At 61.5% G+C, this 68,867-nt stretch overlaps 1 protein-coding gene across 1 annotated transcript; it reads left to right on the forward strand.

Moving 5' to 3' along the window:
- The first annotated feature begins 13,938 nt into the window (after positions 1-13,938).
- Positions 13,939-48,755, forward strand: FOXO6 (forkhead box O6). Its single transcript, XM_053998980.1, has 2 exons — positions 13,939-15,030; positions 45,436-48,755. Exons 1-2 carry the CDS (start codon positions 14,602-14,604, stop codon positions 46,846-46,848), a joined length of 1,842 nt encoding a protein of 613 aa, XP_053854955.1. The 5' UTR covers positions 13,939-14,601; the 3' UTR covers positions 46,849-48,755.
- Positions 48,756-68,867: the final 20,112 nt, after the last annotated feature.

Consider the following 68,867-nt stretch of genomic DNA (forward strand, 5'->3'; position numbering starts at 1 on the left):
ATTGGAGGGGCAGCTCAGATCCCTGCTCTGGGACAGGGACAGCAGCCAGGGCACGGCTGGAGCTGGGCCAGGGCAGCTCAGGCTGGAGCTCAGGGAAAGGTTCTTCCCCCAGAGGTGCTGGCACTGCCCAGGCTCCCCAGGGAATGGGCACGGCCCCGAGGCTGCCAGAGCTCCAGGGATGCCCAGGGTGGGGTTGCTGGGGGGTCTGGGCAGGGACAGGGGTTGCAATCCATGATCTGTGTGGGTCCTTTCCATCTCAGGGTGTTCTGTGGTTCTCTGGCAGTCCAGGGAGATCATTTGTCCTCTCCGGGACAGCACCAAAACCACAGCACCTGCCACCCCCTTGAAAAAAATGCCCTGGGGAAGTGCGAGGAGGCAACACCATGCAGGGTGGAGATGCTCAGTGTGGGGAAATCAGCTTGGCAGCAGCTGCTCTGTGGCAGAGAAAGTGCAGCACCACCCTCCCGTCCCCAGGCACGGGGCCAGCGCGTCCCGGCACGAACAGGCAGCTCCCGGCACAGGCTGGGGGTGTTTACTGGGGGACACTGCTGAAAGAGTGCTGAAAGAGCTTCTTGAAGAGCTTCCCAACCCTTTTGTGCCTCCTCAGAGGTGTCTGCCACCACTGACATTGCACCCAAGGACTGTGCCCACTGTGGTGGCCGGGGACTCAAACTGCAGTAAAGGTGCTTTGGGCAGTGTTGGCTCCACGGTCCCGCAGGTACTGCCAGGACTCTGCTTGCAGCAGCTGAAAGGGATGGTCCAGGGGGTCACTGAACAGCCCTTGTCATCAATTTAGGCTAATTTAGAGCTAATTTAATGCTGAGATTTCAGCAGCAGCTGTAGGGGATGAAGTGCTTGCCCCCTCCTCGCTGTGCCACACCCACCGCTGTTATGGGAGCCCCGGTGCCAATGTTCCCCTGAGCCAGCACAAACTGGGCTGCTGCAACTCTGCTGAGCCCATGAGCAAACCCCTGGGAGTGTGACGGCAGCTGGGCTGCAGACAGGGGGCCTGGGGGGGGGTCTGTGCAGAGCTCTGCAGGGTGGGGCACAGTACAGTGCTGTCACTGTCCCTGTCTGGGGGTTTGGATGCCACCTGCAGCAGGCACAACCCCTTGGTGCCTTCCTCTGGTGCTCTACACCTGCTGAAGGCCTGTGGATAGCTGTGGAGATTCCCACCGCTCTCCTTCAGAGCCCTGTGTGTCTCTGTGCTCCCTGTAACCCTCACACCATGCAGCAGATGATCTGCAGGACATCTTGTTCCCAGTGCTCGCCGTTTGGATCCATCAATCGGTTCCCTGGGATCCCCTGGGAGTGGGGCAGGTCCTGCTGTAGGGACATCACAGAGGTGTGAAATGCATTGCATGGGAAGAGAACAGTACCTGTGGTGTGGGGTTCCTCCCTGGCTGTGCCAGTAACCCTAAAAAGGCTGCACTGGCTCTGCCAGATCCGTCCTATTGTGAGAAATAGGGGATGGGTGGGGTTTTCCTGTGCCTTTTGTGAGAGAAATGTGGCAGTTCTGAGGTCCTGCCAGAGGACATTCAGGTTGGATATTAGGAAAAGCTTCTCCACTGAAAGAGTGGTCAGGAACTAGCACAGGATGACCAGGGTGGAGTCACCATCCCTGAGGAGCTCAAAAGCCTGGCAGATGTGGCACTTTGTTACACGGTTCAGTGGGCATGGTGGGATTTGGTTGAAAGATGGACTTGATGGTCTTGGAGGCCTCTTCCAACTTTAAAGATCCTGTGGCTCTCCCTGACAGGATGAGTGACCTCCTGGCACGTGGCACCAGCTGGGAGCTGCCCATGCCTGAGCCCTGCCTGTTTCCCCTGAGTGAGGACACAGCTCACAGCAGCCCTGTTCACAGAGAGGGATTTTCCTGTGGATTCCCATCCTGAAGTCGCCTGACACAAACGAGGGAGCATGTGGGTGTTGGGGTGGAGGCACAGGACGTGCTGGCGAGAGTAGGAGTGGAAAGGCATGGCAAGATTTGGAATGAGGGGTCTTGCAGGATTTGGGACGTTCCTGTCCTGCTCCTGGCTGCTGTGGGGCACAAAGTGCTCTCTTGGAGCGCAGGGACAGGAGGGCTCTGCTTCCAGAGGGGGCCTGATTCTGTTTCCAGAGGGAATCCAGGGCAAGATCACCTGCCGAGCAGAGGCTCAGTGCTGTTGGCCCAGGTGCTGGAGAGGGCAGGAAAGGCTGAGGGAGATGCTGGAACAGGGGTTCTGGCATGTGCTTTCCCTGCCAGCTTCCCATCTCAACTGCTGAGCCAGTTTGGCCACAGCAGTCCAGTTCCTTCCTCTTTATCCTGGGCCAGTGGTGCTGCAGAGTTTAAATCCATTTTTACCTGGCATAGAAACAGTTCATCCCACACTCGCTGCTGCTTAAAGAGTTCATAAAACCACAGAATCTTGGACTGGTTTGAGTTGAAAGGGATCTCCAACGCCCTGCCATGGGCAGGGACACCTTCCAATAAATCAGATTGCTCCAAGCCCTGTCCAGCCTGGCCGTGGACACTTCCAGGGATGGGACAGCCACAGCTTCTCTGGGCAGCCTGTGCCAGGGCCTCTCCACCCTCACAATAAAGAATTTCTTCCCAATATCCCATCTAAACCTACTCTGTCAGTTGGAAGCCACTCCCCTCTGTCCTGTCACTCCAGGACGATCATGAGCACCTCAGCAGGGCAGTGACTCCATCACCTTTCCAAACCAGGAAGGGTTTCCCCACGGCTACACCCCTGGGAAGAGCCCCAGGCAGGGCAGGACGTGGTGACCATGGCACCCACGTTTCCTGGCCCTTGGCTGGAGCCCATAACCCCAGAAACAGCTGGCCACCAGCCCTGTGCGTGGGAGAAGGGGGGTGGGGAGAGGAACACGGGCTCAAATCCAACAAGAAGGATTCCATCCCAGTCTGGCTGGAGGCAGCGCTTCCCAGAGGCTGGGTCAGGAATCCTGGAACCTCCTGACCCTTCCCTGGGCTGTGAGATGCTCAGGGCACATCTCCGTGTGCCTCGGTGCCAGGGACCCAGCAGGGGCTGCGCGGGGCTGGGGCATGGGCACCTGCAGGGTGGAGTGAGGAGGAGCTCCAGGGGTCCTGCACAAGGGGCTCTCCTGTCACCCACCTTACCATGGTCCCCTGCACCCTCTTGTAAAATACACCAGGCTTAGGGGAAACTGAGGCAGGAAGGAAAGGAAGGACTTGGGATGGCAGAAGGCCTGAATTGCTGGAAGCAAAAAGCAACTAGCAGGAAGTGACCCGGCTGTCCCCTCCCCACAAGGCTGTCAGGGAGCAGGTGACCACATCCACCGTGTCCCTCTGGGCAGGGCGGGACCGAGGCCGAGGCTGGGCTGTTTGCAAAGCTGTGCAGAGGAGCCGGTGCTGAGCAGGGCTCTGGCTCTGAGCCACGTGTCGGCCGGGGCGGGGGCCAGGCTCGCTCCGGGCTGGCCTTTCGGGATGTCCTGGGAGCGGTGCCTTGTGCGCGGCTGAGCAACCGCGGCAGAGGATGCTGCTGGGAGCGTCCGGGGAGCTGAGCTCTCCTCTTGGACAGCGCGGAGTTTCCTCCTCCCCGTGGGCAGAGGCCGGGAACGGCACGTCCTCGCTGGCCGACCTCTCCGGCCGGGTCAGCAGGTCCCCGCTGGCCAGAGCCGCAGGAATGCTGGAGCACAGGCCGTTCGGATCCCGCGCTGCTTGACTTCAGCTCATTTAAAAATATCCTCTGACAAATACCTGCGCAAACAAGGGAAAAAAACAAACCCACATCACCCTTATTAAAAAAAAAAAAAAAAAAGAAAAAAAAGGGAGCTGTAGTTTTCCACAGCGCTGAGTCTTTGGCCTCCCAGTGCCTTGCCCAGCAGCGCGGGGGTCGCAGCCCCCTGTGCCGGTGCCTTTGCTGGAGGCTGGAGCGGGAGCGTGTCCTGCCCAGCGGGGTGAGGCTCCGGAGGTGGGAGCACCCGCCCAAGGCTTCCCGGCAGGCTCTGGCACCCGGCTGCGCTGAGCTCAGCCTCACCCCGCTCCTCGCCCCGGCTCCCCGTGCTCCAGCCGGGCCGGCAGTGCCGGCGCCGGGCACCTCACCTCGCTCCCACCGGCTGCAGGGAGCACCTGGCTCCCCTGGGAAAGGTGGGCTCCCCTGGGAGGGGCGTCCCTGACCCCAGGCTGCGGCTTTGGCAGGGGAAGGATGCTCCCGGCTTGAGCTTCAAGCCCAGGTGTGTGGTGCGGGAGCAAGAAATGCCTGCTGAAGCTCTGGCTGGGTTTCACAGCGCTGGCAGATACGGAGGAGAAACTCCCAAAGCACCCACGGGCTCCCAAAGCATCCAGCAGGGAAAAGGAGGGGAAGGAGTGGCCCAGCACGGGGGGAGAGCAGCCCAGGTGGGGCTGGGCACGGGGTGCAGGGCTGGGAGCAGGCTGGGCACTGGGCACAGGACTCGGCTCTGTTGGCTGAGCTGGAGGCAGCCCCAGAGGGCAGAATCCCCTCTCTGAACGGCCTGGGCTGCACACAGCAGCTCGGGAAGGGCCACAGGGCTGTCCCTGCCATGGAGTGTGTCCCTGCCATGGAGTGTGTCCCTGCCATGGAACGTGTCCCTGCCATGGAGTGTGTCCCTGCCATGGTGTCCCTGCCATGGAGTGTGTCCCTGCCATGGAGTGTGTCCCTGCCATGGTGTCCCTGCCATGGAGCATGTCCCTGCCATGGAATGTGTCCCTGCCATGGAGTGTGTCCCTGCCATGGAGTGTGTCCCTGCCATGGAACGTGTCCCTGCCATGGAGTGTGTCCCTGCCATGGAGTGTGGCCCTGCCATGGTGTCCCTGCCATGGAGTGTGTCCCTGCCATGGAGTGTGTCCCTGCCATGGTGTCCCTGCCATGGAGCATGTCCCTGCCATGGAATGTGTCCCTGCCATGGAGTGTGTCCCTGCCATGGAGTGTGTCCCTGCCATGGAACGTGTCCCTGCCATGGAGTGTGTCCCTGCCATGGAGTGTGGCCCTGCCATGGTGTCCCTGCCATGGAAAGTGTCCCTGCCATGGAACATGTCCCTGCCATGGAACATGTCCCTGCCATGGTGTCCCTGCCATGGAGCATGTCCCTGCCATGGAAAGTGTCCCTGGCCATGGAGTGTGTCCCTGCCATGGTGTCCCTGCCAAGGAGTATGTCCCTGCCATGGAACCTGTACATGCCATGGAGTGTGTTCTTGCCATGAAACGTGTTCCTGCCATGGTGTCCCTGCCATGGAAAGTGTCCCTGCCATGGAAAGTGTCCCTGCCAAGGAGTATGTCCCTGCCATGGAACCTGTACATGCCATGGAGTGTGTTCTTGCCAAGGAACGTGTCCTTGCTATGGTGTCCCTGCCACGCTGTCCCTGCCATGGAGTGTGTCCCTGCCATGGAGTGTGACCCTGCCGTGGTGTCCCTGCCATGGAGTGTGTCCCTGCCATGGAGTGTGACCCTGCCATGGTGTCCCTGCCATGGAAAGTGTCCCTGCCATGGAGTGTGGCCCTGCCATGGAAAGTGTCCCTGCCATGGAGTGTGACCCTGCAGTGGTGTCCCTGCCATGGTGTCCCTGCCATGGAGTGTGACCCTGCCATGGAGTGTGGCCCTGCCATGGAGTGTGTCCCTGCCATGAACGTGTCCCTGCCATGGTGTCCCTGCCATGGAACTCAGCCCTCTACTTCACAGAGGGGTCCTGAGGCCCTGGGAGTCCCCCAGCCCTCTGTGCCCCCAGCTCAGGCCTGTCCCCACTGTGGGCTTGCCTGGGGCCATGGCCTCACTGACTGCATCCTTGCCTCTGGAAGGACCCCTCCATCCCTGCCCTGTCCTGCCAGGCGCTCCTGCTCTCCCAGCAGGGCTGCCCAGGGGAAGGGGAATGCTCAGCACCGGCTGGGGGGTGTGGGCATGGGCATAAACCCACTGCAGGACCCCAGGAGTGCAGGGCCCTGGCCAACCTCCCCGCTGGTTTCCTGGGTCCTGTGCAGTGCTGGTACAGGGATGCTGTCAGCTCTCTGTTACCTCAGGGGTGTCAGACCCACCTGGCTCTGGTGCTGTGGTTGGGTGAGACTCTCTGGGTCACTGCAGGAGCCAGGTTTGAGCCCCTGGTGGCAGTGACCTGCCCCTTGCAGCAACGTGCCACCGGGAAATGCCCGAAAATGGCCGGACACTGACCATGCTCACGTTGTCCCCACGTCTTCCCCCACCCCTCACCCCACACACTGAGAACACCACGTTCCCTGACCATGGAAAGCGGCAGCGCTGCCTTCTGCAGATGCTTCATCCCTGTCTGGAGCCTTTCTCTCCAAGGGACACAGGGAGATGGCCGGGCTGTGGCTGGCACAATGTGGCAGTGCTGGGGAGCAGAGGCAGCCCAGTGCTCTCCTCCAGGGCTCTCCAGGGAAGCAACAGGGAGCCTTTGTCCTGTCTGAGTGGCCACGGGGCTGGCTGTCAGCATGGCTGGGAGAAGGTCCTGAGCACGGCACCTGGGTGCTGGGTGCTGGATCTCAGCTTGTGCAGAGTAGGACGAGGCTGGACAGCTGTGGAAAGGCATGGCAAGATTTAGAATGAGGGGTCTTTGGGGGTCTTGCAGGATTTGGGACGTTCCTGTCCTGCTCCTGGCTGCTGTGGGGCACAAAGGGCTCTCTCGGAGCGCAGGGACAGGAGGGCTGTGCTTCCAGAGGGGGCCTGATTCTGCTTCCAGAGGGAATCCAGCTCTTGTCAGAGCAGGGGTGCCTGGGGGTGACAAGCAGGACATCCCGTCTGGGAACGCTCTGTCCTCAGTGCAGGAGTGTGTGAGTGCTTCATGGAGCATCGTGTGTGGTGCACAGACAGGTACACGAGCGTGGGCACTCATGAACCCATGGATGTGGGTGTCAGCAAGTGTCCATGTGTGTTACACTTGTGTCTGTGCCTCTGCCTGTGCTCCTGTGTCCTGCTCTCCTCCCTTTTGGGCAGGGAGGGTGAGATTAACCTCCAGATCCTTCCTACCAGCATGTGCTCCCGCTCTCTCCCTTGGAAATGGGAAATTTTCTAATTATTTATATGAGAAAATATGGAAGTGCCTTCAGTCCCTGCTCAGTGACCTTCAAAACCATCCAGCAAATTGGGCTTGGACGCCGAGCCCGGCCAGATGGCCCTTCTCAAACACGCTGGCCGTGCAAACGGGCTTTTACTCCTGGATCCTGCTCCTGCTCCGAGGCAGCCTCGTGAAACGGCGCGTTCAGTCTGTGCTCCGGGAAGGCAGCCACGCCGCCCCGCGCCGAGGAGGAGGCGCCGGGGCTCTGCCAAGCAGCCTGGGGAGGGACAGAGCTGGCAGCCCGGAGGCTTCGGGGTGGTAATTGAATTGTGAAGGCCAGAGTTAGGCGGGAGGGATCCCAAACTGGAGGGGAGAGGGCTGGATGTGGGCACGTGAGGCTGCCAGCGCTGGGTCCCGCTGGGATGGCTGTGGAGGTGGAAGGTGCTGGAAAACACCTCTGGTGCTGGTGGAGAGGAGCCCTGGGATGGCAGGGAATGGGGCCAGGGCAGCGGGGACTCCTGGAGCCCAGGAGAGGAGAGAGAAAACCAAAATACAGCCAGGGAAGGGAAGGGAAGGGAAGGGAAGGGAAGGGAAGGGAAGGGAAGGGAAGGGAAGGGAAGGGAAGGGAAGGGAAGGGAAGGGAAGGGAAGGGAAGGGAAGGGAAGGGAAGGGAAGGGAAGGGAAGGGAAGGGAAGGGAAGGGAAGGGAAGGGAAGGGAAGGGAAGGGAAGGGAAGGGAAGGGAAGGGAAGGGAAGGGAAGGGAAGGGAAGGGAAGGGAAGGGAAGGGAAGGGAAGGGAAGGGAAGGGAAGGGAAGGGAAGGGAAGGGAAGGGAAGGGAAGGGAAGGGAAGGGAAGGGAAGGGAAGGGAAGGGAAGGGAAGGGAAGGGAAGGGAAGGGAAGGGAAGGGAAGGGAAGGGAAGGGAAGGGAAGGGAAGGGAAGGGAAGGGAAGGGAAGGGAAGGGAAGGGAAGGGAAGGGAAGGGAAGGGAAGGGAAGGGAAGGGGTTAAAAGACCTGTCAGAGCTGAGCCTCTCTGGAAACATGGGAGACAGCTGGAAAAGATTTAAATATCTCTTTGCTGTGTGTCTGGGAGCTGTGGGTGCCAGCAAAAGGTAGTCTTATTTCTGATAATATCTGGTCTGACACACTCAATGTGTTTAACAGTTTTCAGTTCACTCAGGCAGATGAGCCTAACTAGGAAGCGACCACGCAGGGATTCCAGGATGCTTCATTAGCATGCAATCTGGAGAGGAGTGCTCTGCCTCTACATGCAAAGGGAGGCTGGAGCTATTGCAGAAGCTGTGACTGAGGGATCCATCCCCCAAATTCAGGGCTGGCCAAGCCTCCGGCACGGATGCCATCCTGCAGGAATGTTGGGCACCCTGGTGCCATGCCTGGAGGGCTGCTGGGGCTGGGGGCCCTTTGTCACACCCCCACATTGGTGACCAACCTCCGCAGTGGCACCAACAGCACCACCTCCCCCAGGCACTCCTGCTCGCTCACCCGTCACCCCCCTCGTCTGTCCTTGGTCACCAGTGAGAGGCACTGGGGGAGGTGGATGATGCTGGTGGGTTTGCCTCCAGGTCAGCAGCACCAGGAACATGGGGAAACACTTCCATACAGACCTGGCAAGTGGAGGGTGGTCCTGAAGGAGCTCAGCTGCTGATAAATGCTTCCCAAAGGGATTGGCATGGCCCTGCTGGAGACCTGAGCCTCATGCCCTCACCTGTGGGACACCAGTGTGAGGAATCGACCGTATCCCCTAAGGTCTCTTGCCCAGAGGTCCTCCCTTGGCTACTGGGGGGCTCTGCCTGCGGTGACAGGGACTGTGACAAGTGCCTGTGAGGTGTCAGGGCGATGCTGAGCCCAGAGGAGCTGCTGCAGCCTGTTGGAGTGGAGACAGGGAATGGTGTGCTGGGCTGCAGATTTCCCTGCGCTCGTGCTTGGCCATGGTGGCTGTGCCAGAAGGGGTGATCAGAGGGTGAGTGAACTTGTGCCACGACATGCACCATTTTCTATGCAGCAAAGGTATGTTTAATCCCATGGAATTGCTGCCAAGAATTAGCATTGAAAACTATTATTAGGCATTGCTATTATTAAAGAACAGATTTTCCCCTAAATGCTGTTCTGGAGCAAAATCCAATACCTGGAGTGGGCACCAAAGGTTGATGGGAAATTTTCTGCCAAATGTTGGTCAGCAATTTCCCACCAACCACATGAAAAGTGAAGCCATCATCTACATAAGACTATTCTTAAAGTATCTATCTGTTTTCAACAAAAATCCAGCCCTTCAAAATGCAATTATTTGAGTTTTCAACTAAAAAAAAAAAAAACAACTCTTGAAATTTCCCCAAATAAAAGTATGAAAATTTAATCCCAGTGTGACGCCCTTGGTTTGACACGATGTGACCTTGAGTGTGTCCATGAAGAGGGGACAAACCCTGCTGCTGCTGGACACCTGTGCCTCGTGCATGGACTGAGGGTTCAGCATCAGTCCTTGTGTGATGGTGGAGAATCCAGCTGAGGTGCATCCATCCCAGCCCATCCTCCCTGTCCCAGCAGGATAAAGGCAGATTGCCTTCCTGGTACTGTTCTGGGGAGCGAGGCAGGTGCTGGTCTCACCTGGAAACCTGTTCTCTGCATGGGGCTGAAGGACTCCCTGGAATGGCTTTCCATCAGAAAACAGGGGTTTATTGGAATCAAATCTTTCCCTGGGAACTTGTCGATCTCGCTGCCATTTTCCCGGGAAGAAGCCTCGCAGAATCACTTTGACTTTCTTGTTTCAGCAGTGTCAAAATGTTTATTCTGCTGATGTCAAAACATGAAGTTCATTTCAGGAAAGTAAAAATATTTCATTTTGACTTTATCATTTCCTTCACTTAACTTCCACTTTATGTTCCATGAAAGTACTTTTTAATAGGCTCCGCTTGAGATCTCCTCGCGCCACCACATCCCGGGGAGGAAGCGGCGCGGGAGCGTCACACGTGGCGTTTCCACGGCCCAAATTAGCATCTGGGGGAATTTTCATTTCACAGGACGTGCTGCACGTGTGGCTCTGCCTCCCAAAGCAGAGCAGGCGCCTTGCACTCTGCTGGGGCTGTCTTGGTGCTTCCTCCCACTCAAGGACTGCTCTGCTGCTGCTTGTTGGGGTTCTGCCCTGGACCCTGGAGCTGCTGGGATGGTGAAGGGGATGTGGGCTTCAGGAGAGCCCCCAGGTGTCAGTCTAGGGGGCTGGGGGGGATAGAGGGTGTCTGCATGGGATGTTGTGGGAATCGGATGGAGATCCTGCTGTTTTTCACAGAAAGAGTGATAAAGTTCTGGAATGGCTGCCTGGGGAGGTGGTGGAGTCACCATCCCTGGGTGTGTTTAAAACAAGCCCGGATGTGGCACTGGGGGCCAGGGTTTAGCTGAGGGGTTGGGGCTGGGTTGGACTCGATGATCTGGAAGGTCTCTTCCAACCCAGGGATTCTGTGAATTTTGTGAATTTTGTGAATTCTGTTATTCTGTGAATTCTGTGATTCTGGCCTGGTGGGGTGGGATGGGAGGTGGTACCAGCACCAGGTGAGGACACCAAGCCTTGGCTCTGCCCAGAGGTGCTGGGGAGGGGGGGGCTCAGCCTGAAATCTGTCAGGCCTGGGACTGCGACCATTCCCAAGGATATTGGAGATTTGTGTACTCAGACCCCGCAGCATCAACTGCTCATCACCTCCTTCACTGCTGCAGTGATTGCTGGGGTTGGACTGCTCTGCTCTGCTCTGCTCTTCTCTTTCCCCTGGCCCTCTGTGCCCGTGCTCATCCCAGCCCTGGAAAAGCAGGGCTGGAGCTGCAGGTGAGAGGTGTAGGAGGGTATTGACTCAGAAAGATCCCTGAAGTTCCAGGTGTTACCCCACAGAGCCCCACCTGGCATCTGGGATCGTGCAGCTGGGAGCGGGGGGACCCTGGGGTGTGGGGGACAGAGGTGGCATTTTGGTGCCCCCCAGCTCTGCCCCCTGGCCTGTCAGTGCCCACGGGGGCATGGCTGAGCAGCGGGGCTGCAGCTCCAAGGGGCAGCTGGCTGATGGAGATGCTCCTGCCTGCTGCCAGGAGGGTGAGTGATCATCACCCAGGTGCTCGGGAAGTGGGGCTGAGCCAGCCCCGTGTTTCTGCTGGGGGCAGAGGTTTCACCCTCCCGCTCTGGGCATCCCAGAGCTGGGTGTGCCTTGCACGCAGGAATGGGGCCACCTGCGCCCAGGAACGCGCTGCTCTGCACCCATGAGTGAGGAGGTCAGGGATGAGCCTTGGGCAAGCCAGGGATGGGATGGGAGCAGCTTTGGTTGAGAGGAGCCACAGAGCTGTCCAACCTGTCACCTTCCCCACCAGCAGCCATGCCTGCCTGGAGGGGCTGGCCCTGCTGTACAGGTGGGGAAACTGAGGCAGCAGGTGAGCGAGACCAGCGTGTTTCTGCAGCACTGGGAGCTGCTAAAGCTCCAGGGTGACCCGGCAGCGTGGGCAGGGAGCTCTGAGCGCCATCCCCGAGGGGTGAGGTGGCTGAGGGTGAGGGCAGGGAGAGGCACCTGCTGCAGCAGAGGATGAAGGGAGCAGCAGCAGGAGGGAGAGGCACCCACGGGAAGGGCTCTGCAGGCTGGGACCCTCTGCTCGGCCCGGCCCTGGGGAGCTGGGCTGGGAAAACAAGGCTGGGAGAGAGGGTGAGAAATGTGGGAGGGCTTTGACTGAGAAAGGCAAGAGTGAGGGAAAAAACATCGCTGGGCTCCAAGTGGGCAAAAGGCTGCAGAGAGAGGAGGGAACGGCAGAGGAAGGAGGTCATGGGTGTAAACCACGGGGAGAGAAATTTGGGATAGATCCCTGGAGAAATGCTCTGGGGAGGAGGGAGGCACAGGACACCACTCAGGGTCAGGGGATTTTGGGGTCAGGTCTCTGCTGAGGGTTGCTCTGGTGCCAGCCTGGCTGAGCCCCCCCAGACCAGTGACAGCAGGAGCTGTGGGGCTTGGCCAGCAGGTCCCCAGCTGCCTGGCAGGGGGTCAAGGAACACACCCAAGCCCCAGCTGCTGGGATGTGCCTCCAGGGCCAGCTGGAGCCTCTGCAGCCGTCACTGGCACTGTGGGTTGTGACACAGAGCACTTGTCAAGTCCCGCCTGTATATTGTATTATATTTATTACATTATATTGTATCTATTAGATTATATTATACTTTATTATATTATTAGAGCTGTCAGGCCGAGCACTTCCAGGCTGGAACCATCAGCTCCTCAGTTGCTTGGGTAACCTCAGGCCGTCCCTTTGGGCCAGGAATGGGGCAGCAGGAACAGGATTGCACGTGACTGTGGCGTGGAAGAGCTGTTACAGGAACAACTGGTGGCACCAAGGGTGACAAAGAGCAGAAGGATGCAGGGAGCTCAGTGACAGCGTTACCCAGGCATGGCTGGTGGGCAGGCACGGGTCAGCAGTGGGGACGGGCAGAGCGGGCAGCGTGAGGCAGGAGGGTCCCGGAGGTGGTGGGGAGGGGACAAAGGTGGGGGACACAGTGCTGCTGCAGACACCTCTGTCCCCAGTGCGTGCAGTGCCAGGGGTGTGTCCCCAGCGGATGCGTGCGGAGGGGGACGTTGGGGTGCAGGCAGTGGGGTGGATGCAGGGGGCGGGCGAGTGTCCCCAGTGGGTGCTGGGTGGGTGCACGACGAGGGGTTTGCACCCTCGTGGGTGCCGGGCTGCGTGTGGCTGGGCAGCGCCGGCAGCGCGCCCCAGCCGGAGGAAATAGCGCTGTCCTGCCGCCCTGCCGGGCCAGGTGGGTCCGAGCCCTCGGTCACCGCATGCCCGTGGGGACAGCACCGGGAAGGCACCCGGCTGATGGGCCCGCGGGCTGCGGGCACGACAGGCCCCGAGGAGACTGGGATCGGGATCGGGATCGGGATCGGGATCGGGATTGGCATCGGGATCGGGATTGGCATCGGGATCGGGATTGGCATCGAGGTCGGGATCGGGATCGGGATTGGCATCGAGGTCGGGATCGGGATCGGGATTGTCATCGGGATCGTCATCGGGGTCGGGATTGGGATCGGGGTCGGGATCGGGATTGTCATCGGGATGGGGATGGGGATGGGGATCGGGATCGGGGTCGGGATCGGGATCGCCCCCAACGTGGGCGGGGGGCGTGGCCCGCATGAAGGGGGCGTGTCCCTTGGGGGCGGGGCTGCGCGGCGGTGGGCGGGGCCCTCTCGGGGTCTCCCCGACCGCGCCGCGGGGGCGTGGCCGAGGCGGGCGGGGGCGTGGCCCGTAGTAAAGGGGCGTGTCCCGCCGCGCGGCCGCGTTGCCCGGGGTGACGCGCGGATGCAGCCGGCACTCGTGACGTCACCGGCGGGGCGGGGCCGCTCCCCCCATTCATCCCCCCCGCGCGCGGAGCGTCCCGCCGGCGCCCATCCAATCAGCGGGCGGGGGGGGCGTGGCCGCCGAGCCCCTCCAGCCAATGAGGAGGCGGCGGCGGCCCGGGGCAACAATGGGGGGCGCCCGGGGCGCACGTGGGGCCGCGGCGGGGCCGGGCGGGGGTCGCGGCCCGGGCCGGGCGGGGGCAGCGCGGGGCCGGAGCGCCGTGCCGGGGCTCTCCGCTGCGCTCCGTCCCGCCCCGCCGCTGCCCCGCGAGGCGCGGGGGCACTCCCCTCCCCCGCCTTTCCCCCGCCCCTCCGGGCCCTCCCCCTGTGTCACGGCGGCGCCCGCATTCGGGAACGGGCACGGCGGAGGGAGGGAAGGAAGGAGGGAGCGAGAGAGAGAACGAGAGAACGAGCGAGCGAGCCGCGGCCGCCCCAGCATGTGGCCCGCCCGCGCCGTGGCGGCAGCGCGGCGGCGGCGGCGGCGGCGGGCAGGTGCGCGGCCGCTCAAGCGGAGCGGGGGGGCGTAGGGGCGGGAGCCGCCCGCCGCCGCCCTCGCCGGCGCTGTCAGGTGCGTGCCGCCCGCCAGCATGGCTCCGCCGCGCCGCCGGACCTAGCGCCGGGCCGCCCGCGGGAGACTGCGCCCGCCGCGCCGAGGGCTCCCCGCTATCTCCGTCCCGCTTCTCCCCGCTTAGGTGCCCCGCCGGCCGGCCCCGGAGCCCGCCGGTCCCCGGCCGAGGATGCCGCCCGCCGCCGCTCGCTCCGGTTCATCTGTTGCTGCCTGACCGCGCCGCCAGCCCGATGGATGCGGCCGCCCCCGCGCCCTGCCCGCCCGCAGCCGCCCCGCTGGCTACTGAGCCGGGAACAGCTCCGGAGCTCCGCGGCTGGTAAAAACCAAACCAAAACCAAATCCGAACCAAAAAACACTCCCCCGCTTCGGCCCGAACTGGAGAGGCGGCCGAGGACCATGCAGCGTGTTCCCCGGCTCGGCAGTCCCGGCGCGGCGCCGGGCGCAGCCGCCTCGTAGAGCCGCCGGACCCGGGGCTCCCCCGGACTCGGGGCTCCCCCCGCCAGGACCCGCGCAGCGAGCGGCTCCTCCTTCCCTTCTCCCCTCCAGCCGGGCAGGGAGCCCGCCTTCGCACTCCTCTCCCTCTCGAGATTTTGGGTTTTTTGTTGTGTGTTTGGGTTTTTTTTTTTGGGGTGGAAACCGCCCGTAACTCCGGGGGGGGGCTGTGGGGTGGCAGCGGGGAGGCGACCATGGAAGAAAAGCTCCAGGCGCATCAGGTGGAGATCGACCCGGATTTCGAGCCGCAGAGCCGTCCCCGCTCCTGCACTTGGCCTCTCCCCCACCCCGACTTGGCGGCGGAGGAGGAAGATGGGGGCGCGGGGGGAACCCCGGCGCTGGCGGCCGGCGGGGACGGAGCCGAGAACGCGGCGGCCCCGGTGGAGCGCAGAGTCGCCGCCGCTCCCCCGCCGCCCCCCGGCGCGGATGTGGGGCAGCTCCGCAAGGCCAAGACCTCCCGGCGCAACGCCTGGGGCAACCTCTCCTACGCCGACCTCATCACCAAAGCCATCGAGAGCTCGCCGGAGAAGCGCCTCACCCTCTCCCAGATCTACGACTGGATGGTGCGATACGTCCCCTACTTTAAGGATAAAGGAGACAGCAACAGCTCCGCCGGCTGGAAGGTACCTGACCCCCTGACCCCAACCCCAGCGCAACTTTGCCCTCTCTCCCGAAGGTGTGCCGGAGCTTGGAGCTTTCTCCCGGGGCAGCCGGAGCTTGGTCCTGGCGGGGAGGTTGGGGGGATCCCCGCCGTCCTCACAGCTGGGGAGATAAGGGCTCGGTCAAGTTTTGGGGAGAGCCGGTGCTTCGTGGTGTTGTGTTTTGGAACCGGGGTGAGCTTGTCCCTGTGTCACCCGCCGGCCTCGGGCTGAGGGTCGGAGCGGTGCCGCCGTCCCCCCCGGGAGGTCAGGGCGAGGGATGGCCACAGGCAGCGGGGTCGCGGGCGGCTCTCCCCGCTGAGCCAGCCCTGGGTGAGCCAGCGAGTGCCATACCCCAAGCACCGGGGTACAGTGAGCGATAACCCCACCGCCACAGCTCTCCTGGCCCTGCCTGTGGGGACGCCGGCCGTGCCGGGTCCCCGCGTGCCGGTGGCGTGGCCGGCAGGACAGCCGGAGGGCGGGCTGCTCCCGAGCAGCTGTCTCCACACTGGCTTTTACCCAGTGCGTCCCCGCTGGCTCAGCCCCCGCCTTCTCCGGGGCCGCGTCCCCCTCCCGGGGGACCAGGCAGGCAGCACACGGTCCCCGCGGCTCCAAGCTGGCATTCCCCGGCTCTGAGCTCGCCTGGCACTGTGGGCTCCTGAGGATTCCCTGGCGCGGGCAGTATTTCCTGCTTGTCGCTGCGAGCTGGGGATCCATGGCAGCGGCGAGGGCACAGAGGGTGCTGGGTCTGGGGTCACCCCGGCCCCTGCCCCTCTGGCTGGGCTCTGCACTGAAGAGGGAGAAGAGATCGGCTGTGTCCAGATGGTGTCAGTAAAAAGGAGCGGGTTTCTCTTAAGTCCTCCCCTAAGCCCTGTCACCTCCGGTGTGATTAGTGTGTTACCAGGCTCCGGGGGCTCCCACACCAGCCTAATGGCCCTGGCACGCGTGGCCTGGCTCTGCTGGGGGCAGCTAGATCCAGCCCACCTCGGGGGGTCGTTCTTGGGTGCAAACTGGGCTCTTTTGGGGCTGGAGGGTTGGACTATATGGCACCTGTATCCAGGAGCTGCTGTTGTGTGGAGGCTGGGCACCCACTCCTGATGAGTGGGCTGAGGGCAGCTGGTGTCCCCCTGGTGCGGGAAGGGTGCCAGGGCTGTGGAGGTGGCAGGAGGTGGATGCCTCTCCAACCTCCACCTGGCCATTGAGAGACCCTTTTTTTGCACAGCCCTGGGGAAAAAGGGTCTCTCAATGCTCCCACACCATGGGGACAGCAGGGGACATGCACTGATGGGGTCTGGAGATGTGTCAGGGGGCTGGCAGGGCTGGGATGAGGAGTGAAGGGATTCCCAGGCAGTCACACGTGTCACTGGGGGCTTCACATGGCGTGGTGTGCAAGGGGGGAGGACAGGCTCAGAGTCCAGCTGCTGTTGGACACCAGGGTCATTTTCAGGGTCCGGTAGCTCAGGTGGGCTCCCCTGTGTGCATCCCATCATGGGGTGCTCTCCCGTTTCCTGGCCCACCTCTGGCTTGGAGCTCCTCTGCCGTGGCTCTTCCTGGGCTGTGGGCAGGAGGCTCTGCTGCCTGGGCTGCACTGCTGGGGCTGCTTCCCTCCTGGCAGCCTCCCTTGCCCCCTGGTTTGCACTGGGATTTGAACCCCCCAGCTGGACTGAGGGGTGTCCCCTGAAGTGCTCTGCCCACCCAGGGATGCCCTGGAGCCTCTCCTGCTGTTGCAAGTGCCCAGTGCCCAGCTGGGGCTGGCACTGCGAGGGCTGGGAACAGCCTGAGTGAGAAGCAGAGACCCTCTTTGCATGGTGGTTTCATCAGACACCAGCATGTCAGGGGTTAAACACCTTCCCCACAGCCCGTGGTCCCTCCTGGCTGTCCCCTGCCCCAGTGCCCCCTCGGTGTCCCCTCCTCTGGGTGTCCCCAGGGCGCTGGGCAGTCGGTTTTCCCTGTGGCCCCAGGCGTGGGAGAAGCATGGCAGGGCTTCAGCTTTTCACTGCCAGAGTTGGAGGGAGGTCTCGGCTGCTTCTTTGGTTGGTTCTTTCACAGCCTCTCCGTGCTGGACAGAGCAGGATGGTGGGGTCTGAGGGCCCAGCGTGCCCACAGGCATCGGCTGTGCTGCTGCTCTGGCAGGACTTTATAGGATCATGGAATGCTTTGGGTTGGAAGGGACCTTAAAGCTCATCTCATCCCACCCCCTGCCATGGGCAGGGACACCTTCCGCTAGACCAGGGTGCCCAGATCTACGTTCAACCTGGCCTTGAACCCTTCAAATCCCACTCTTGACTTCTCCAAACCCTCTCTACCTTGTGCCAGCACTGGAGGGACCTTCCCAGGTGGACCCCTCCCTGCATCCAGCTGGCAGTGGGGATGCTGAACGTGCAGCTGGCTGTGGTGTCTGATGTGTCCATTAGGAACGTGTGCCCCAGGCTGGTGGTTGTCTCTTGAAAGGGAAGGCTGTTGGCAGGAGTTGCATTTTGGGGTCAGGCCTCTCCTTCCCCACCAGGCTGCGCATTGCATTACATGGTTTCATAAAATCATAGAATCTCGGAATGGTTTGGGTGGGAAGGGACCCCAAAGCTCATCCCATTCCACCCCCTGCCACGACCAGGGACACCTTCCACTATCCCAGGTTGCTCCAAGCCCCGTTCCACCTGGCCTCGGACACTCCCAGGGATCCAGGGGCAGCCACATCATTCATGGTGAGGCAGACTGAGGGACAGAACCCAAAAACCTCGGCCATGCCCAGCCTGGGACCAGGACCAGGACCTGTCTGGGTCTGCTGGGGAGCTCAGGGGGGATGCTCTGGCTGCTGATCCTTGGGAAGTGCATCCCCCATGGGCTGAGCTGGCTTGTTGGGCTTGTGCACTGGGAGCTGGAGCTGCTGCTGCTGCTCCCCGATGCAGGGCAGCGGGTGCCCGCTGACTGACAGTTCTGCTTAATTAGGGAGTTGTTATTTTATCAATTCCAAAGCGCTTGAAGTTTTCTGCTCCAGCTCACGCTTTCCTCTTGTTAATGGGAAACCAACACCCTCCGTCAGAAAGGCAGCGGCGCTGATGCATTTTAAAGGGTTCGGCTTGCTCCGGTTTGACATCCAAAATATAACAATCAAGCCATCAGCCGGTGGATGCCTGTTTGATGCGGCTCTGACAGCACTGAAAACCTTAATTTCTCAGCCTTCCCTCCACCTCCTCCTCGTTTATATTGCCGGGTCGGTAGCGTGGTGGCTGTGCCTGGCATGGGGGCCAGGACTGCTGGGGGCTGCCATGCAGAGACACCCCCCTGCCAAGTGCCACCGTCCTCCTGCAGGGCAGAACAGAAATGAGAAAAGGCAGAAAAAGGTGTGGAAATGGTGTGTGAGTGGCAGCGTGGTCAGAGTTCTCACTGCTGCTCAAGGATTTGGGGGTTTGGGGTACCAGGCTGCTTCCCCTCCCGGCTGCTCTGTGAACCCCTGAGCTATGGCCAAGGGGGAGAGTCCCGCTGGGCACCCCGGAGGATCCTTCCAGGGAGCAGCTCCTGGCTCTGTGGCTCTCTCACTGGTGCCACCCCCTGCCCTTCCCCTCTTGGATGGGGACAGTGCCTCTGGAGCCTTGCCCAGTGTGGCTGGAGAGGCTCCAACCCAGCGCCTGGGACCGATGGGGATGGCTCTCCCCTCAGGGAGGGCAGCCCGAGAGCCACGAGGCCGTGGGCGCTGCCTCTGGGGGTGGCACAGCAGTGAAGGGGGCAGTCGCGGGGAGGATGGGGTGACCTGCCTCTGGGGGTGCACATCAGGCTGGCTCCCGTTTGTGCTGGATTAGCAGTGCGGGTAGCGCCCGGCTCGGGGCGGGCACGGCCCCGGGAGCCCGGCTGAGTGCGGGCTGGCCGCTCAGGGCTCCCCTTGGGGCACTTTGGCCGGGCTCAGCTCGGTCATTTATCCCATCCTCGCCATATAAGGAGATTCTTCCAGCGGCACGGAGAGCCCGATGCTGCCCGTTGGGCTGCCCTGGGCTGGGAGCAGAGGGGCTGGGAGAGCCTGGTCAGCCCCAGGAGCAAGCAGGGCTGGGGGAGCTGCGGGCTCCTTCACCTCGGGGAACCCCTCTGCTCCAGCTCCACACCGCTCCTGGATAAGCCACCCTGGCTCTCCTGTCCCCACAGGTGCAACACCGCCGGGATGCCCCTGTGTGAGGGGACCCCCACAGCCCTTTCCCATCGCAGGCAGGGTCCCTCTGGATGCTGGGCTGGGGTCTCTGACCCTTCAGTACCACGGGTCTGCAGCGGGGTCTCCCCAGCTGTCCCCAGCTTCGCCCAGGGATGGTGGAGCCCACTCACATCCCCCGATGTGCTGCAGTGCTGCTGCTGCTGTGGCTGGGAGGAATCCCCTTTCCTCCTTCCCACCTCATTTTGCTCTCCCCTTTTGGAGGTTTTCATCTTCTAATTTTTTCTTTTCTCCCTCTCTCCCTTCTTCTGGAATCACTTCTCATGCAGCGCTAACTGCTGAAGTAACACAAACCTGCTAAATGGTCCGGCTTTATGATAGCATAAAAATGATACTACAGAAGCGAGTGGGGCTTTATTAAACCCCAGGGAAAGGCTCCAAATGAACAGCTTGCTCTGCTCTTAGCTTCCTCCCCCTACTCCCCCCTTTATTTTTAATAACCACTGGAATATAAACTACAGTTAAGATCCTGTGGACTAGAAGAGCGCTTGCAGCCTGGCATTCTCACCATCCTTCCCCCTGGATCCCTGTGTGCATCCCTTCCTCTGTTTCCTGGTGCTGGGGTGGGAGGAGGACCAGCATCCTGGGCTAGAAAATGGATTTTGTGATTAAAAAGCCTTGTAAATATTTTTTTTTTGGGGGAGGCTGTGGGTCGGGCCAGGTGTGTTTTGGGAGTGAGCTGGGGCTCCTTGGCCAGGCTTCCCTCCCTGGAATGCTGCTGGCAGTGGGAGGCCCTTGGTGCTGAAGGAGTGGGGTTGGACACCTGTCACCTCTGGGTCCTTGCAGGGAATTGACGGGAAGGGGGTGAATGTCCCCTCCCCATGCATCAACAGGGTCTGGGCATGGTTGGACCCCCATCCCCAGGCTGCCCCCTCCATCCCTGGGGTCCATCCCAGGCCTCACAGCCACTGTGTCCTTGGGTCTCCCCAGGGGGATGCTCTGGAGCTGGGTGTGGGTCTCCCCTCACCCTGACACCCCACTGCACCCCGACCCTGTCTGTGGGGAGGCAGCTGCCCCCTGTCCCTGCACCCAGCACGGCTCCCTGCTCCCGGCTCACATTACTTTTAATTATCCCGACACTTGCCGGCTCCCAGCGAAGGTGCCTGATTAGTGCCGAGGTGAAAGGCACTTTGGGTTACGGAAGGACACGCGGAGGCTCGCCTGGCTGCCGCTGAGGCTCATTTTGGACAGCATCTGTTCATTATTATGTGGTGCCTTGGCCGGGTGCCAGCCAGGGGAACTGAAAGCCCCGGCACAAAGCTCGCTTTCACCCGCTGCAGGGAGGAGGAGGAGGAGGAGGAGGAGGAGGAGGCACCCGGTGCTGGGCGGGGAGCCCGGGGACCCCCAAGGCAGGCTGGTTCCTTCCCTTCCAGCAGGGATGCTCCAGCATCCCGGGGCATCCCCAGCTGCTGCCTGCTGGGAGGTGTCATAGAATCACAATCAGACTGGTTTGGACTTGAAGATCATCTTGTTCCAACCCCCTGCCATGGGCAGAGACAACTTCCACTAGGAGACGTCCACCCCTGGGACTGCTGCTGTCCTGTGGGGTGGGTGTCAGCAGCAGAATGGGGCTGATACTGGGGTCTGTGTGGCTGGTGTCCACTTTGCCAGCAAGGGACTCAGTTTTCCCCTCCCCAGGACCCCGGTGCCACTCTGTGCATCCCTCCATGCCCAGCAGGGCTTGGGGTGGGGTGACCCTTGGGCTTTTCCACTGGGGTTGGTGGCACTTTGTATGCACTGAGCCAGGGATGCAGCCCAGCTCCTGCTTCCTGGGGCCTGTAGGGCTGAGGAGGTTTCCCAAACAGCCCAGGATGCTGGCAGTGGGATGGCTCCACCCGGAGCACCGGGTCCCCTGGTGCTGACAGACACCTGTCCGTGGGGCTGGGCAGATCCCAGGGGGTGCAGGCAGTGATGCTGCCAGGCACCTGCAGTCTCTCTGGGCACGTGTTCCCTCATGTGTTCCCTCGTGTGTTCCCTCGTGTGTCCCTGTGCCTGTGCCCGGGCTGTGCCAGGCTCCCCACACGCGCTCAGCCCACGCCCTGCGGGAGGATGCACGTCAGGTGTGCCAGGGCAGCACGGGAGGGACCCTCCAACACCTCAGGCTGGCTCCTGGTGACTGCTGCACCTCCCTCCTGGCAGCGTGGGCTGGTGGCAGTGTCCCCCTGTCCTCGGGGACCTTGGGGGCAGTATGTCCTTGGGGACACAAGGTGACTGTGCTTTGGGGCGCAGGCACTGGGGGCTTTTGAAGGCTGTGTGTGACCCAGGCTGGGGCACTGAGCAGCCACCTTTGATGTACTTGGGACGGGGGCAAGTAAAGCCCCACCGATTCAAAACCACACAAAACACCCCCCCAGAAATAAAAGAGGCAGTGGCACGGAGGAGAAGAAAGGCAAGGGCTGTTGGCAGGCGCCTGGCGCGGTGCCAGCACGGGGACGCTCCGGAGCAGACATGCCAAGCTGTAATTGCAGACAGGCTCATTTCGAGAGACGAGACGGTTATTTTTAACTCGCCTTAAGGTAATGCACTGATCTCCTGCCTGTGGGTTCAAAAGTTCACCCCCACCTCTCCCCAAAACCCCCTTTGCTCGCCTGCCCCATGGGGGTAGCTCTGGTCAGGCTCTGAGCGACCCCTGGGAAGCACATCCTGGTCCCCACAGCCCCTCGGGGAACCCGGGCAGCCTGGCACTGCCCGCTGCCTCGCCCTCCTCGGGGCAGCCGTGGTGTCTCCCCGGGAGTCTGGCTCATCTCCTGCGGGACTGGGAGGAGGCTGCAGCCAGGCCAGCCCCGGGGTGTGGAGGAGACGGGCATTCGTGGGGCTGTGCCAGCTCCGTGCCCAGCCCAGGCGCTGCCGGGGCCCCCAGGGAATGCGCAGGGGATGGGTGCTGCGTGCCAGGGTGCCGGGTCCTGCTGGGAGCCCCAAGGGAAAGCCTTGCACTGCTCTCAGTGGTGGCACTGCCCACGTTCCAGGTCCCCAAGCACGTTCCAGTCCTGGCCACTGGTGACTGTGCTGCCCCAGGGGTCGCTGGCATCTCCTCCAGCAGCCAGACTCGGAGGAGTGACAGGGCAATGTGGGGGTGGTAGGATGTGGGTTCTCCCCGGGCCCCACAGGAGGGCTGAGCCTGCAGGCCACCCTCTGGCTGAAGCAGCCCATGAGCCCGATGCTCTCAGTGCATCCATCAGGCTGGGCCGAGGATGTGTGCCCACCTCAGCCCTGTTTTTTTCCTTAAAATACATTGCACGGTGCCAGGAGGGCGCTGGGGCAGCTTTCCTACCCTAGGACGGGGTGCCATTGGCACCCATGCAGTGCCAGGCTGGGAGCCTGCAGATGAGCCTGGCACCTGCTCCCCAACCCTCTGCCCAAACCATCTGAAGGGAACACGGAGCAGAAACGCCCCAGAATGTGTCAGGTTTGGACTTGTAATAGGTGTGATTAATCCTCTCCCCCCTCCCCAGCCTCTCCCAGGAGCTCAGCAGCTGGGAGCCGGCGGGGATGAGGCTCCGGGTGCTCCCGAGCAGGAGCAGCGTGTCCGGCCCCCTGTCCCCAAACGCCCTCTCGCCCTGCTTGGTGGCGTCAGCAGTTTGCCAGACGGCCGGGAACTCCCTGCATGGCTGAGATGGCTTTTGTCCTCGGCTGTCGCATGGCTGGGGCCGCCGGCTGCAGGTGCTCGGCATTTCCCTCCCCTCGCACGGCGCTGCTGTCGGCAGGAGCACCGAGCTTCGGGGTTTGGGGGAACCCAGGGGGAGCTGAGGCTTTCTGAACGCCTTGCGTGGCATTTCGCCGCTCGTCCCGGCTCGCTGCTGGCCCCTGTGGCGGCGCAGCGGCCGCCGGAGCCGATAAATGCGGGAGCGGAGCCCGGCTGGATGCCGGTGCCATTGTCCGTAACGAGTTCAGTGGGGATGGCACGGCAGCGGCCGCGGGGAGCCTGGCACGGCGGGAGCCGTGGGAAGCCTGGCCGGGTCATTCCCGCACTGTGACCCTGGCAAAGGCCGGGGCATCTCCCGGCCCCGCAGGGATGTGCGGGAGCGCACACGGCCACGCGCTTTTGGGCACTGCCAGCAGATGGGAAGGGCTGCCCGGCATCCCCGCGCAGGGATGGCAGTGGGGACACCCCTGGCCCAGACTGGCATCTGTGGATGCTGGGGGAGTGGGCACCACTCCCAGTCGGAGTTGGATGTGTTTGATAGTGCAGGGTTAGGAACATCCAGCGACGGGAGAGCCAGGGAGAGCAGGACTGCGACGTGCTTAGGACCCTGCCGTGACCTCCTTTAGCAGTGGCTGCTTCCTGCGGTGGCTGCAGGGCACTGGGAGCTGTCCCATCCCACGGCACAGCCGGCTGGAGCTCTGCTGGCTGCTGGGAGTGGGTTCCAGCAGGATGAAGATGGGCAGGTGCCCGTCTCTGCCCAGCCACGCCAGGTTTGGGCGGCAGGGACAGCGGCCATCATCTCGTCCCTGCATCCAGAGCCAGCTTCGCCTCCCTGCCTCAGGTGCAATGTGTGTGCGGGATGCAGGGCAGGGATTCACAAGCTCGTGGAGTGACAGACTTATAAATTTTGGCTTTTTTTTCCCAGACTGTCAAACCTATGCCTGTCCCAGGGATGTAAGACAGCATTTTATTGCTGTCTGCTTGATGGTTGTTCCCTTCTCCTCCGTGGCTGTGATTTATCTCTGCACTTTGTGCTGATTGGATTAGAAGTTTAAATGCTAAGGGTGCATAACAATATATTTTTCTTATTAATATTAAAAAATCATTATTGGATTTTTTATAGTTCTGTTTTGAATTGAATCCCCTTGCTTGATTTATTCTCTCTCCCAGAGTAGAATTTAATGCTAATAGGAACAATCATTGCTTTGTTTTGAATATTTGACTGTTTGGAAAACTTTCCGTGCAAAGGGAAATTACAGCATTATTAAGAGTCCATTAAAAGAGGTTTTGCCCATTCCTGGCTATTACCTGTGAGCTGAAGGGAAAACAAAAAAAAACCAAGACAAGGAGTCTCTTTTTCAGGGTTTCTGCTCACACCCTTGCCGAGGTGTAACGCAGTGATGGCGCTGCTTGTTAAAATCGGCTCTGTTCTGTCGCAGGGATTAATTTCGGGTCCTGTTGGGATGATGCCGTGTGGTGAAGGTGTGTGTGGCAGTGGAGTTCACAGGTGAAAGGCAGGAGCTGACTGTGGGACTGGGGGATAGCTCCTCTTCCCACTGGATTTCATGTTTTTAAGGAAAAACAGGATGGCAGCTCCCGGCTGACTCCTGTGGCAGCGTGTCCCCGGCACTGCGGGTACCAGGCAGAGGATGCTGAGTTCCTCCCTGTGCTACCCTTTCCCTGGGGATGTAAACCCTCTGCCCACGTGTGGGGACCACCCAGTGCCCACCCAAGCCCTGGCACCCACCGTGTCCTCGCGGTTGTGCCCTTTGTGCCTCACGTTCCGGCAGCAGCGCTGGGCAGAGCCACACGGGCAGCCCTGGGGAGCAGGGCCAGGCAGGTGGCATGGGGCAGGGGCTGGGGACAGGGTGGCAGGCAGGTGGCATGGGGCAGGGGCTGGGGACAGGGTGCCAGGCAGGTGGCATGGGGCAGGGGCTGGGGACAGGGTGCCAGGCAGCTGGAGACGTGGCTGGGGCGGGCGCAGCGGCAGCAGGGAGCTGTGCCAGGCTTGGCACGCAGCAGCAGGGCTGGCAGGGCACCACAGCGTGCCCGGGCATGGCGGGGCAGGCCTGGGCACCCACGGCCTTGCAGCAGTGGGGAGCGGGAGGGTGGGGTGTGGGGTGTGGGGGGCATAGCTGGGAGCGGCAGGAATGTCAGCCCCAGGCACACAGGGGCTGCGTTGTTGGCATGAGCTTCCCTGCAGGGCTGTGCTGTGCCAGGCTGCCACCCTGCACCCCAAAAACTGCACCTGGCATCCCCCACTCTGCTCCCCAAAATCTGCACCCTCTATCCTGCACCTGCTCCCCATGCCGTGCACCCCCCACTCTGCTCCCCAAACCTGCAGACCTAATCCTTCACCCTGCGCTCCGTGCCTTGCTCCCCACACTCTGCACCCCAGAATGTGCATCCTGCACCCCTCATTCTGCTCCCCAAAGCCTGCACCCAGTCCTGCACCTGCTCCCCATGCCATGCACCCCTCACTCTGCTCCCCAAACCTTCACTTGTGCACCCCAGAACTGCCCTCTCCTCCCTTCAGCATGCATTGTGCTCCCTGATCTCTGCTCCCTGCTCCCCAAAACCTGCACACTCTACCCTGCATGCTGCCCCCAAACCCTGCAGCCTGCACCCCACCTGCCTGGACTCCCTCCCCCATGCCCTTCCTGCCATCCTGTGCCCCCTGAACCCCCACACAGAGAAAACCCCCTGTGCTTGCCCCCATACCCGCCCCCACTGCCTCTGCCCCACACATCTGCTCCTGGGAGAGCTCCACACCTTGGAGTCGAGACTGGGGCACTGCTACCTGCCCCTCGGGGGGTTTCCCAGTCAGCCCAGTGCACTCTGAGCACTGGGACGCTCTTTTGCTGGGACTCTGTGCCCACAAATCCTGATGTGCTTGGCTCTGCCTCCCGGCCCCCAGTGCTCTCTGGGTTATGGGGTGTCACTGGGGGAAGCCTGGGGTGTCACTGTGTCACTGAGGGAAGCCCTGAGCCCCGGCCAATGCACACCAGTGGCAGTAGTTGGGATGGATCCTGGATGGCTCTGCGGGTGCAGTGCTGTTCCTTGCTGCCATGGGGTGAGGATTCCCGGATTCCCACATTCCCAGATTCCCAGCAGCATGTTCTCAGGTGTCCTCCCACGTGCCAGGACTTCCTGGCTGAGATTTCCCATTGCCCGTTCCAGGCCAGGCAGTTCTGGGATCCCAGCAGGATCTGCTTTTCCCCCCCCCCCCCCCCGCCGTGCAGATTTTTTGGCTGACCCTCTCCTGTTTCCCCTTCATCCTGGAGCCTGAGTGCACCAGCCAAGGAACAGGAGGCTCCTGCCAGGCCCCCGTGCCAGTGCTGAGACTGTCACTGACTGGGGGGCTGTGAGGTGGGGACCCACTGTGGGGGGACATGGGGTTACCACCAGGATGGGGTCTGGGCAGGTACCTCTGTGCCCGTCCCCGAGGTCAGGGACACCTCTCTGTGCCCATGTGGGGTGCAGTGCTGTGGGAAGGCTGGGGTGCAGGGCTGGCACATTTGGGGTATGGACTGTGCAGTGTGGGGTGCAGGGCTGGCACATTTGGGGTATGGACTGCGCAGTGTGGGGTGCAGGGCTGGCACATTTGGGGTATGGACTGTGCAGTGTGGGGTGCAGGGCTGGCACATTTGGGGTATGGACTGTGCAGTGTGGGGTGCAGGGCTGGCACATTTGGGGTATGGACTGTGCAGTGTGGGGTGCAGGGCTGGCACATTTGGGGTATGGACTGTGCAGTGTGGGGTGCAGGGCTGGCACATTTGGGGTATGGACTGCGCAGTGTGGGGTGCAGGGCTGGGAGATTTGGGGTGCAGGACTGTGGGATGGAGGCCTGGCAGATTTGGGGTGCAGGACTGCGCGGTGTGGGGTGCAGAGCCGGGAGATTTGGGGTATGGACTGTGCAGTGTGGGGTGCAGGGCTGGCACATTTGGGGTATGGACTGTGCAGTGTGGGGTGCAAGGCTGGCACATTTGGGGTATGGACTGTGCAGTGTGGGGTGCAAGGCTGGCACATTTGGGGTGCAGGACTGCGCGGTGTGGGGTGCAGAGCTGGGAGATTTGGGGTATGGACTGTGCAGTGTGGGGTGCAGGGCTGGGAAGGATCTGCTTGCAGGGGGCCCAGTCTGGCTCCCCAAAGCTCCCAGTTTAACCAACAGGGTCCCAGTAAGGTACCCAGCTGCAGGGATCTGGGGCAGGACCACCCCAGCCGAGATGCTGAGGTGGCTCCTCAGCAGGGGACAGATGCCTGGGGTCCCCTCCTGCCTCACTGAGGCACCCCGTGGTGGCACAACCCTGGGGACACAGGGCCAGCAGTGGTGCCTGGACCCCTCCTTCCTGTCCCCAGCCCTCCCCACAGCCCAAGTCCTGCTCCTGCATGGGGAGAGTGAACTGGGGGCTCCAGCAATTATCCTCGTGCCCTGAATAATTGATGGCAGCAGACTCCAGCAGAGCCTCTCCCCGCCCTGCTCCCCCCAGTTCCTCCCAGCATGGCTTTGGGGGTGCTGTGGGTGGGGGCATAGGCTGGCCAGGGCACTGGGGTGGGACAGAGGGGGTGTTTGTCACCTGCAAGACTGCCAGGGGTTGGGGGTGACACAGGCAGGGGATGGAGAGCAGCTACCCCCGGGACCACTGCCCTGCTGCTCCCCCACCCCTGTGCCTCAGTGTCCCCCTTGTCACTGTGCCAGGGATGGGAGACTAAGCTGGTTTCGCTGCCTGGCTCAGAACACCCCATTTTTTAGGAGGTCCCTGCTCAAATGCAGCTCTTCCTGCAGAGCTGGATTTGCTCCCGGGCGGGTCCCATCCAGCCGGGATGTGGCTGCGGGGTCGGGAGCAGCGAGGGGTTAAACGCGCTAAAGCCGGTGTGAAACTTTTGGCTGGGGAGCTGCAGGCAGAAAGTGCATTTGTAGCCGCAAGTGGCTGCCTTGAAGACGATCCAGATTTGTCTGGGAGCCGTCTGCTGCTAAAACCCTTTGATCCACTTACTTCTCCCCGGGGAGCTCCCTGCAGCTCTGGTGCTAATGCCCCCGTGGCGACAGGGGCTGAGCTGCCAGACGGATGCAGGGGAGACCCCCCTCCCGCTGCCAGGGAAGAGAGCAGCCGCAAAAAAATGTGGGGGGGGGCAAAAATAGAGGGGTTTGGGGATACAGGAATGATGCCACCAGGCTTAATCGTGGGGTGAAGGGAGTGGGAGAGGGTTTGGCTGTTCTCAGACTGTGGGGAGGGATGGAGGATAGAGGGATAGGGGCATGGAGAGTGAAGGGATTCAGGGATGGAGGAGATTTGGCTGTTCTCAGGCTGTGGGGAGGGATGGAGGATAGAGGGATGGGGGCATGGAGAGTGAAGGGATTCAGGGATGGAGGAGGTTTGGCTGTTCTCAGGCTGTGGGCAGGGATGGAGGGAGCATTGCCAGGTGATTCCCAAATGCCAGGGCTTGGGGGGATGGTGGTGGTGTTGTGGGCAGGGTTTGCATCGTTGGTGTCTCCCAGGAGTGCTGATCTGGGGGTTCCCAGCCCCCAGGGATGGCTGCCCCAGTGCTCAGTGGGCAGATCATACTCGGCAGCCAGACCTGCTGGCTCACGGGACTCGGGGTAAAGTGGCTGAAAGGGGAAGCAGGAGAAGGGCAGGCAGGAGGCAAATCCAGGGGGTTAAATGGGATACTGGCAGTCTGGGATCATAGGGATTCTTTCTCTTTTACCACAGGGAATGTTTAAAGATCAGGAAGGTGAAATCAGCTTCTATACTGGAACCTCAAATCACAGAATCCCAAACTGGTTTAGGTTGGAAGGAACCTTAAAGCTCATCCTGTCCCACCCCCTGCCATGGCAGGGACACCTTCCATTATCCCAGGTTGCTCCAAGCCCCATCCAACCTGGCCTTGGATACTTCCAGGGATCCAGGGGCAGCCACAGCTGCTCTGGAAACCCTGTGCCAGGGCCCGCCCACCCTCACAGGGAGGAATTTCTTCCCAATATCCCATCTAACCCTGCCCTCTGGCAGTTAAGTGGAAAATTCCCATTTTCCAATGCGTGTCAGGGTTGCAGGTGGTGCTCAGCTCTCCCACCCTGCCCAGATCCCCAGTGTGGATGGGTGTCACCCTGCGCGGTCCTGGCAGGACAGCAGTGCTGTACAGCTGGGACAGCAGCAGTGCTGGGGCTGGCACGGTGCCGAGCCTGGCACCCGGGGGTGGGGGGGGGGGACATCCCCCTGCAGCCCCATAACACCCGTGGGCGAGTTATGGATGGAACATCACCACAGGCTGCCAGTGTGTGCCCAGAGCAGGATGGGGCTGGGGGCAGCATGAGGGGACAGTGTCCCCGGGGGCAGCATGAGGGGGACTGTGACCATGTGGGCAGCATGAGGGGGACAGTGTCTCTGGGGGTAGCATGAAGGGGACAGTGACCTCCTCCCTCCTGGGAGTTGGCACTGGGATCTGTGCTCAGGAGGGGTTCGGGAGGTGCTGCCAGCAGCCGTGACCACGCTCGTGGGGAGGGGAAAATCCCATCGAGGCGCCGGTGGAGCCGCAGGAGAAGCCAGGGGACGGTCACGGCCGGGGACAGCCGGGGCTGGGGACAGCCAGGGCTGGGGACGGTCACGGCCGGGGACAGCCGGGGCTGGGGACGGTCACGGCGGGGTCCAGAGGGCTCCGGGAGGGCTGCAGGGGTGGGATGGAGGTGTGAAGGGAGGCGAGCGGGGAGCGAACAAAAGCTGCATTGAGTGACAGAGCCCGGCCGCCAGCGGAGCAGGAGCCCGGCCAGGAAAAACAGGGCCTGGAGCGGGGAGCACATCGTGTCCCTGGCCGCGGCCGCGGGGCTCGGTACATTCTGTAGCGGAGGAAGCTGGCGCAGGGAGCGGCTGGCTCGGGCTGCCGCGGCGAGGCTGACCCCGGGGGCAGCACGGGGGGCTCCCCGGCAGCGCTGCCCCGGCCCGGCGCTCGGGGCTGCCCGCGGGACCGAGCCCACCGGCGCTCCGAGCTTCCCGGCTCGGGGTCGGCGCTGGAGGAGGCGCGGGCGGGGTGGGGGGGATGCAGACGGCGAGCGGGCGTCGTGCCCAGGAATTCGAGGATGGTTTGCAGGCGGCGCTGCCCGGGCAGCAGCGGCTAATTCAGGCTAATTCAATTACAGCTCCGTGTCACGAAGCCGGGGGCCGGCGGCTGGGGGCCCCGCGGGCAGGGGTGGCTGCTGAAGGGCTGCCAGGTCCCCCGGACATCGGCGGGATGGGGTGTCCTGTCACCCCCAGCTCTGCAGAGAGACCCTCGGGCTGTTGTACCCAGACTGGCACCACAGGCAGGTGCCCACAGCCTGGGGACCCGCAGCTGGGGGGTGCTGAGGTGTGACCCCCGGTGCTCAGACCCCTCAGGGTGGGCTTCCAGAGGGAAAGAGTCGCGAGGAGCTGCTTTCCTGCGGGGATGTGTGACTTCCCGTTGCTTCCACACCTCCTCCCTGTGCCTTCTCATCCTGGCATCCGCCCCAGCCCTGCTGCAACCCCCACCTCCCAGGAACACCCTAAAATTAACATCCAGGGGGGCTGCAGATGGGTTCAAGCCCCTGGGTCCAGGTTCAGGGCGCTGTCTCTGCAGTCCAGTTCTTGTTCTGGTGCTCTGAGCACTGGTTCCTTCTGCCCGTTTTTGGGCATTTTGTGACACCCTCCTGCCCAGACACCTTTTTTTGGTAGTTTTATTTCCAAGTGTCTGATTCCTCTGACTGACACACAAACCCCACTGGCAGTGTGGACCTGGGGAAGGTGCTGGAGCTGATCCCACAGCCCAAGGCATCGCTGCTAGTTTGTAGGGGACAGGTAACCGGGGGCTCTTGCTCCAGAGAGACCTCTCAGCAATGAAAAACAGTCCTGAGGGTGCTGCAGGGCCTGGCTCAGAGCATCTCCTCTTCCTCCTCGCTGCAGGAGGGCCGGTGGCCCCATTGCCCCGAGGGGCTGTGGCTGCGGGGTGGATCCGGATCCTCCCTCCAGCTGCACCGGGACCGGCTGCCTCGGCAGCTCTGGCTGATGTAACTTTTGCCGTTACAGATAAAACTGCTCTGCCTCGGGTGGCAAACTCCCCCAAGGCAGGCAGGAGGGGGTTGTTGTGTTCCTGTTGCTTTGCAGCAGCCTACAGGGATGCCGCTGCCTCCCCAGGGTGGCTGCCTGCTTCCCTTCCTCCTCCTCCTCCTCCTCCTCCTTCTCGGGCTGCCCGTGCTGGCTGAGTCCTTCCCAGAGCCGTGCTGGCGGGGCAGAGGCTGCACCACGAATTGCCCGTGCCCCAGCAGCCCCCTGGTTTGTTGTTAGCCCTGGTGCTGCTGGTTTGGGCCTGCTCTGGCAGCATTCCCTCATCCCGCTGCCTGTCCGTGGGGAGCATCCCTGTACCCTGCCTCAGCCGGTGCAGGTGCAGCCCAGGGACCACTGCAGTGGCTGTGGCTGTGGCTTTCCTGCCACCCCGTGTGATCAAACAGCACTCAGAGTGGGGGATACCCTGCCCGGGGAAATGGTGCATCCCTGGTGGCAGAGTTTGGGACACCGGGAAAAATCTTGAGGCGTTGCTGGTGCTTCCAAGGCCTCGGGGGGAAAAGCAGAGGCTGTGATTGAGCTGCAGGTGGCACGGGGATGCAGAGCTCCCCCTCCGTGGTGTGAGCTCGCTGCCAGCCCCTGCCCATGGGCCGATGGGGGAGCTGCAGCAGGGGAACGTGTCCCGGGTGTTGTGTGTGGAGAGCCAGGACTGGGGGGCAGGGAGAGAGTACCCAGCCAGAGCTGGGGTGTGGTGGCTTCTCTGTCCCTGCTCCAGCAGCCCAGGTGGGGTGGCAATGTCCCCAGGGGAAAGTCCCCTCCTCATCATCACACCAGTGCCCCAGGAGGATGGCATGGGAGAGCCAACCTCAGAGCCCCAGGCCGTGTGCCACAGGGCACCAACCCCGCTGCAGGCTGGGCTGCACTGCCAGGCCCCCACCCCAGCACCCACCTTACCTGCAGGATGTCGCCTGCTGTTTCCCTGGCAACGGCGATGGCATCCCGCACACCTCGGGCAGAGTTTCCCTGCATGCCCTGCGATGTCATCGCTGTTTCCCGGGTAACCCAGCATCCGGGAGCTCGGGCAGGCAGGTAGTGGGGGTCCCCAGCTGCCTTCTGCTGTGCCCAGCCTCTCGCCACCTGACAGCCCTGCTGGAGGGGCCGTGCTGCTGAGGGGTGGCCTTGGGTGCTGGGGACAGCCTGGCAAGTCCCAGAGCTGCTCTTGGCAAGGCAGGGGTGGAAGGATGAGGCACGAGCCTGGCAGATTTGGGAGCCCTGCCTGTGACAGAGCGCAGCCCCCACTCTGCTCGCTGCAGGTGCCTCTGCTGAATGTGGGGAGCTCAGGATGGAGGAAAGGCAAGGCTTGGGCACCCTGTGCCTGCACACAGGGCTGGGCACTGTGTCTGGGCTTGTGGGCAGTCGGTGTTCCCGAGGGAAGAACAGCCAAGGGATGCCAGCAAGGGTCCAGGACAGCTGGTCATTCCTGGTCACCTCGGGGTAACTGGTTTGGGCAGGAGGGCACTGGTGAGGCGGGTAAAGCATCCCAGGACAGGCTGGAGCTGGGGTGTTTGCCCGCAGCTGATGATGCCCTTCATGCCATGAGCCCATCCCTGTGCAGTGGGCAGCAAGTGTCCCCTGTGCCCTGTGACCAGCTTTGCCCTGTCCCACTCCAAGTGGCATGTCCCCCGCTCCCAGTGCGCGTCTCGAGGGGACCAGACACCCCCTAAACCCCGCGGCATCAGGGTTCAGACCCCTGGGCAGGGCAGGCTGGGAGCCTCCCAGGAGGGGCAGCTCCAAGTGCTTTCTTCAGCCGTGGGTGCAGAGCCAGGAAATTCCCGTGCTGAGGCGCAGCGCTCAGCCCTGCCCGGGGAATGTGTTTGGATGAAATCAGAGCCTGCAGCGCGGCGCTGGCCAGGATTTCCCCGTGGATCCTCTGCCGTGCCCCGTGTGCTGGGCTGGGAGCTGCTTTGGGGTGTTTTCGGGGAGCCGCAGCCCTGCTGGCAGCCAGCCCCTCTCCTGCACAGATCCCCTTGGGAGCAGCACCTCTGCCAGCACCGAGGGGATCCAGCCAGCCCATCCTGCTGAGCCCCCGGGGCAGGGGGGTGTCCTGGGGGTCCCCCTTTTCTCACCCATCAGTGGGGCTGTGCCCACGAGCACAAATGAGCTTGGGGCTCTGTGGCACACGGCCTGGGGGCTCTGAGGTTGGCTCTCCCATGCCGTCCCCCTGGGGCACTGGTGTGATGATGAGGAGGGGACTTTCCCCCTGGGGACATTGCCACCCCACCTGGGCTGCTGGAGCAGGGACAGAGAAGCCACCACGCCCCAGCTCTGGCTGGGCACTCTCTCCCTGCCTCCCCAGTCCTGGCTCTCCACACACAACACCCGGGACACGTTCCCCTGCTGCTATCAGTGGGGCTGTGCCCACGAGCACAAATGAGCTTGTCAGTGATATCAGGGCTCTGTGGGGTGACACCAGGGGTCCAGGTGACAGCAGGGGTCTGTGGGGTGACACCAGAGATCCATGAGGTGACACCAGGGCTCAGCCACTGGAGTCGTGGGCAGAGCAGTGCCCAGAGGCTGCTGGGTCCTGGCAGGGGCATCGGGAGGCCTTTATCCCTGGCACAAGGCCCTGCACAGGGGGCTTCGAGCCCACCCTTGGGCAGCTGCTGAGCGTGGGGGAAGCCTCCCCTCCTCCTCCTCCTGCCCTCCTCTGCTCCTGGCTCGCTGTGCTGTGAGTAAGCACAGGCTGCGGGGGGGGGGGGGGGGTGGGGGGGTGGGTCTGTCATTAGCAGGTGCAGAGAAAATGGAAAAAAAGGATCAGCTGAGCCAGCAGGGGTGGCAGGGGACACGGGAGGGGCTGTGACTGTGTGCAGGGTGGTGCACGTTGTGCCATGAGGGTGTGACTGCAGTGTGTGACACCCCACGGCAGGCTGGGGACATCCCGGGCAGGGCTGTGACCCACCCGGGCTACTGCAGCACTGGGGGCTGTTCTTTCAGCGCCCTGGGATGGTTTTTACACGTCCCTTACCACACCTTTGCCTTTGGCTCCTGCCCAGCACCCGGGGGGGGGGGGCCGAGAACCCCCTTGGGGCACAGCTGGGATGGACTCCCCATCCCTCTTCACCCCCTGCACCCTACACAGGAGCCACCCCAGCTGTGAGCCCCTCACCCTGCCTGCCATGCCAGCGACCCCTAAAAGCGTCCCCCTTGGGAAGACACCCAGGGCACCCCAGGGTTATGTGGGGTTTTCACAGAATCAAGGTTTGGGTTGGAAGGGACCTCAAAGCCCATCCAGTGCCACCCCTGCCATGGCAGGGACACCTTCCACTAAACCAGGCTGCTCTGAGCCCTGTCCAGCCTGGCCTTGGACACTGCCAGGGATGATTTGCAGGATTTTGGAGGATTTTGGAGGGTTTCAGCATGTGCTGGCATGGGGGGCTCTGGCTCGAGGGCTGGCTGGGGACAGCAGTGCACTGAACAGCAAGCTGGGGACAGCAGGGACAGCCCAGAGCCTGCCAGGGTGCCATGGGCTCAACCAGAGGGACTCAACCCTGCCATTGGCTGGAAACTGCTCCCTATTTTCAGAGATGTTTTTAAAATAGTGCTTCTTGCCAGGTTTCTTCAGAGCAAGTCCCCGTGGTGAGGATTTTCTCCCTTAGAGGCATCAGTGAACCCTCCCCTGCTCCACCCTCTGGGCCTGAAACCTGCAAACTGGTATAAACATTTGTTTGCTTGAGCAACTGGGATTTTTTTTTTTTTGGTCTTTTTTTTGGAATAAACTGTTCCATGAAGCATCTCTCAGCCAAGGGCAGTTGGTGGCGGGGACGTCCCTGCTGTCCTGGCCGCCCCTCTTGTCCCCATCCCCCTCAGGGCTGAGAGCCCTGAGTTCTCCCAAGCCTTTGCCATCTGTGCTTGCTGCTGGTGGGATGAAATCTCTTGCAGGAGGAAATTCCTCCCTGGGAGGATGATGAGGCCCTGGCACAGAGCAGCTGTGGCCGCCCCTGGATCCCTGGAAGTGTCCAAGGCCAGGCTGGACTGGGCTGGGAGAGTCCTGGGACAGTGGGAGGTGTCCCTGCCATGGCAGGGGGTGGAAAGGGATGTGCTTTAAGGTCCCTCCCAGCCCAGGCAGGGAGTCTCTGACTCTATTTGAGGAGGAAATAGACAATTCTGGGATTCTCTGACTCTATTTGAGAAGCAAAAGGCACCTTCCCATGCAGGGCCAGAGCAGTTCTCATCTCCAGGAGCTGCCCTGAGGGCACGGGGAGTCTGTCCCTGCTCCTGCAGTCCTGTGGGAGTCCTGCTGGCACACCGCGTGCTGGAGAGGGCTTGGCTTTGCTCCGTGGCCCCTTGAAAGCCCCGTGGCTGCTGAGGGACAGAGGGACTCGGGGCACCTCCGTGGGGCTGCTCTGCAGGGGTGACCTGAGGATGTGGGGCAGGAGGGGAACCCCCGGAGCAGAGCGTGGGGAACGGGGGGGGGAACAGGGGGGAATATGAGAGGACATGGGGGGAACACGAGGGGGACATGGGGGGAACAGGGGGGAACATGGGGGGAACACAGGGGAGCACGGGGGGGATATGGGGGGAACACGGGGGGAACACGGGGAGAACGGGGTGGGGACATGGGGGGAACACCAGGGAATGTGGGGGAAACAGGGCAGGAACACGGGGGGAATGGGGGGAACATGGGGGGAACAGGGGGGGAACAGGGGGAGACATGGGAGGAACACGGGGGGAACAGGGGGTGCGTCCCGGTGCTGGGCTCCCTGCCCAGCCCTCCCCGGCTCGCTGGGAACAGCCCCGCTCCGAGGCAGCTCCCAGGCTGGAAATCAGGCCAGCCCTCGTGGCGCAGACAGGGGAGGATGGGGCTGGACTCACCGCCCCGCCTCTGGGGCTCCTGCTGCTGCCCAGCTCGGGGGGCTGCGGTGCTCAGTGAGCTGGGCAGGGCGGGGACACGAGGGTGACATGTGGCCCTGTCCCTCCCAGGTGGCCAAGTGACCCAGAGGCGATGTTTCGTGGCACCGCACCCTCCCATGGGTGTCTGAGCATCGCTGTGGGTCACGGGGTGCTGCGGGCTGAGCCCTGCTGCTTCCCCCTTCCTCCCGCAGGCGGTGAGGAGGAGGAGTGGGCGTTCTCCCCGGCTCCTCTGCCTGCTGGGGCTGGAACCCCCCACGGGGGCTCAGCATCCTGCTTGGGACACCTCCTGCATCCCTGGTGGCTGCTGGGTGTCCCCGGCGTCTCTGGGCAGGATTTGCTGTGCCTTGCCTCGGGTTGGGAGCAGCTCTGGGCGCTCTCAGTGTGGTACAGAACTGCCCGGGGGCACTGGGGCACCCGCTGTCCCCAGGCAGCCCCGGTGCCAGCAGGGACATAAAGTGGTACCCGAGGAAAAGGGAGTGCGGCTGCTTTAATGATTTGGCTGCGGTGAGAACTTGGTGTGGAGGAAATTGAACCCAGGGGAAAAAATCCTGTAATTTCATGCAAAAATTACATGGCAGCTGCGGGTGATTTACTGCAGCTATTTTGGTGGCCAGCTCTGGGGTGTCGTTAGAGCATTGTGGGGTAAGAGGCTGCTGGTGGAGAGGCTCCCCCAAGGGTCTGACCTGGCCTCACCTGCTGGAGGGGGTCTGGGCAGGCAGGGAGTGCTCAGGGTGGGTTCTGTCCCCAAAAGCAGGGGGCTGATGTCCCTTAGCTGGATGTGGGCACCTTGCAGAGCATCCCTGGCTGTGGTGGCACCTCAGGCAAGCTGGGCTGCTGGGGCTGGAGCCCAACCCTGGGGAGTCCAAGCCTGTGCTCCCTCCTTGCTCAGCACCCCCTGCCCCACAGCATCCCGGGGGGCTGGCTGAGAGCTGGGCAGGCAGAGGGAGCTGGCACCGCTCCCCAGGGCAGTGCTGTGCCCGGTGGCACTACAAGGTCCCCTGGCCAGCTGCCCAGGGCAGGTGGCTCAGCTGCTTCCAGCTCTGAGGGTGAGCGGGTGCCCGTGCCAGGGCCTCAGAGCTGAGATGGGCAGCACGGCAGCTCAGCTGGTCCCTCAGCCCCTTCCCTCTGGCAGCGGTCCAGGCAGGGATGCAGGACATGCAGGAGGTGGGCGGGGGTCCTGGCTGTCCCCTGCCAGCCCTGCAGTGGCACCTGCAGCCTGCAGGCAGCGACCCCACAGCCAGGGAGGGCGTGGGGCCACCCCAGCACCGTGCCACTGGGAGGGACCCGGTGCCAGGGCGAGCTGCAGCTGGGTCCTGTGTGCCCACAGCTCTGTGGGGCTCCTGCAGGAAGTGAGGAAAGGCCGGGCTCTCCCCAAACATCCCCCAGTCCCATAGGGGGGTCCCCAGCTCCCCAGCCCTGCCCGTGTCCCCAGAGGGGAGCATGTGCCTGCTCGTTATCCTCAGCCCTGCTCTGATCTAATGAGCCCTCTGGGGAGCGCCTGGGGCACGAGGGGGTGCTGGGGGATTGGCAGAGGTGTGGTTCTGCAGGCAGGCTGCACAGGGATCACTGCCTGCCTCATCATCACCCCCGGGCTCCTCTTCTGCCCCTCGGGTCACTCCTTCGAGGGTGGGCAGCCCATACCCTCAGGGTGGTGGGGCAGGACAGGGCTTGGGGAGGCACTGTGGGGTGATGGGACCTCTCCCAGCTGTGCTGGGACCAGCTCGTGTGGCCCCTCCTGTCCTGAAGCAGCTTGGGAATGGCTGTGGCTGGAGGAGAGGGTGTCACACCGAGCCCCAGCACTGCCAGGGCGGGTCTGGGGCTGTTCCGGCCCATCAGGAGAAGCCCAGGGCAGGGCGTGTCTTTGTGCAGGCTGTGGTAGCTGGATTGACCGGGCATGTGTTCCCCCAGCACTGAAATCACTCAATACCAGTCCTAACTCTGTCTCCATCCATCCATCCATCATCCATCCATCCATCCATCCATCCATCCATCCATCCATCATCCATCCATCCTCTTCCCCCCAGGCTGTGGTGCCCAGAGCTCTGGGAGCGTTTGGACAATGCTCTGAGGCCCAGGTTGGGGTTGTTGGGGTGTCTGTGCAGGGCCAGGAGCTGGACTCGGTGATCTTGGTGGGTCCCTCCCAGCTTGGCAGATTCTGTGGTTCTCTGACCCTTTCTGGGACCTGGTGGCCGAGCTGGTGTGACCCCAGTGACCACAGAGAAGGTGCTGGTGCTGCGTCTGTCCCCTCTGGGCCACAGGAAAAGCCATTCCACAGGGCTGGGCTCTGCAGGGGCTCCCTGGGCGCTCCCCAGGGCGGGCAGGATGCTCCTGGTTCTGAAGGGGACATGGAGTGATGGCAGCTGGCTAAAATAAAGCGGCTGCCATGGCAACAGCAACAGTCCCAGGGCTGGGAGAGGCAGGCTGGGCCGTGTGTGCCACCTCTGCCACACACACTGGCACTCTGCTTCCAGCCTGGGCATGAGCGGTGTCCCCATGGGGCCAGTGAGCCCTCCTGGCTGGGGGTGCAGGGGCTCTCACCCCTGAGTGCTGATCCAGGCCCCCCCTGTGGGGCGTCCCCTTGGCACTCTGTGCCAGGCCAGGGGCACGGAGGCTGCAGTGTGGGGTGCCCTGGTGTCCCTGGGCAAGGGCTGTGGAGCCAGTGCTGGGCACGGGGGGCTGCTGGGGGGCGTGGGGAGCTGTGGGGGGGTTGATGGGTGCCAATTGTGTCTCTGGTGGGTTTGGGAGCTGCTTGTGGTCAGCAGGGGAAGGGAGGCACTGGGGCAGCTGTGGAAGAACCTCAGCGGCCAAGTGCACAGCGGGGGTGAGGGGCAGCTCCGTGCCAGGGGGTGGAGGGGGGCTGCACTGGGGGGTGCAGGGGGCTGCACTGGGGGTGCATTGGCAGCTGTACCGGGGCTTCAGTGAGGCCAGACCCACTGAGAACCAGCAGGATGTGTGGTGGAGATGGGCCAGGACCAGCACAGGCCCAGGCAGGGAATGGACATCACCCCAGGGACCCATCCAGTTCCACAGCACCTCCACTGGTTCTGAAACCAGCCTGGAGCCCGGGCAGCCACAGCCAGGCTGGTTTTGGGCGTTGGGCTGGGGCTGCTGAGTCCTGGCAGAGGGTCGGGGTGGTGCTTTCCTCCCTGGACCTTCTCTTCCAGGGGAGGCTGGTGTGGGGCACGCCACCCCCAGCCCCGGGACGGCAGAAGGACGAGGGCAGGGGGCGGCACAGCCTTGGCCCCATGATGCGGGATCCCAGCCCCGCATTCCCGACTGTGGAGCTTGTGTGGAGCCGCACGGCACCGCGGGTCTGTGTGCCCCACAGGGGCAAGGCTGGACCCCTGCCCGGTCCCTGACGGGGGTGGCACCGGGGGGGCACGGGGGGGGCACACCGAGGGGCCGGGGTTGTGCTCACGGAGGGTTCAGGCTGCAGCACGCCAGCCCCAGCTGTCCCTGGGCTGTGCGCGCTCCTCGGGGGTGATTAGCGGTCCCTAATGAGCTGTCGCGGCGCGGGGGGCGCGGGGGGGAGGCGGGGATGCTCCGGCCGTGCCGCCCTGGGCTCCTCGCGTGTCAGCCACCTGCGCCGGGGCCGGGCGGCCGCGGCCCCTCGCGCCTCTAATGGGCATTTGGTTCAATTAGCAGCACGTCAGCCCCGCTCTGCTCAGCCGGAGCGCTGACCCGAACGCGCTGCCTCCGCTCGCCGCCGCCGGCGAGACCCCCGCGGCGGGGGGCGGCTGCCTCCCCCTGCCCCTGCCCCTGCCGTGCCCTTTCCGCAGGCACCGGGCGGCCCTGCCCGGCTCCAGCCCCGGGCAAGGACGAGCCGGGGAGGGGGCACAGCCCCGGCTCCCGAGGGGGATGTGGCAGACGGACCTGGGCATCAGCTGCTGCTGGGGGCTGAGAGAGCGAGGGGATGGCGAGGCTTATGGGGCACTGCGGGGGGATGGAGGGGTTTGCGGGGGGCTGGAGGGGCTTATGGGGCATTGAGGGGGGATGGAGGGGCTTATGGGGCACTGCCGGGGGATGGAGGGGTTTGCGGGGGGCTGGAGGGGCTTATGGGGCATTGAGGGGGGATGGAGAGACTTATGGGGCATTGAGGGGGGATGGAGGGGCTTATGGGGCACTGCGGGGGGATGGAGGGGCTTGTGGGGCACTGCGAGGTGCTAGAGGGGCTTGTGGGGCATTGGGGGGGATGGAGGGGTTTGCGGGGGGGGATGGAGGGGCTTATGGGGCATTGAGGGGGGCTGGAGGGGTTTGCAGGGCATTGAGGGGGGATGGAGAGACTTATGGGGCATTGAGGGGGGATGGAGGGGCTTATGGGGCACTGTGGGGGGATGGAGGGGCTTGTGGGGCATTAGGAGGTTTGGAGGCCTTATGGGGCATTGAGGATTCTGGGTGGCTTGTGGGGCATTGAAGGGGCCGGGGGGCTTATGGGCATTGCGGGGGCCTAGGGAGCTTGTGGGGCACTGAGCAGGTGTGGCTGTGGGCTGGCACAGGGCACCAAGGAGCTGATGAAGCAGCACAGGGGGGTTGCTGTGAGGTGCTGTGGGGCACAGCGTGGGTGCTGCAGAGGGCTGGTGTGGGGCTTGTGTGTGGGGCAGTGCCAAGGGCTGGCTGTGGGGTGGCTGTGTGGGGCAGGGCACCGTGGAGAGCAGCATGGGGGCTGCTGTGGGGCAGTAACACCCTGACAAGCTGTGAGGCTGCACAGGAGCTGCTCCTGCCCAGCAGGGCACCGTGTGCCTCGGGGCACAGGGACATGGGGAGCTCCCAGGGCTGCTCAGCAGGCAGGCTGGTGGGATTCCGTGGGGCTGGGTCCCGGTGTGGGGCTGGAGGAGCCCTGGCACACGTTGGGCTGGATTTACAGCCACTCCCTGCCACCCCCTGCCTGGCTCCGTGGGCTTCCCCTTGCTGGGCTCACCCGCCCGTGCAGGGAGAGCTGGTGTGGGCCAGGGTGTGGATGGGAACGGTGTGGGGCTCATGTGGGTCACGATTCTGTGGGTCAGGCTGATGTGGGGTGGGCTGATATAGGGTGGGCTGATTTGGAGTGGGCTGATGATGTGGGGTGGGCTGATGTGGGTCAGGATGGTGTGGGGCTGATGTGGGGTGGGCTGATGCCCCTGCAGGCACAGGGTGGTGGGGTCTCCTGCACAGGGGTCCCCTCCTGTCCTCACGGGCCACCCATCCCTGTCACGAGCATCCTGTGCTGCCATCCCCAGCGTGTGGGCAGCACTGCCACCTGTGCCAGCTGCCACCTGCTCGCCAGTCAGGCCTGGGCCCCCTCGGGGTGGCCGTGCCAGGGCTGGGGGGCTGTGCTCAGCCACCGGCTGCTCTGGGCAGGATGGTGACACCAATGCAGGGAGCAGGGCTGAGGTGGCTGAGCCATTTTTTGGGTGAATATGATGCCTTTGGCGGTGTCACCATTGAGTGTCCCATGCCATCACCCTCCCTGTCCATCATCCCCAGGGATGAAGCCCCGTTGAGGCTGTTGGCAGCCTCTGCCCTCTGGAATATTTCCTCCAGCAGTGGCAATTTTGATGTGCAAGAAGTGAATAAGGATCATTGAACCCCTGGAGCCGTCCTTGTGCTGCTGACAGAGCTCTTGTTAGTGTCCCTGTCCCTGTCCCTGCTTCCTCCTGTCAGCCGTGTTGAACCCGAAGCAGGTAACAACCAACGGGCTCCTTGGCTGGGAGTGGACAGACAGACAGACAGCCTGACCCCGAGGGCAGGGCTGGCAGGTGTGGGGGGCAGCTGGGGTTGGGGGCTTGCTTGGTGCTGGGCAGACAGCAGCGAGGGGTGACAGCTCAGGGGACAGCAGAGGGGCGCAGGGGATGTGACAGGGGATGTGACAGGGCCACAGAGCGCCTTGTTTGCTCTCCCCACCCTGGCCACGGCCTGCTCTTGCTCTTGCACTCGTTTCCCCCCACCCCGCTCTCCTCAGGGCACGCAGAAGGGAGTTCAGCCCCACTCCCTGCACCCCGACACTCGTGGGCACCCCAAGGCTGGGGGGGCAGCCTGGCACTGCTGCCGGGGTGGGGATGGGCAGCGCTGCCCCAGTTGGGGGCGTACCCGTGTGGGTGGCTCATTTCGGGGTCCGAGGTTCATCTCGGGGGTCGATGCTCATTTGGGGAGTCCGGCCTCGGGGAATGGCTTCCGGCTCCACCGCACCACCGTCATCATCGTCACCATCGCTGCCAGCTGCCCATTGACAGTCAAGTCACTCTCCCAAACAATGGGTCCGGCTAATCCTTTTACAATGGCACTAATTGCTAATCAGACCGATTTCACACTGCCTGTTCCCCTGACAATGAGGCTCGCCGGAGGAGGGCTCCTGGCGGGGGTGAGGGGCTCTGTGGGTGCCCACAGCCCCCCCTCAGGCCCCGCAGCAGGACCAGCCCCCGGCAGACGGGCACCGGCATGGCACTGGGGTCTTCCAGCTTGGCAAAGCCTCCGGCAGCTGGTGGCTGGCACGGGCTCAGCCTCGTCCTGCCCTGGTGCCAGCCAGGGCTGAGCGGGGGGTCCGGTGCACCTGCAGCCCTGCTGCCACCTCCAGCCCGCCCTTGTGCTCCCCAGAGCATCCCCGTCCCCTCGGCAGAGCTGCGGGGGCGTGCTGGGGCCCGCGGTGCGGCTGTCACCGCCGGCACGGGCTGGCTGTCACCGCCGGCACGGGGAGCCGGGGAGCGGTGCCCTTGCCCGGTGCTGTTTGGGGTTTGGGCACCGGGAGCGGCGGGGTCCTGTGGGGTTACCAGTGGGGGGCTGAGCCATCGGAGCGGGCGGGACAGACGGGGGGGACACAGGGACAGAGGGGACGGGCAGGGAGGCACAGTGGTGCAGGGCAGGGAGTGGTGTCAGAGGCGTCGTGGGGGCTCTGGGGCTGGCACCATCCTTTCCTGACCGCAGGGCCCCCCCTGCCAAGGCAGCCGCTGTCCCCTGTGTATCAGCGGGACGCTGCCAGGGGGCTGCGGGACGCTGGATGCCTGGGGGCTGCCCGCTGGCCCCGGGTGAGGCAGGTCCTGCCTGCCCGCTGTTAATCAGCTCCCGGCCCGCCCCAGCGCAGCCCCCGCCCTGCTCCGTGCGCCCCGAGCCGCGGGCAGCCGAGCGTGTCGGGGTGCTAATGAGGAGAGAGCCGGGTGCGCTGCACCTTGCGCTTAATTGCTGCTGGCTTCTGGCTCTTAATGAAGCTGGGCTGCAGGAGAAGCGGCAGCCTCTCCTTGTCTCCTCTCCCTCGGGCAGCCTGACCCCGCCAGCCCTGTCCCCTGCCTCGGGGGGTGCAGGGTGCCCTGTGCTCCCTCTGGGGCGGGAGGGGGCCGTGGAGAGGATGCTGGATGTCACCCCTATCCAGCTGTGACATGCCCAAAGCCCATCCCCTCTCCCCGTGCTCTGCATGGCAGCTCCAGCCCTGCAGCATCTCCTGCCTCCTGTGCTGGGCAGGCCTGGCAGTGCTGGCAGGGAGGGACTGTGGCCGTGGGGGGATTCTCACTCCTGCCAGGGGCCCAGCACTGACTGGGCATCACTCCAGCAAGCCCAGCTTTGGCATCCCCAGCTCCCCACTGTCTGTGGGTGCAGGGCAGCGCCGTGGGGCTGAGCTGGCTGGTGGCTCTGGCCCTGCCAGGCAGTGACAACCACGTGTTGTGCTTCTGTCCCTGGTGCTTGACCGGTGGCTGGGTCCTGGATGGGAGTTTGGATCATCCTGTGGCTTAGGGAGAGGTGCTGGAAGGGTCAGGGGAGCTCTCCCTGCCAGGAAGGCTGGCCAGGGCTTGACTTACTCTGCTTGAAGGTGGTGAGCGTTGGTTGGGCACCTGTGTCCCAATCACCCCCTGGGCCCCCTCCCCAGCCGTGCAGGAAGGGGTTAATGGCTGGCCCATACCTGCAGTTGCATTTTAAAGATGTGAAATTAAAGCCCGTAATTTATTCTCCCCACACACGAAGGAGCAATTAGTTCTAAACACGGCTTAATCAGTCAGTGCGAGATTGATTTCTGTAGACTTGGATTTGGTGGCTGCTGGCGAGGAGCCAGCCTGGGAGCAATCTCCAAATAAATGAAGTGCAGAGAAGTAAGCCATTACATAATATGATAGATGAGGCTGGAGCTCACTTGCCTCTTCATTAGTATTCCACTGTACACCACAACAGCACCAAACTTTCTCCCCTCTACCGAGGGTTCCTCCCTCTCCTCATCCTTCTGCCCCTCCTGCAGCTGGGAAGGGGCTGGGGCGGTGCCTCCCCTCTCCAGCAGCCCCTGGCCAGCTTTGGGCACAGCTGGGGGAGGGTCTCTGTGCTGCAGACTGAGGCTCTTCCCTGGGTTCTGCATCTTGCCTTTTTCCTGTGGGGAAACTGAGGCACAGGGTGCAGGCGTGGCATCCCTTGAGCCGCATGTCAGCAGGGAGAGGCAGGTGTCAGAGAACCCCACTCTTGCTTGGGTTGGGAGGGACCTCAAAGCTCATCCCACCCCACCCCTGCCGTGGCAGGGACACCTCCCACTGTGCCAGGTGCTCCAGCCCCAGTGTCCAGCCTGGCCTTGGGCACTGCCAGGGATCCAGGGGCAGCCCCAGCTGCTCTGGCAATTCCAGCCCAGCCCCTCCCCACCCTGCCAGGGAACAATTCCCAATTCCCAAGAGCCCATCCAGCCCTGCCCTCTGGCAGTGGGAGCCATTCCCTGGCTCCTGTCCCTGCAGGCCTTGTCCCCAGTCCCTCTGCAGCTCTCCTGGAGCCCCTTCAGGCCCTGCAGGGGCTCTGAGCTCTCCCTGGAGCCTTCTCCTCTCCAGGGGAGCACCCCCAGCTCTCCCAGCCTGGCTCCAGAGGGCTCCAGCCCAGGAGCAGCTCCAGGGGCTGCTCTGGACCAGCTTTAACATCTCCTTACTGTGCTGGGGATCGCAGGGCTGGAGGCAACTCGGCAGATGGGGTCTCACAAGAGCCAAGGGGAAGAATCCCCTCCCTTGCCCTGCTGGCCTGACAGGCATTTGGAGATGAGGTCTCACGTGGTGCCAGCAGGTTGTTTTGGGCTGTGGTGGTGCTGATGTGCCCTGCACAGGGCACGTGTGGGTGCTGAGGGTGGACGGGAGCACATCCCGAATGATGCCAGGCAGGGGAAGGGGTTTGGAGTCCCCTCCAAAGGGATCCCCTCTGCCTGTGGAGCTGGTGGGGAGTGAGCTGGGATCTCCACAGAGGTGCTGGCTGTGCTGGGAGCATCCTGTGGGATGGGTATGTGGTGGGCTTGAACTGGGAGGGATGGATGGAGAAGCCCTGGGCCTGTGCGTGGTCCTGACTCCGCCACTGCATTTGTTGCCTCTTCACCCTGTCCCTCCTGCCAGGGAAGGGAGGTTCCCTGAGAGCTGGCCCTGGCTGCTGAGGGTCCCTGGGACGTGTGCTAAAGAGGCTCCCTGTCCCTGCTGTGACAGGAATTGCGCCAAAGACAGAGCTGGGGTCGCAGCAAAGGGCTGTGACCCACGGCATGTGGGAGGGCCCTGCCAGCCGAGCTCTCCCAGCCCCGAACCCTCGGCTCAGACATCCCGGGGGATGGAGCCCAGGTGTCCCACGGTGCCCCACGTACCCCCCAGCCCTGTGGGCGTCCCGTTCCTTCGGGGGTGCTGTCCCTGCTGCTGACCCTCCCCCTGTCCTTGCTGTCCCCGCAGAACTCCATCCGGCACAACCTGTCCCTGCACACCCGCTTCATCCGCGTGCAGAACGAGGGCACCGGCAAGAGCTCCTGGTGGATGCTGAACCCCGAGGGCGGCAAGACGGGCAAGACGCCGCGGCGGCGCGCGGTGTCCATGGACAACAACAGCAAGTTCCTGCGCATCAAGGGCAAGGCCAGCAAGAAGAAGCAGCTGCAGGTGACGCAGGAGCGCGGGGAGGACAGCCCGTCCTCCCAGCAAGCCAAGTGGTCGGAGAGCCCCGCGTCCCACGCCAGCGACGAGTACGACGCCTGGGCGGACTTCCGGACGCGGGCCAACTCCACGGCCAGCACGCTGAGCGGGCGCCTCTCGCCCATCATGGCCAACCACGAGCCGGACGAGCTGGAGGAGGACGATGGTACCCCCTCGTCCCCGCTGATGTACCCCAGCCCTTCCAGCACCATGTCTCCTTCCCTCAGCGCCCGCTGCTCCGTGGAGCTGCCCCGGCTGACTGACCTGACCGGCACCATCAGCCTGAACGAGAGCCTGGGGGAGAGCATGCTGGAGGACCTGCAGGACGGCTACAGCATGAGCCCCTCCCAGCAGCTCCCCCCGGCCGCCCTGCGGCAGCGGAGCTCCAGTTTCACCTTCAACTCCAAGTGCTCCAGCATGGGGGCCGCCTCCAACACCTACTGCGGGACCATCTACAGCCAGCCGGCCATGAGCCTCATGCGCCGCCTGCCCATGCAGACCATCCAGGAGAACAAGCAGGCCACCTTCTCGCCCGTCAGCTCCTACAGGAACGCCTCGCTGCAGGACCTGCTCTCCTCCATCTCCTACGCGCACAAGGAGAGCATGGTCCCGGGGGACCTGCCCCTGCCGCAGGCCAGCCCCATGGTGCCGGCCCGTGGCCACAGACACAACCCGCTGCTGTGCGGGGGCGGGGAGCAGGGCTTGTCCTCCTACCCGCCCCACCCGGGCTCTCTCATGAAGAGCAACGCGTTGTACCACCCGTCACCAGCCGGCCACCACCCTGCGGTCAACACCAGTGCCTTAGCCAATCCTGTCAGCCTTATGAGCCTGCCCAGTGACTCGTGCAGCATGACGGCCATGCCGCACCACGGGCACCTGCATTCCTACGCTAATAACCAAGGGGCACACATGAGCTTGCTGGATTCGCTGCAGGGCCCCTACCCGGGGGCCGTCCACCCCCCCGTGTTGGGCCAAGACAGGTTCCCAGCAGACCTGGACCTGGACATGTTCAACGGGAGCCTGGAGTGCGACGTGGAGTCGATCATCCTGAATGACTTTATGGACAGCGACGAGATGGACTTCAACTTCGACTCGGCCCTCCCGCCGCAGAACGGGCTCAACGTGCCCGCGCTGCCCGGGGGGCCGCAGCCCACGAACCAGAGCTGGGTGCCCGGGTGACGCCTGCCCCGGCGCGGGCTCGCCACCGGGAAGCCACGAGGGGAACATTGAGACTAACTTTTTTTTTTCCTTTCTCTTCTGCCTTTGTTTGTTAAGATAGGCGAGAGCCATCAGTCTGAGCTTAAGGTCGAACACGAAAACACAAACCGGAGGGTCAAATATTGAGATGGGGGAGGACCCCCAGCCCCACATGTGCCCGGTCTGCAGGTCCTGCCAGCATCCTCTGGAGGACACAGGGCAGGTGGGTGGGAGAGGCAGCCAGAGCCAGGCAGATCCAGGGGGGTAGCAGGAAGGGAAAGCCTTTCCAGACGGTCCCAGTGCCCCACGGTAATGGTGCCAGTTTGATTTGCCCTTGGGCTGGGGGACAGAGTGGTGATGGCTGGTGGTGTGGGACCCCCCCCAGCATGGGCATCACCCCTGGGAAAGAACTCTTCTCTGAGCCACCTTGGGAAATGAGTCCTCTGGGTAGAACTGTCAGGGGTGGGGGCTGCCGCAGGGCAAGGGGGGGCTCATGACCCCTCAGTCCTGGTGGAGATGGGAGCTCTGCTGAGCCCACACCCCCAGGCCACCTCCGCTGAGGTGTCCTCGTGTGGCCCCAGCCAGGTTTCCTTACCGAGCAGTGAGAAGGGGGTGGTGATGGTGTGCAGTCAGCAGCCCTGGGAGCAGCATCTCAGCAGCCCCCGGGGCCTGAGGGTGCCCGGGGAAGGCTGCAGCCCCTGCCCGGAGCAGGCTGGGCTCCAGGGGGGTCCTGCTGGGAGTGAGGGTCCCCTGAGCTGCAGGCTCAGGGGCAGCTCGCAGGGGCGGGGAGGGGGGTGTATTTATTTGATTTCATGCACTCTTTTGCCATTGAGTTTTTGCATTGGAAGGAAGAACGGGTCGAGCTTAGGGAGAGGAGAGAAGGGCCATGGGCAACGCTGGTGGCAGTGTCCCATCACGTGGCTCATCCTGGCTTGGCCATGGGGGGTGTTGGACGTTGGGGTGAAAGCTGGGGGGCTGTGATGTGGGCCATCCTCGAGGAGGGGCTCTGTGTGTGTGAGGAGGGGAGGGGTGTGGTGGCCAGGCCTCTGGATGCAGCGTGCGGTCCATCCTGCTCAAAGCTTGGGTGACCCACATTGCTCAGGGAGGTGCCACAGGGGCCCCAGCCAGGGCTGTGGGGCTCCTGGGGAGTCAGTGCCACCATGCCTGTCCCAGTGTCTCACTGCCCACCCCTGGGGTGCCAGGAGAGCTGATCCAGGAGCTGTCAGCAAGAGGGGTGCACCCGCCTGCCAGGGGCTGGGGCTCCATGGGGGTGGGGACCACGATTCACACGTGGTCCTGCTGTGTGTCAGGACCCCAAACTGACCCCAGTGCTCTGTGGGGCGGGAGAGGGCCAGGAACGTCCCGGCCATTCTGCATGGCTGCCAGGAGCTACAGGGTTTGAGGGGTTCAGGCTGGTGGCCAGCAGCAGCAACTGGTCTGGAGATGATGGAGGGGCTGGGAGGAGGTGGTGGGAGCTGCTGCTCTGTCCTGTGGGGTCTCTGCTCAGCTGTTCTTCCTCCTGGGCACCACAGCGGGGTTCCTCCTGGCTTGCAGCGGGGTCAGTGCACTGAACCAGCACATTTTCCCAGCCCAGCTCTTCCCTTCCTGCCCCAGCCCCAGCTCCTCTGCCAGGAGCAGGCGCTGGGTCCCAGCCAGCCACAGGGACAGCGTGGCTGCCCCAAGTCAGGGCAGGGGGACCCGTGGGTGGCACCTCCTGCTCCTCTCCTGACCCACACAGCTGTGGCAGAGCGTGACAGAGGAGCCCCATGAGCTCACCTTCACCCGGGGCACATGGCAGGCACGGTCTCTAAAGACATGCTTACAAGTTAATTAATTATGTTTACATTATTTGATCATGTACAGAATTTAATATATTCTATTATATATAATCTTTCTTGAATGCTTTTTTAAAAAGGATTATTCTTTGGTCAGGATCATTACCGCATTCCTTTTATACACCACCTCTCGTTTCAGGCATCTTTCAAATCCTTGGAAACCGATTGCAAATGGCTATTTAATCCCCGACCCCCCAGTTCAGCACGTGGGTGTGAGGGACCCAGAGGCAGGAGGAGAGGGCAGCCCTGGCTGCCCTGGAGCAAACGGGGGCCTCTGCCCCCCCAGGAATGGGAGAAAGGGAAGGAGTCCTGGCTCTTCCAGGCACCTGACCTCCAGGCACAGCCCCAGCAGCACACCAGCGTGCCGGGCAGCACTCAGGCAGCTGGAGATGGGATTCTCCCACGCAGGGGTCCCCGAGCCCCCTTCGGTGTCACAGACGCTGGCCGGCCATCACCGTGGCGGGGCAGCCGCCCCAGCAGCAGGAGGGAAGTGTCCCCTTGTCCCGTGCCCGCCCTGCCGCCCCCGCGCCCCTGCCCCGCTGCGTGGGCACGGCCCCTGGCCAAGCTGTCGTCGTGGTTCGTGACCGTGGGGTTGTCGTGTGTGCGGTGCAGTCGTGTTGGTAACGTCGTGTGTTCAGTCGTCCTGCGGGGCGAGGGGCGGCGGGGGCGGGCACGGGCACCCCCAGGGCGGCGGGGAGCCCGGGGGACGGGGTGGCTGCAGGGGTGGGTGGCACAGCTGGCTCTGCCAGGGCACCAAGGGACCTGGGCAGGTGGGGCCGTGGTGTCCAGGTGAGTGGTGGTGATGGACTGGGGGTGTTGGGGCTGTGCCTGTGGGGCTGGCGTGGCTGTGCCCCCCCCCACCCCGCCACTCTCAGTGTGGGGGAGGTGACACCAGGGCTTTGTGTCACTGGCTGAGGCTCCGGGTTCCCTCTGTGGAATCAGCGAGGCCACCTCACGTCCCACCTCACCGAGCTTCATCCTCCCCTTCCATCACCCCATTCCCCCACCCCACAGCGCCCCTCTGGGGACCAGGAGCTCCCTCCCTGCTCCCGCCCTGCCCTGCCTGCAGCCGGTGTGGGGGGACACCCAGGGCCCCCCCGGTTTGCTTCCCCCGGCGGTTTTGGGTCCGTTTCCCTCGTATTTATAACTGTACAGACTGGGGGGGAGGGTCTCATCTCTCACACGCATCTATCGTAGGCAATGGTAACTTTCTTGGTTGTGCTATTAGAGTTTGTGTATGTGGCAATGTAAAGAACTGTGTATAGTGCATTGTACAGCATATTTTCATGAATAAAATTGTTTTAAATATTACAAAGTGGGGCTGCTGCTGCCATCAGTGCTTGTGTGTCTGGGCTGAGAGGGGGGTGGTGCCCCCAGGGAAGCTGAGAAAGGGGGGATGGTGCCCCCAAGGAAGCTGGGGAACATGGGAGAGTTACCAAGGGGGAGGTGGGATGTTTGGTGAAACTGAGCTTGTGCCCAGAGCATGGGGGTGGTTGGGATGTGGAGGTCATAGAACCATAGAATCATCATAGAAAAGGAGACTTCAGCGTGAACTTATAACTCCCTACAGCTCCTGAAAGGTGACTGTGGCCAGCTGGGCTTGGGCTCTTTCTCCAGGAACTGACAGAACCAGAGCACAAAGCCTCAGCTGCCCCAAGGGAAATACAGGTGGGGTATCAGGAAAAAGTTTTTCACAGAAAGAGTGATAAAGTTCTGGAATGGGCTGCCCAAGGAGGTGGTGGAGTCACCATCCAAAAACCTTCCAGACCATCGAGTCCAGCCCAGCCCCAACCCCTCAGCACAACCCTGGCACCCAGTGCCACATCCAGGCTTGTTTTAAACACACCCAGGGATGGGGACTCCACCACCTCCCTGGGCAGCCATTCCAGAACTTTATCACTCTTGCCATGAGAAACTTTTTCCTGCTACCCAACCTGTATTTCCCTTGGGGCAGCTGAGGCTGTGACCTCTGGTTCTGTCAGCTCCTGGAGAAAGAGCCCAAGCCCAGCTGGCCACAGGCACCTTTCAGGAGCTGCAGAGAGTGCTGAGGTCAGCCCTGAGTCTCCTTTTCTCCAGGCTGAGCACCCCCAGCTCCCTCAGCCCTTCCTCACAGGGTTTGTGTTCCCAGCCCCTCTCCAGCCTCGTTGCCTCCTCTGGACACGCTCGAGCGTCTCAACGTCCTTCCCAAACTGAGGGGCCAGAGCTGGACACAGCACTGCAGGATGATCTCCTGGTTCTCCTGATTCTCCTCCCTGCACTGCAGCCCCCCCCCCCCGCCCGTGCTGGACATCTCCAGACAGCTCCCGAGCACAGCCCCGTTCTGCATCCATGGTTGTCCTCCTTGCAGGGGCTCAGCAGAGCTGAGTGCTGACAGCCTGTGCCTGCTCTGCACGCACTGACCTTCTCCCAGTGCCATCTCTGAATGCCACCACGTCACCAGCAGCCCACAGCTCTCATGCGAGCCCGCCTGGCAGCCTGCTGCGAGGGTGGGATTTGATTTGTGCCAAGAGGTTGGGCAGGAGAGGTCAGAGGCTGGTCTGGTCCGAGCTGTGGTGGGAATGCGGTATGGATCAGGAACACCCTTCCAAAGAGGGGCTGCTCTCCTGCACTGGGGCTTGGGGCAATCTGGTTCAGTGCAAGGTGTCCCTGCCTGTTGTTTTTAGGGCCCTTTCAACCCAAACTGTTCTGTGCTGCTCTGATTTGCATCCCGCAGTCAGCCATGCTACACAGATAGCCAGGATACAACCAGCCTGTCATGCAAATTTAGGAATCCTGGCTGCTGGGGAAGCCCTGCTGTCCTGCCCTTTGGAAATGCCTTCCCAGGCACGAGCCCAAAGCCACGCTGCAAACGGCCAAGCCAGCAGCCAGACACAGCCCCAGCAGGGCTGATTTCATGTGGCTGCAAGGATGGCCTGCTCTGCACATGTCCCCCCACCCCGAGTCCTGCTCTGGGCTTTGGCAGGAAATGGGGGAGCAGCTGCAAGGTCCTGAGGCAGCAACAGCTGCACACAAGGTGCTGGCAGGGCCCCATGGCCACAGAGGTGCTGGTGACTGCCACTCTGCCAGCTCTGCTCGTGTCCCACTCTGCCAGGATGTGCTGGGAGGTGCTCAGGGGATGGACACCAGCTGGAGCTGGCAGAGCTGGGCAGAGACCTGGGCTCCAGGTCAGCTCAGATCCTCAAGAGGAAACTCTGGAGGTACAGAAAGAGGCAGAGACACCAGGAGCTGATCCAGTTGTTTTGTCTGGGCTACACAGGACTGCCCTGACTGCACAGTGAACCCTTCAAGAGGTTGCACAAAGCCCATGAGGGACTTCCCTCTCCATCCCAGCTGTCCAAGTGAGCTGGGTGAAGCCAGCAGGGCTGAGCTGGCTCAACCCACGCCTGGGAGATTCCGATTAATGGCACTGGAAGGGGATGCCCAGGACCTATGTTCCAAAGGATGTCCCAAACATCCCATCGAGGAGGCCTCCCCAAAGAGCAGGAGGTACCTGCTGTGGACCCCAGAGCACCCACACAGAGCTCAGGGATGTGGGAGGTGCTGTGAGGCAGCAGGAGAGGGACTGGACCAGGTTGGGGCAGAAGGAGTTTGGAGAGTTCCTGGTGACCTCGTCAGAAGAGAAATTCCCTGACACGGGGAGCTCTGGGGTGTGAGGAGCTGGGGATGGGGCAGCCCAGACAAGGAGCCCCTGGTTCCCAGTGACCCTGGAGCCCTGCCCACAACCGGCCTGCACTGGGCTGCTCTGGGTGCCCCAGGGGAAGGGCAGGGGAAGCCAAGCACCGCCCGTGTTCACAGCCCGCTGCAAGGCCCCGTTACCCCATCCCAACCCCACAGACAGAGCTGGCCCAGCACAGCAGCACGGGGAAGGATTTGGGGGCTGAGGGAAGCTGGGAACACTCAAGCAGAGCCCCAGGAGGGTTCTGCCTGTTGGTGGGAGTGGGGCAGTGCCTGGTGAGATGCTCTGGGCTGAGCAGGAGGGAGAGGCTCACCCCACAGCAAAGCTGAGCCCCCCCAGGCACTGCCTGTGACCCATCCCACCCCAGGAGGAGGACAGGGAGCTCAGCATCTCCAACAGGAGCCAGGGACTGGGGAGAGGGGGAGATCCAGCACCTCCCCTGCTGTCCCCGCTCTCCTGTCCCGTGCCAGCTCTGCTCTGCCTGCACGGTGGGAACATCCCTGAGGGACAAGGGACACAGCTGGAGCCACAGAGATTTGTCTTCCTTGACAGGAGGGTCTCTGGCAGCTGGGGCTGTGCCACTGACCCTTCACACCCCATCCCACTGGGACACAGCTGGCTCATCTCACGGGCTGTGGGCTGGTCCTGAGAGCATCCTCTGACATATTTCAGTGTTCTGGAGATCACACTGGAGAGGCTTAACTGCAGAGCTGCAGAGTGTGCAGCCTTCTGCCCCTTTGAAGACAGCAGTCCCGTGTGGCCACCAATGCTCTCTTTCTGTGCTGCAGCAGCTCCCTCTGCACTTCTCCTTTGTTCCATCAGCTCCGGGATGAGCGGAGGGATCCAGCCCACAGGCACTGTGTTATCCCCCGAGCTGCAGCCAGGCCCTGAGGGGGATGATGCCTTGGGAAGGCTGACCTAGAACAGAGAGTGGATGGAGTTAAAGAATAAAGCAGGGATTTATTCAAAGGATCTCCTCTATGGATCCACCTTGGGCAGCACCAGAGCCCAGCCAGGGCTGCACCCAAGAGGAACCAAAATGGTCCCAAAATGCACGAGCGCTCCCGGGGGCTCTCACTGGGATCAGCTCTGCTCCATTTGCACCTTGCAGTTCATTGTCCCATTCCAGCTTTAGCCCATGCACTCCCATCCTGCTTGTTTTTCTCTCTCCAGCCCACGCTGTTTGTGCTCCTGGGCCTGAGATTTGGATCATTTGTCCTTGGTCCCCAGCTAGAGCAGGAATTGTTTTGTCTCCCTGCTCTGTGCAGAGAGCTCACCATCCCATAATGTGAAGCCCAGACCCACACACCAAAGCAGCACAGAATCTGAAAAATAGAAAAGCCAAACCTGAGGCATCAGGGACAGGAGCTGCCTGGGCTGGGAGCCAAGGCAGGGTGCAGCATCCCCCTCCCAACACCCCACGGGCAGATGTCCCCACAGCTGCCCCTGGAGCACGCGGAAGGGCACAGGGACAGAAGGGTGCAGACAAATCAGGAGGAAAGCTTTCAGGAGCATGTGTCTGTCATGAGATAGTCCCTTGCAGAAATCTTGGAAACCTTAGAAAGAGTTTTTGCTCAATGTTATTAATTAAGGCAAAAGAATCCCCATATGGAAAGAGAAACAGTCAAGTTATATTTTTGCTAAATACGCGGCACCATATGGTAACATACAGAGAATTGGCCACATAGGCAGCCTGGAATATATGTTACCATATGTTCATATGTGCTTTATAATTTCTTTGTTTTTGAAAAAGGGCATTGTCTTATGGGGCAAAAAAGAGCAGCCCACCCCAGGGAGGAGGAGAAACAGCACAAGCTGCTTGTGCTGAATGAAGCCCAAGGAAGCAACCCAGCCACCTGGCCTGGGGGCTGCCAGGAGGAGCCAGCACGAGGGCAGGCAGAGCTCCTTGCCTGCTCCTCATCCTCCACGGCACCCCTCGGCATGGGCTGCACGGCTGACACACCGTCTGCAGGCTGGGGACAGCCGGAGCAGGAGGAGCTGTCCCCAGGAAACCTTCGCTAACTGCAGCAAAAAGAGAGGGAAGGCTCTGCTGGGGAAGCGTGCAGACCTTGGGGAAGTGCAAAGATCCTCCCTCCCCAGCCTGTGAGCGCAGCACTGCACCCGTGGGTGTGCCAGGGGTGTGCCAGGGGTGTGCCAGGGGGTGCAAAGCCCGGTGTCCCTGGGAGGAGGCTCTGTGTGTGTGTGTGTGTTCTGCACAGGTGTGGCTGAGTGCGCACCACACACACCCTGGGTGATTTCAGATCGCTCGGCTGCTCCTCCCAGCCCCCGAGGGGCTTGGTGAGCCGCCAGCTCAGGAGGAGCTCACAGGGAATGCAGCTCCAGCTGGAGCCCCTGGCACCAGGTGCTGGCGACTGAGCGTGCCACAGCTGCAGGGGTGGGCACAGGGGGCTCTGGGGCTGTGCCCAGCTCTGCTGAGCTCGCACTGAGCTAGTCCCCCAAAATAATTGGGCAAAGGGTCTCTCTGGTGTGTCATTTCCTGCTCAGGGAGGTTGGCAGGATGTCCCCAGAGAACAGGTCCTGATAGAGCAGAGTCCCAGGTGTCCCCGGGGGTGGAGGGCCAGGTGCTGCCTCCCTCCAAGGGCAGAGTGCTGGCACTGGGGGCAGCTGGGCAAAGGTGTCCCTGCGTTTGGCCCTGCTCAGGACAGCCCTAATCACTGAATTGGGGAATGGTCTGGGTTGGGACAGACCTTAAAGATCATCCCATTCCATCCCTGCCATGGCAGGGACACCTCCCACTGTCCCAGGCTGCTCCCAGCCTGGCCTTGGGCACTGCCAGGGATCCAGGGGCAGCCACAGCTGCTCTGGGAACCTGAATATCCCACCTAACCCTGCCCTCTGTCAGTGGAGCTGTCACTCCAGCTCCTTGTCTAAAGTCATTTCTTACTGCCTTTTCCCCTGCTCCATTTCCCCTCCATCTCCCTTCATCCTCCTCCAAGGACAGGCTGGAGCTTTGTCCTTCCCTCCCCTTGCACAGCCCCAGCCCCAGCAGCACCGCTGGCTTTGGGGAGCAGCAGCAGCTCCTGAGGAATCCCGGATTTAATCCCAGCCCCAGGGCAGGGACTCGGTGCCTGTGGCTGCTGATTCAGTCCATGATTCTGTGGGATTCTCTGGGATTCTGCCTTTCCCCAGGCCCTGCGGGTTCTGGGAGGCTGCAGGAAGCTCTGCCAGGCTGGGACTGTGCTGAGCACTGCAGGTGATGCCCTCTGAGTCCTCCTCCCCAAACCCATCAGCACCAAGCTGGACTCTCAAAAATCATTCCTTGGCAGGAGCTGTGGGGCCACAGCCAGGCGGGCAAGGCAGAGGTCTCTGCTGGCAGACACCTTGGCTCCTGTCACTGCCCCAGGTGACATGCCAGGCTGGGCTCTGCTGCAGACACACCTAGCAGGTGCTCAGCCCCTGCTGGGAACACAGAGCCCCCTCCCTGCTGAGGAGCAGCTCCTCTTGCTGGAAGTTCTTGGCTCTCCTGGTGCCTGCCCTGTGCATGGGAAGGGCTCGATGGCAAACACGGCTCTTGGGAAGGCTGCAGGGGAATTCTGTGTTAGCAGGGAACACTCTGCTCCTGTCAGAGTGTGAGCTGAGGCAGTGACACCCAGTGTCCCCATCCCGCCCAGCGTTCTGAGAGCTGTCCCCACGCCCACTGGGTGGCTTTCCTCCAGCCATGGGCAGGAGCAGTGCTGGAGTCCCTCTGTCCAGGAGCATCTCATGGTCTGTGCGGGCTCTGGCAGCTCGTGCTGCAGCTCAGGGGTGCTGGGGAGCTGTGGGAACTCACCCCAGCCCTGAAGTCCTTCCAAGGTTCTGACAGGCTTGGCTCATGCACGGGAGTGTGCCGGTGCCCCCAGCCCTGCTCTGCACCTGCAGGAGATCCACGAGGTGCCTGGGGTGGGTGTGAATCCCAAATAAAAAACGCACCCCTCGTGCTGCAGGATGAGGATGGAGATTCCCCTGCCCCACACCCACATGGGACGTGTTTTTAGGGGATGAGCTTTTCCTCACTGATTTCCCAGAAAGAGGAGGGTGTGCTGTGCCTGGGGGAGGGGGCTGGGGCAGCACTCAGGGCTGGGGTGGGGTGTGGGGAGCACAAGGAGCCTGACCCTGAGCAAGGCAGCTCCAAACCTGCAGCCCTGCCTTGATGTGGGTCCCTCTGGGTGGTCCCAGCCGCACCAGGGAGGTGGGAAGAGGAATGGCTGGGTGCCTGCCTGCCCGAAGAGAAGAGACCCTTCGGAGGGGGAAACAGCTGGGTGCAGACACAGCCAGGGCTCAGCAGAGCCCCCGTGCCCCCAGCAATCCCCCAGCCCAGCCCAGAGGCAGGATCCCCACCCTGGCAGGGCAGCAGCACCTCCAGGACCTCCCTCCCTGCCCCTCCCGGCACGGGCAGCTGCGAGTGAGCCCTTTGTGCGAGGGTTGGGGGCTGCGGCCGCCCACCCAACCCATCCCACCCCTGTGCCCCCCAGCCTCCCCCACTGCTCATCCATCCCACCCCAGCGCACTCCCAGCCTTCCCCACCGCCCAGCCAGCCCTCCCAGCTCCCTCCCAGCCCACCCAGCCCTCCGCAGCGCCCGCAGCCAGCCGGACTCCACACGAGCAAAGGCAGCCTTTGCTTCCAGCCCCACTTCTGAGCTCCCCCTCGGCTTTGGAGCAGCTTCATTAAAAGGAAACACAAACCAGAAGCAGAAGGAAGCACTTTTAAGTTGCTGGCAGCTTTGCCTGTCTGTGAGTTATGAGGTCTTGCTTTATTCATGGGGCAGGAAAAAAATGCTTATCTCCTCGGAGTCCATTATGTTTCATTTGGAGCCCGGGTGCAGTCGGTGCTTTGGCAGAAATATCCCGCTGCCCCGCTCACCCTCCCCAAACTTTATCTCCCTATTTCATTACTGGGAGTTGCACTCGCCCCGGTTTATCAGTGGTGATGGAGTGGATTGCTGACTTCTCTGCTGTCCTAGCAAAAATGAGGATGGAGACATTCTGCTCCAGGTTCCTGCTATTTTCAGAGACCTTGGCTGCATGATTTATTCATAAAAAAGCCATTATTTATGCCAAAGAAAGAAGACAGAATGGGTTAGCTTTTTAAGTGCTTATAATGCATTATATGGTACCTTAGCCTGCCAGACATCATTTATAATTGTAGAATCCCTTAACCTCCTTTTTCTGTTTTCCCTACCCTTCACATCAGTGCAGAGGGTGATAGCAAACTCGGTAATTAGCAGAAGTTGACAGATGTGGCAAGGAGAGGTAAGGTGAAATATCATCGAAGGAGACGTTTCTCCAGCACCTCAAGTGAAGGAAGACCCTCCCTCCTCCCAGCCTTGATCTCCCAGCACAGGCAGGGCTGGGAGCGGGGCACCACCACGGAGGATTAGCTCATGGGGCTGACTCTGGGGTCCAGCCAAGCTTCTGACCTGGCCTTGGTCTTTTCTGGTGGCCTGCAGATCTCCCAGCTGGCTCCAGTGCTGAGAAACCCATCGCTGCTCTCACTGCAGAGGAGCCTTGGCGTGCTCGGGTTCCCGCTGATGCCACAGCAGCTCCTGCATGGCCATCAGGGCAGGGACTTGCTGCGCCACAGGCCCTGGGAGGTCCCTGCTCCCCTCATTCAGGCCCCAAGCCCCCCTTCCTAAGCTCGTGCACAATGGGAACAAATGTCAGGGCAGCATCAGCCAAAAAAACAAAAAGGCCCCAAACCTGCAAATGTTGAGTTGAAGAGCAGAGAGGCTGTGGGCTGAGGCTGGCACAGCTGAGGGCTGGAGCTCTGCTGCCACATGGCAGTGCCAAGGCCACCTTTTGTCACCAAGCAAGGCTGTGTTTGTCACTCTCGGGGCTGGGCTGTGCTGCTCCAGGTGAGAGCAGGGCACACCTGAGCTCACCTGGGCGGGCCATGGCAGCCAAAGTGCTCCTTGCTCCCCGTGCCTGCCACCAGCCCCCAGCACGGGGTGGGAAACGCCTGCAGCACCACCTGCAGCACCACCTGCCTCCAGAGATCAGCACCTCCTGAAAACAGGGCTCTGAGGGGGACTTCAGACACCTCACAGAGTCATTAAGGGTGCAAAAGCCCTCCAAGATCATCGAGTCCAACCATTAAGCTCTTTCCTGGGCCTGCTGCTGTCACGTCCGTGTCCTCTCATCACTGCTAAGGGCCTCATCAAGGCTGAAAGCAGTGGGAAAGGGATTTATATCCCGGAGGAGAGCACAGCATTCCCAGTATAACCCATTCTGCAGTGGGTGTGGATGTGATTTTAAAAGCAAATTTAAATCCTAGCTATCAAATCTGTGTGTTTGGGACAGGCTGGAACACCTGCCCTGTGCTGGTGTCCAGCTTTGAATGGATGCAAGGAGGAAGGGGCTGGTTTTCCACGGGGTGGGGGCCAGGGGGGCAGCTCAACGTGTTCCCACAGGGTGCAACGTGATGGCCACAGGGTCACAGCCCCCCACCAGGTCACCCCAAGTCTGAGGGGGTTGTGCTGTGTTTGTTCCCACCTGGAATGAGACGCCCACACTCCGGACTGTGAGACGAGCCGCGAGAAAAACAATTAGTGATTGGAGGTGTGATTGGAGGTGAGAGGCAGCCTTCCCCTCCGGGCTGCTCGCCTGGGCTGGATTCAAGTAGGAGAAAATCCCCATTAAAAGGCAGTGCCATTTCCAAGCTTCTCGAGTTCAAAAGCAGAGACAGAAATCTCAGCTCTGATTTTGCTTTTTAAGCCTAAGATAAATAAAAATGTAAGAGACGGGAAATAATGTAATGTAATCATCAAGGAGAAGAGAAACCAAAGGCTCGGCTCTCACACACACACGCAAATATAAACACACACGCAGAACACATTTTAAAACCAATTAAAATCCCTTTGCAGAGAAAGCTCTTTCACCCACTCTCTGGGATACAGGCTATCTGCTTCCTTGGCGCGCTGGATATGAATAATTAAAAGCTAAACATATGTTAAAAAATGCAAACAGTACATGATCCTGGAAACTTCCTCTCCTTATTATTATTTCCACAAGAAAGCTGTTAAATGGTTATAAAACTCGTGAAATGCGCCAACCTTGGCATCTCATGTGATTCCTTGCTCTGGCTAGGAAGGAGTTAAAACCATTTGGCAGAGACTAACCCATTAGGCCTAATAATTATGAAATTATAGAGGTACTCAGGTGACTGTTAATTTCACACATACTGTTCAGCTCGGTGGCTAATGAGAGCCTGAAGAACTCAAGTGCCTCATCTTTCTTGTTGAATGGTGACCTGCAATTAATGAGCTTCTGCAAGAAAAGGCAGCATTTTGCACTTGGGGCTAATAAGATGGCTTTTGTGCAGCAGCATTGTGATACCAGGAGCTTTCGAATGAAGATTAAGAACTTTTCTCCTTATTTATTTATGAGCTCTACGCAGTCCAAGAGACCACACATGCAGAGAAGCGGCCCTGGTGTGAGTCTTGGAAGAAACTTAAGAGCACAGTTGCTCTGAGGCAATGGCAAAAATCCTCCCTCTCCTGCACTGGGTAGTAATGAGAGGGAATTGCAGACCCCCATCCTTGGAAGTGTTCAAGGCCAGGCTGGATGAAAGCAGCCAGGGATGGTGGAAGGTGTCCCTGCCCGTGGAAGGGGGGTGGGATGAGATGAGCTTTAACGTCCCTTTCAACCCAAACCATTCTGGGATTCCAGGATTCTCTGAGCTATCTGCAGGGTGATCACTTATGGTGGGGAGGATGGGGCAGAGTGGGTCTGGGAAAAGAAACAGCCCAAGCCCCCTTTGCCATCATGGGTTCCCACACACTCAGCCATCCCTGACACAAAGAGCCCAAAATAAGCCCCTTATGTGACCCAGAACAGCTCCTGCCTTTGTGACAATTTCCTGAAATCAACCCCAGAGGTTTCCAGAGGCACCAGTGCATTTTCTGGCTGTTTCCAGAGCTGCATAAGTGCTGGGAAAAGTGCCTGGCTGGGATGTGTGTGCTGGAACCCCCAGGGCTGCAGCTGCTGGGCAGCAGAGCCAGACCCCAGCCAGACCTGCCCAGCCCAAACAGAATCCCAGAATCCCTGAGGCTGGAACAGCCCTCTGAAACCATCGAGTCCAGCCTGTGACCATTCCCCACCTTGTCACCAGCCCAGAGTGCCACGTCCAGTTGTTTCTTCTCCAGGGATGGTGATCAAGGCCCCTTCAAAGCCTGACCACCCTTTCAGTCAAGAAATTCTGCCTAATATCCAACCCTGGCCCAGCCTGAGGCCGTTCCCTCTCCTCCTGTCCCTGTTCCCTGGAGCAGAGCCCGAACCCCCCGGCTGTCCCCTCCTGGCAGGAGCTGTGCAGAGCCACAAGGTCCCCCCTGAGCCTCCTTTGCTCCAGGCTGAGCCCCTTCCCAGCACCCAAACCCAGTCTGGCTGCATCTCTCCAAGCACAGACATTTGTGAGAATCCAGGCCGTCCCTGCCCTCTCTCCGCCGGTGTTTGCACAGTTATTCTTGGTGGCAGCATTATCATAATCATTATTATTAACACCAATTTTATCTTGAAATGCCTGCTTGCATTGACATTTGCTTCATGCTCACACACGGAGCACTAACCCCCCTCGAGCTGAAGCCAACCAGACCCTCAGGGTGTTCCCACCCTCACCTGAGTCAGAGCAGCTCAAAAATTCCTCCTCCCACAGCCCTGGCCATTCCCCCTCCTCGAGGTGACCCTCTGGCTCTTGACCTCACTCCAGGCTCAGGCACTCCCAGAGAGAGGAGAAGCTGGACCAGGACACAGGGGTGTGGAGCACCCAGCTGAGATCCAGGAGGCAGGGGCTGCTTCCATGGTCCCTTCCATGGGTTGGGAGCCCATCCTGAGGAGGTCTGGCTCTGGTTTCTGCTCCTGAAGTTCCCCATCACTAAAACCTGCAGCCTCTCCCACCTCCTGGAGAGTTCCAGCTGATCTGCCAAGAGTTTCCCACACAGAAGTTTAATGGAGGAGATTTCTGGACACCCCAGCAAGGTCTGTCCCCTCTTGCCAGGTGTGTCCTGGTTCTCCACGGGTTCGTTCTTGTGCTGCTTTTCCAGAGTAAGCTAAACATGGTGGGTCCCAGGTGTCTCACAGAATTCACAGCATCACTGGGTTGGAAGAGACCTTCAAGATCATCGAGTACAACTCAGCCCCAACCCCTCAACTCAACCCTGGCACCCAGTGCCACATCCAGGCTTGTTTTAAACACACCCAGGGATGGGGACTCCACCACCTCCCCGGGCAGCCATTCCAGAACTTTATCACTCTTGCCATGAAAAACTTTTTCCTGCTACCCAACCTGTATTTCCCTTGGGGCAGCTGAGGCTGTGTGCTCTGGTTCTGTCAGCTCCTGGAGAAAGAGCCCAAGCCCAGCTGGCCACAGGCACCTTTCAGGAGCTGCAGAGAGTGCTGAGGTCAGCCCTGAGTCTCCTTTTCTGCAGGCTGAGCACCCCCAGCTCCCTCAGCCCTTCCTCACAGGGTTTGTGTTCCCAGCCCCTCTCCAGCCTCATTGCCTCCTCTGGATGCTCTCAAGCGTCTCAACGTCCTTCCCAAACTGAGGGGCCAGAGCTGGACACAGCACTCGAGGTGTGCCCTCAGCAGTGCCAAGAACAGGGGAAGGATGACCTCCCTGCTCCTGCTGGCCACACCACTCCTGATACAGTCTCTCAGTCCTTGACAATGCACAAAAGAAGTTTGGGTTGGAAGGGACCATAAAGATCACCCACAGAAGCTGTTGACCCTGCTCCAGCACATCCAGACTTCTTTGAAACTACTGAGTGCAGCTGTGCTTTCCTTGGCCCCAGTTTTATCTTCGAGGCTGCAAACAGAGCACTCAGGTCCTGGCAGGTCCTGGCAGCTGCCTCCTCCCAGTAATTCTCTGCCATTATTTCTACAGTTTATCCTGCAAGGCCTTGAGACAAGAACAAACCTCTGCCCATGGCGCAGGAGAGCCCATGGAGCCCCACCCATGAGAGTCCAAGGATGATCACCCAGAAGCACCTGCAGCCAAAGCGGAAAGCAGGTGCTGGTCATGGAATCATAGACCATGATAGAGCAGTTTGGTTCAGTGACCTCAAAGATCATCTAATTCCAGCCCCCTGCCATGGGAAGGGCTGTCACTCCCTAGATCAGGATCTTTGTCCCCGCAGAAGCTTCTCCTCCCCTGAGCCATTGCCCCTGTCCTGCCCTGGCTGACGCTGGCGGCTCCTCCTGGCCCGGGTGAGGCACCAGCACTCAGCTGCTCCGAAGCCACCCCACCAGCCCCAGCTGCTGCAGAGAACTGCGGGGCCAGAGGGGTGTCTGGGGAGCTGAGGGGGGCTCTGGGGCACTGCTGTGTTCAGGGTGAATCCCCCGGTGCCCTGGGTGAGGTGACAGCCAGGCAGGGCCCTGTGCTGGCAGCGGTGCTGAGTTCAGGGGTGCCCACCAGCTCCTGCTGCCCTTGGTCACTGTCTGCTGTGGGGACAGCCCCTGTGGGCAGTGTCGCACCACAGGGACACCTGAGGGCTCCTCAGGGCTCCCTGGGGACCTCTCCTGTGGCTCTCCTCAGCCTGCAGACACACGTAACCATGGCTGCGCCACTGAGCCCAGGGGCAGAGCTAACGTCACCCGCGAGTTTGAAGGAAATTATTTCCCTCCCCAGGAGCAGTGGGTTCCACTCTGTCGGTACATCCTGACTTCCCCCTGCTTCCCTGCCCTGTGCCTCCATCTCCAGCGTCACTGAACCAGAGAATCACCAGAGGATTGGGTTGGAAGGGACACTAAAGTTGATCCGACCCCCTACCATAGGCAGGGGCACCTCCTAGTATCCCAGATTGCTCCAAGCCCCATCCTTGGACACTTCCAGGGATCCAGGGGCAGCCACGCTTCTCTGGGCACCTTGTGCCAGGGCCTCCCACCCTCCCAGGGAACAATTTCCTTCCAATGTTTAACCTAAGTCTACTCTCTTTCACCTTGAAGCCACTCCCCCTTGCCCTGTCACTGCTTTGGCCCACAAAAACCCCAAAAATCCCTCCAAGATCCCCTGCAGGCACCTTGTGTTTCTTCCTGGCAGTGCCTGGGATGCTCATTCATGAGACAACCCCGTCCCTCTCCTTCCATCCCTGCTCTCTCCCTGGTGACAGCAGCACCCACCTCACGTGTCTGTCACAGGAGGCTCATCCCAGCCACCCTGGGGTGCCGGAGCTGCTGCCCCTCTGTCCCAGACTGAAAGGCAAGATGCATCCATTTCCCACCTGCATGGCCCATCTTCTGTTAATTGGGCAGTTTTCCCTTATCTCTTCCACAGCCAATCCTCCCTCAGGGGAGACATCTGCTGTTAATGGGCTATTGAATGTCACTGGTGACTGATAAGAACTGGAACATCCCATTGGGAGATGCTCCGCCCAGAGGGAGGAGCCAGGCATTCCTACCTGGATACAATCTGGGTTTTGGGGACACCAGCACGGCTTTTCCTGCACTGGATTTTCCTGCACTGGAGGAACAGCTGCCTCTTCCACTGCAGGAAGACTGCACCCTTTCCTACAGGATCCCTGCTCCCACAGAACCACACCTGACACTCCAGGACTGCAGCCACAATTCCAGTTGGACTGCTGCCAACACCCTAACAGGGTGTCAGGTTGTGTTCTGACTCTCTCAGTGTTGTTTTGGTTCACTGCATTGTTTATTTTATCTTTTTACTTTCTTCCTTAATAAAGAACTGTTATTCCTGCTCTCATATTTTTGCCTGAGAGCCTCCCTTAATTTCAGATTTATAACAATTCAGGGGGAAGGAGTCTACATTTTTCCATTTCAGGGGAGGCTCCTGCCTTCCCTGTCTTTCCAAGCCTAGACACCCTTGCTGGGGCTGGCACCAGCCAGCCTGACCCATCGAGATTCTCCTCCTGGGGTGGCCCAGCCTCGCTGCATCCTGTCCCCTCCCGCGGGGACCTGGCGGGGTGACTGCTGCCAGCTGACAGAGACAGACAAGTGTCACGTCAGGGGGAGCTGTGCCGTGCTGACGAGCTGGGGGGAGGATGTGGGAGCTGTCAAGAGCTGGCACTCGCCTTTCCATGGGTGGCCTTTGGTTGTTTTGCCTTCTTCTCTTCGGAGTCAATCATGCGGCCACGAGCGAGGCACCCTCCGCCGGAACCAGGCAGGGAGGCACTCAGATGGATCTGACAGGGTGGGTGACAGCTGCCACCAGGGCTGGGCTCAGCCAGGGGAGGCAAGGGACAGCTAGGAGAAGGTCTGAGCCCTCCGCCGTGCTGGGACAGCTGGGGGGATGTGGCCACTTCCCTGTCCTGTGCAGCATTTGCTGCTCTACTCCAGGCCCGACCAGCATCCCCTCCTCCAGCCAGAGCCAGCCTCTGTCCCTGCTGCCCCCTCTCCTCGGCTCCCTGGCTGCTGAGTCTCCCCCTCCTCCAAAAAAAACCCACATTCAGACATTTTGCTTGTGTGTGCAATGACTAAATGAGCACATGCATCCCAGTCCCTAAAACCCTCTCGTTTGGATGCCTTCTGTTGGAAGCCTGACATTCTCAATGCTTTGTGGGGTAGGGACAGGCTCCTTTCTACATCATGCACCCACAGGCTAAAAATGAAGGTGTTCAGGTGGAAAAAATGTTATTTTAGGAGTGTCTGGAGGCCAGTGGGAGCCGCTGGAGCCCTGTAGAAGTACCTGATTCACCTGGGGTGAATCTGGGCTCTCCTTGGACGGAGAAGAAAGAGCTGCCAGTGTCCAGGTTCGGCTGTCCAGCAGGGCTGGGGACAGGTCTGGAGGCTGATCCTGGGTGCAGAGTGACCAGAGATGGCCCCTAAAGTGGCTGCTTGAGCATCTCAGGAGGGATAATGAGGCTGGGCTGAGTTCCCCTGGTCCTTGGGACCTGCTGCCCACAACATCCTCATCTTCCCCTTCTTCTTTGGGCTCTACCAATTTTGGACAGGTTTTTTTAAGCTGTGGTACCCAAAGCCCTTAGGAGAGCCCAGGCTGGTCTGGTACATCCCACAGGCTGCTCCCACAAGCACATCCCAGGAAATGCTTGGCCATGCTGTCCTGTAGGATTGCTTCAGCTCTCTGTGGGGTTTGCCTCCATGTGCCCCCTTCCCTCTCACATTCCCAGACTGCTCGTGGAGAAAAAGGTGCACTGGAGGTAAAGAAGCAGTGCTGAGCTCCCCAAACCCCTGCAGTGCCCCTCACCTGACTTCTCTCCCATCCATTTTTCCAGACTTTGTCTGGGTGAATATCTGGAGTGATCCTGTCAGGAGCTTTGTGCATATCAGGGTACAAGGCACTGGCTCAGCCAGGCCACTGCGTCCTGGTGAGGAAATGGGGTTGTGTGACACACTCTGCCCCGACAAACCCGGCCTCATTGCTCATTTCCTCGTTATCTGCTACAGACTTGCAAGAGCTTCTTTGATTAACTGTTCCAGAGCTTTTTGGGGAATCAGAGTTAAGCTGCCACATAGGGAAGTCCTGGCTGTCCTTCCCTGAATCTGACCTTTCCCAACCCCAAGAACTCTGGAGCTGCAGCCCCAGGATGGCCCTGAGTCCCCTGACACCACTGGTTTGGCTGCTGCTCCTGTGTCAGCCTGAGAGCTTTCCCCACTGCCGCCACTGTTGGGATGGAGATACTGGGAACATCTCCTCCTCCTCCTCCTCCTCCTCCTCCTCCTCCTCCTCCTCCCCCTCCTCCTCCTCCTCCTCCTCCTCCTCCTTCCAGCCCTGCCCTATCTTGCAGAGGGATACTCAGACATCTCAAGAGAAGATGTAGTGTTCTATGAGCTGTGAATGGCTCCTGTCCTTGCTTTCTCCCATTTTTTGTGAGCTCAGCACATCCCAGGAAGGGGAAGGGCAGGTTTCTGCTGTGCCACATCGTAGGAAGCCCCCTTGGAATTCCCAAAGCCCTGGGTCATGTGTGGTACCACTGAAGCCACGTGTCCACATCTCTGCCCAGGCAGGAGAGAAGGCTGGACCTGTCTCGTGTCCACCAGCAAACCTGTCCCTTGTCAACAGTGATGGGACATCCTGTGCAGGGCCTCTTCATTTTCTGTCCTTGATGGATTCTTGTTTGCCACCTGGCCATTTGGCCTCTCCTGTGTCACTGCCAGGAGGCAGCAGGGGCACTGCAGCCCCCTGTGCCCAGAGCTCCCTGCCAGCAGCTCCTGGGGGCTTTACCTCAGCGGGGTGACCCCCTCCTTCCACCCTGGCAGGCTCTGAAGGTGTGGTGAGAGCAGCTCGCCGTGGCCCTGCAGAGGAGCTGGGGCACCAGGGGCTCTTCCTAGAACCATAAACTGGTTAAAACCATAAACCATGGCTGTCCTTTGCCTCAGTTTCCCCATCCACATGATGTGGGCAGTGAGCTGGCCCAAGGGACTGGAGAGAGGAGCGGGACCTTTCCCTGTGAAGTCCCTGCAGCAGGCAGAGCTGAAGGATTTATTTTGTGTGGCCAAGGAACGCTGACAAAACAGAGGTGAGACAGAGAGGCCCCTCAGCTGCACAGAGCCCTGCAGGGCAGCAGAGCCATCACTGCAGGGCAAGGACAGACCCCTGGGGCAGAGCCACGGTGGGGTGGAGGGAGCCCCGAGGGGAGCCCCTGTCAGTGCAGAGAGCTGCAGTGCCTGGGCTGCTCGGCTCGTCAGAGGGAAGGCTGAGAAGTGTTTTGATTGCAGCGTCTAAGTGCCTTCATGGGGATAAAATCCCAGGTACTAAAGGGCCCTCTAATCTGGCTGTGAAAGACGGAGCAAGGAGCAGCAGCTGGGGGCAGATCCGCGGGAGATGGATTCGGAAATGAGGCCCGGTGCTAATGGAGGCAGAGAGAGGGGAGCCAGCGCCCAGGGATGGCTCAGAGCAGGGATGGACCCCCCTGGCAGAGTGAGCCCGACTCAGGGGGGGCAGATGGGCTGCCTGGAGGACACGCCCAGCACAGGTGTGGTGGTGACAAGGCCATGTGGCCCCATGACACGGATGGGGAAACTGAGGCACGGAGGGGCAGATGTCGAAAATCCACCCACGTGGGCTGGGAGGGCCGGGTGTTTGCACACACGGATCAGGTGTCTGTGCTCAGGTGTGTCCCCTGGCAGCCCGCTGCTGACACCCAGTGCCACCTGAGGCACCCCGGGGCAGCCCACCTGGCCGCCATCTGTCACGCCAGAAGGGCACAGGTTTCCCCTAGATCCTGTGTCACATCTGCCAGCCCTGTGGAGATGGCTCAGGTCCCCCTGAGCTTCTTGAATTGCACCAGGCACCTCTGCTGAGAGCCTGGGCTACACCTCTTCCCTGCAGACCCCACTTTCGGCGCAGTAATTATTCTGCACAGACTCTCGGATGAGACAGGCCCTGTTTCATGTAGCTCTCCCCAGGCACTTCATTACAACAGCCCAACATGAGGAGTGCTCTGATCCCAAGCCCCTGGCAGGCTCCCTCCTGCCTCTGGAGAGCTGGTGCTGCACGTGTGGCCGCTTCCCCTCGCAGCACAGATGTTCAGGCAGGACATCTGATACAGGAGGATTAGTTCAGCTGTGTAATGAGGTGCCTAAAGACTCAGGTAGCCCTGGCTCCTGTCAGGTGCTCAGGGCTCTGAGCCCTGCAGGGTCCCTGTGGGTCAGACACTGCTGTGAAATGGGGTTGGTGGGGTGAAAGTCATCATAAAATCATCACACAGGTGTGCAGTGGTTTGGGCCAGAAGGAATCTTACAGATCATCTCGTTCCACCCCTGCCATGGCAGGGACACCTTCCACTATCCCAGATTGCTCCAAGCCCTGTCCAGCCTGCCCTTGGACACTTCTAGGGATGGGACATCTGTGGGACCTGGCTGCTCCTGTCCTCTCTGGTGCTGGAGCAGTGCTGGGAGGTGAAGGCAGGAGCCACGGGTGCTGCTGAGGCTCTGTTAGCTTTAGGGGACAGAGCGAGGTGCCAATCCCACTTCCCAGGGCATGGGCACGGCCCCAAAGCTGCCAGAGCTCCAGAAGTGTTTGGAAAATTGTCTGAGGCACAGGGTGGGATTGCTGGGGGGTCTGTGCAGGGCCAGGATTATCCTGTGGGTCCCTCCCAGCCCAGGACATTCTGTGATTCTCTGACTCACTTCGATTCACGCCACTGGAGATCCCAGCTGGCACAGAAGGGCTCCTGTGAGTTGTAGGACTGAGCTCTCCGTGTGCTGGAAAGCCTCTGACTTCCTCCTTTGGGAAGATTTGTGGGCGTAGGGCCAGACCGGAGCCGGGCAAGCAGCAGGAGCTGCACAAAGGGCTGTGCAGTGGAAAATGTGGGCTCGTAGCCACCCGAGTCACACCTGTGAGCTGCTGAGAGAGGCTGAGGCGGCAGCAGCAGCAGCAGTGCCCTCTGAATGAGCTGTGCACGAGCAGGTGTGCCATTTACCCACTGTCTGGAGGCACCAAAACACCTGCCTGCTGTCTCTGCCCTGCCAGGCTTCCCACGGAAGCGGCGGTGTCGAGTCTCAGCGGGGTGTGAGGGCAGCTGGGAGATGCCCTCAGCCCTGGCATACCAGCCTGGGGAAGGGCTGCCGTGCCCAGCACT

This window comes from Vidua macroura, chromosome 25 (genome assembly GCF_024509145.1).
Source record: "Vidua macroura isolate BioBank_ID:100142 chromosome 25, ASM2450914v1, whole genome shotgun sequence".
In the NCBI taxonomy this organism is placed as follows: domain Eukaryota; kingdom Metazoa; phylum Chordata; class Aves; order Passeriformes; family Viduidae; genus Vidua; species Vidua macroura.

Excerpts from the sequence above, each read along its gene's own strand:
- FOXO6 (XM_053998980.1), top strand. The coding sequence starts at position 14,602 with ATGGAAGAAAAGCTCCAGGCGCATCAGGTGGAGATCGACCCGGATTTC. Across the intron at positions 15,031-45,435 it reads ACAGCTCCGCCGGCTGGAAG|AACTCCATCCGGCACAACCT; the intron begins GTACCTGACCCC and ends CTGTCCCCGCAG.